The sequence below is a fragment of the Drosophila persimilis genome, unplaced genomic scaffold, assembly GCF_003286085.1.
Source record: "Drosophila persimilis strain 14011-0111.01,24,50 unplaced genomic scaffold, DperRS2 tig00000520-arrow-pilon, whole genome shotgun sequence".
NCBI classification, from domain to species: Eukaryota; Metazoa; Arthropoda; class Insecta; order Diptera; family Drosophilidae; genus Drosophila; species Drosophila persimilis.
The window spans coordinates 1692410-1749098 of record NW_020825317.1 but is presented as its reverse complement, the minus strand read 5'-3'; the positions used below and the strand labels follow the sequence as shown (position 1 = coordinate 1749098).

At 46.5% G+C, this 56689-nt stretch overlaps 2 protein-coding genes and 1 pseudogene across 2 annotated transcripts; 2 read left to right on the top strand and 1 right to left on the bottom strand.

The window, feature by feature from the left end:
* The first annotated feature begins 511 nt into the window (after window positions 1-511).
* Window positions 512-4433, top strand: LOC113566096 (40S ribosomal protein S10b-like). The gene is made up of 2 exons (XM_026990137.1): window positions 512-554; window positions 3906-4433. Exons 1-2 carry the CDS (start codon window positions 512-514, stop codon window positions 4412-4414), a joined length of 552 nt encoding a protein of 183 aa, XP_026845938.1. The 3' UTR covers window positions 4415-4433.
* Window positions 4434-32080: 27647 nt separating this feature from the next.
* Window positions 32081-32969, bottom strand: LOC6603828. The gene has a single exon (XM_002028751.2). The coding sequence runs from the start codon at window positions 32911-32913 to the stop codon at window positions 32185-32187; it is 729 nt and encodes a 242-aa protein (XP_002028787.2). The 5' UTR covers window positions 32914-32969; the 3' UTR covers window positions 32081-32184.
* A 20397-nt stretch (window positions 32970-53366) lies between these two features.
* LOC6603726 lies at window positions 53367-54371 on the top strand (annotated as a pseudogene).
* The last annotated feature ends 2318 nt before the right edge of the window (window positions 54372-56689 follow it).

Below are 56689 nucleotides of genomic sequence, written 5' to 3'. Positions count from 1 at the left end.
AGCAATGCAAGCTTAAAGCATAATTGGCAACTACGAGAACGAAAAGCTTCGAGTGTGTTTTTATCGCAATCGTTGCTCTCTCTTATCAGCAGCGGTTGGCCGCTGCGCATGCCTTTTAGAATTTTACGAATGCCGACGCAAAGCAGAAAAGGGAAATTGGGTCACTTACAGCTTCAGTACAGTGGTCCCTCGCTGAAAGGCGCCTTTCGTTGTGAAGCTGTGGAAACAGCTAAAAAAGGGGGGGATATTTGAAAGGTTTGGGGTATTTTTTTTTCTAATTTTTTTATTTTCAACCATCAAAATAAATTAAGTTTTAGGAACTTTCGCGCTCACGGCTATCGATGCAGCACTGCCTCGGAGTTAATGAAAGTAACATAGGAATAGCAGGGCTCAGAAGGAACCAAAAAAGAAGGAAAATGGAAGCTACACTATGCTACAAAATATTGGACCGGATCCGTAACGGCTTCTTCTAGTTAGTTAGCGGAGCACGAGGGGAGGGGGGGTGATCTCTATGCCCTCTATGCATCACACTACAAGGCGCATGGGGCCTGCGCGTAGGTTATGTATGGCCAATAACCATACAGAATATGCATAGATGTGCCAGTTCATACAACGAAAGCGTCACACACTGGCTAGCGCGTTCAGTACCCCAGAGTGACGTCATCATGAGAGAGAGAGAGCGCAGAGAGAACATCTTTGCATGTGTTAGTACACACGCAATATGTTTCGACAAAAATATGTGATTGTATGCTTTTTCAGATTTTTCAGTACTTGAACTCTCTCAGGTCTGGTTCTGTTTTGCCACCAGCATGTTTTAGTGTATGGGTGCACATGCATTCTCACGTACTTTGCGTGTGTGTGTTTACTATTGCTGGCCGCTAGAACTGAAATTTGAGTTTGATTCTTGTTTTGGGTCTTTTGATGGTCTGACCTACCGCCACAAAATAAATGAAGAATGGGCAGGGGGTTGGGGTATGGTACACTAGGGCGCGGGAAATAAAATAAAAGCTGTTATTTGTTTGATTTATACCACAACAGTATTATAATAATATAATTACACATTTATTTCCTTATTTCAAACAGGATTATTATAAATTATAAAAATTATGCAATTATGCAATTATGCAAATTATGCAAAATATAATTGCACATTTATTTCCTTATCTTAAGCAGGTTTATTATAAATTATAAAAATTATGAAAACGCAGTCGGTTCTCGACTTTTTTGTTTATTATAACTAAAACAATGATGTATCTAAATATACAATATAAGAAAATATAGATATATACTTAAATAAATATGCATAAATATAAATGGAATTGGTTTTACATATATTTCAAATCAATTGTCAATTGCGCGCTTTCCGACAGGAATCTGCAAAGCAAAAATTTAGATGCCGGTCGCACCTTGAATACTCTCATGGACAATACCCATACATTTTCTAATTCAATTATAAAGACAACATTAAGACAACAGTAATTTTACCCTCATGCAATATACGAATGTAATAATCTTTAATATTTATGTACATGCTATGCTATGACATGCATCGATAATTGGCACAAGGTTATTGCATGCGATATGCCCGAGCACCATAGCAATAACCTAACCTGGATCTGTACTGTCCAGCCGCAACCGTTACAATATGATAACGCACACAGACAACTATGAATTGCTGAGGAGAATAGAAATGCTTAAAGAGGGCGAGAATATTTTGACTATAGAAAAATTGCAAATTGTTAGGAACAAAATCATGGAAAACGTCAGTAAGGCATATCACACCAATAGTATAGTCTCTTACAATGATTTGCGCACAATGTATGTTACGTTCGAAAACGTCTTTAGGCGAATCTTTGCCCAAAGTAATAAGATCAATGTATTTAATGCAAAACTAGCTCCTAAATTCTTGAAGGCAACTGTAGTTCGAAAGTTTGGTAACCACTGTTATGAATTAGAAGAAGATGGTAAACTGATAGGAAAGTTCCATGCCAAAGACCTACAGAAATGCGTAACTTAAAGGATGAACGTTTTTCAGCTTATTTTGAGCAAGTAGAACAGCTTAAAAATAACCTGTGATGTGATGGCAAATATTTGGATTGACTTATTTTTGTGCACATTGCTGTAGCTTATCTGCAAGCATTGGAATAAATGGGAATAAAGAGAAAGCTTTTGACGGGAGAGCGAGCTTTGAGTTATCGTGGTGGGTTATCTAGGCCTTGTGCTTTAGAGCGTGCGGTTAGAATGGGATCAAGAGACAAAATCAAAGCTCAAGCGTTGGATCATTCGATCCATAGAACTGAATTGTGAAAGGGAAGTTTGGTGGAACGGCAAGATAAAAGAAAAGAAAAGGTTATACACGTGTTTAAAAAAAACGAGGGGGAACGTTGTGAGTTGCTGCGGAGACTGCAACTCTACATTTATACCCGATACTTAGTCAGTATGGCTCTTTTCCGGCAGACGCCGCTTATATTGAACGACACGACAAAGAGTGCGTGCGAGAGAGACAAAAAATCAGTCTGAGCGTGACGTCGGGCGCTGCGTAGCCCCTGCAAATTGATTTGTAGAGCAACGAAGTTTTGGATCCAGACTTCTGTGATAGACATATCACTGCTACAAAAATATTTCAAAACTTTGCCCCGGCCACTTCCGCCCCCACAAAGGGTGAAAAAAACAATTTCATTTTTTCTCGCCCTGTCTCTCTCTAACACACACGTAGCATAGGCGGCTTTGCTTAGAGTAAAACATTAGCGCCTAGATCTCAGAGACTATAAAAGCTAGAGAAAGCAAATTTGGTATCCACACTCCTAATATATCGGACCGAGACGAGTTTGTTTCAAAATTTCGCCACACCCCCTTCCGCCCCCGCAAAGGATGCAGATCTGGGGATATTCATAAATCTCAGAGACTATTAAGGCTAGAGTAACCAAATTTGGTGTCCGCACTTCTGTTAGATCTCACTATAAAACGTATATCTCAGAATTTCGCCCCACCCCCTTCCGCCCCCACAAAGGACGAGAATCTGTTGCATCCACAATATTGCAGATTCGAGAAAACTAAAAACGCAGAATCATAGAGAATGACTATATCTATCCGGATAGATAATCAGATAATTTTTGTAGCCAAAAGGAACAAATCAATTTGCATTGGCTACGCAGCGCCCGACGTCACGCTCAGACTGATCTTCTGTCTCTCTCGCACGCATTCTTTGTCGTGTCGTTTAATATTAGCGGCGTCTGCCGGAGGAGAGCCATACTGATTTAGTATCGGGTATAACTGTAGAGTTGCGGTGTCCGCAGCAACTCACAACGTTCCCCCTCGTTACTTTTCGGTACAAGAACTTCCCTTGCAACGGCAGCGAAATGTATTCCGCCGAAATTACGCTTATTAGGTTTTGAGTTGAAAGATTTTTCGGTCAGAAAAGCTTCATCATCGATGTCGTTAGGTAAATCAGAGAACTCATTTTTGATAGAAAGTTCCTTTTTTGAGGACCCAAACTGACTCGTTTTGTGTTTGTATTCCAATGCTTTGAGGTGGTGAAAGTGGTTTGTTCTGCGTAGTTCGTATATCCATTGTCTTATTTCTTTTTTTATTTTGATAGTAACACAAATCTTGACGTATTTTAATCCATTTATTAAAGTCACTAGTTTTTTTTATCATTTAAAATAGAAAAAAACGTTATATTTATTAAATCGTTTTTCTGGGCATTATTTACCAATTTTTGATATGCATTTGTATGCATTAAAATAACTTTGTTTAATTGATGCTTATTTTTAAGCATTGTTCAATATTTTTCAAAAAATCCCCGAAAGCAATGAACTTATTTAAACAGGTAAAAATCCTCCTTTTTGGATGAGAACTTTTCTCTTAGAATTTATTGACCGTTTTGGACATGAAATAAGACGTAGACAACATATCCTTTCTCCTTTCTTTCCGGTCTCCGCTACAAAGAAGACGCAAACATGTTCATGCCAAAGGCCCATCGTGTCGCGTCATTGTGGCGAAAAAGGATTTCCATGCACAGAAGCACCCCGAGTTTGAGTCAATTCCCAACCTTCATGTCATTAAGGCACTGCAGTCGCTGCATTCTCGCGGCCTTGTCAAGGAGCAGTTTGCTTGGAGACACTACTACTGGTATTTGACCAACGAGGGCATTGAGGAGCTCCGCAGCTACCTGCACTTGCCCCCAGAGATCGTGCCCTCGACCCTGAAGCGCCCTGCTCGCTCTGAAACTGTGCGCCCACGCCCAGCTGCTGGCGGCCCACGCGGTACTGGTGATGCCTCCAAGACTGGCGAGGATCGCTCGGCTTACAGACGCGCCCCCGGCGGCAGCGGTGTGGACAAGAAGGGAGACGTTGGACCCGGCGCTGGAGAGGTTGAGTTCCGTGGCGGATTCGGTCGTGGCTCGCGCAACTAAATACGCGGCGCCCTTCTTTTTTTATGTATCCATTAAACAAATGAGGATGTTTAGAGGTTTTCATCAGTCCGCAACAACATATAGTTGCTTTTTTGATATCTTATGATTTCCTCGTAGAGTATTCAACACTATCTCCACTAATGCTTTTACTAACTCAATGTCACAATTACTTATAATTGCATTTCGAAGCTTATTATTTGCCCTTTTCAGTCGATTTAGATTCTTTTTGTAAACCATTTTCATCTGAAAAGCAAACTGTATACTCAGAATTAAAAATATGTGTACGAAATCTAAGGAGATCATTTATTCCCTGAGTAAGATCAATAAGTAAATAACCATGTGGTTTATCTGTCACCTCCTTATATATTCTGAAGAGCTCCTGAGAATTTTCAGGATAAATTTGTCTTGCTAAGCATTGAAATTGAAGCTTATCTCTAAGATTTTTGAACGCAACGATCTATTTTTTGTTTAGTGAAATATCTCGAGTACGTGATGATTTATGAAATATATTTTGTGTGACTACTATTACGGATAAATTCCTGTGGGGTGATCCTTTTGTAAATAGCTCACAGACATTTTTATTAAATGCACCCATCATTAAGTCATCTAGTATTAAAAGAATAGGCTCATGATTTTCATTTTTAATTGTTTCGGGAACTCCTTTATAGTATTCGATGGTATTAAAATTTGGCTTAGCATGCTCCTCTCCATAACACCAAATTATTCGATTAATTGAAATGCTCAGCAAATCATTCCTTTTGTTTATTAAATTTTCTAAAAACGTTGTCTTACCAGATCCTGAAGGTCTGCAAATAAGCATTCTAAAAGGATGTATAAATTGCTTAAACATTTTTGGTTATGTTTTATTTATTAATATTTTATAAATGTTTTCTAACATCTAAGATGTTCTAATTACGCGTCTCCTGATCGCGCTTTTTGGGACAATTTTTTTTCTAAGTGAGTATCAGATCCGCAATAATTACAATAAGCAACTTGTGTGTATCCGCTTTTGTGAGGATTCTTTTCAAGCAAACGCTTAAATGAATCCATTTTAAACAACTAGTTACTACAAGTGCTGAATATAAACTGAAAATCTAAACATATGAGTCACCATTACAGTAGATAGCGTAGTTAGAATTTTCCAAGATAACAAATAGCTTAAATAAATTATTTAGAGCACATCTGAGAGGAATTTTTTTGTGGATTCTACAGTTTGTAAACAAATTTGGATAAAATGTGAGACTTTTTCCTATATCGATATCAATCATATTATTTGTTAAATACTTAGATAACAACTTTTTTTTAATTTCACCACTTACAAATAACGGTGCTAAATCTATTTAGTGGTGAAAGTATTTCATGCCTATCTCCTTTATATACAGCCCAATTCAGTAAGAGTTCTTAGTTTAACAAAAGCATTCAACCCAAATGGACACGCTTCAATCAAAAAGAATTAGGTCCACTAGAAAGAAGCAGGATCACGAAGTCATTTTCGGTCTCGAATATTATGTAGTACATAATTTAAAACTTAAATGCGGTTTTTCAACTACAAGAAAATTCACTCCAACGATATGGATGCAGCAAAGCAAAAACAATTTCATCGGTTTAGATAAAGATGAATGGATGCAATTGGTTACATACAAGGAGTATATCCAATTGAAACTTGATCAGTATGATTTTTTGATGCCTGATACAATTATAGACCATCCATTATTGCCCACAATTAAGTGTAATTTTAGATTTCGAAAATCAGATAAGCAGTATGTGTTTATAATAAAGCAGTTTAGAAATAAAATTAAATTTGATAGTGAGTCCTGAAGATCGTTTTTAAGATTTTTTTTACCACATTTTTATGTTGGAATACGATACATTAGCAACAAATTATATACCTCTACTATAATAATATTATTCCTAAGTGTGCAGCCTTACAATAATTTGATGTTCAACTAGCTGATTTAGACGGTACTTATGATAGAAATGTGCAAATAGATTTAACCCGCTTATGCTTTGAAATTTCCAAAAAAAAATGTGTAATCAAATAAGCAATCATCCCAACATAACAATAGAAAATTAAAATTATATTAAAAATGAGTAAGCAACAAGTTGTTAATGAAATACATAAGCCTGCTAGAAGAAATTTTATTCGTCGTAAATTCGTACAAAAGGGAATTAATGACACGTGGCAAATCGATTTAGTTGAAATGATACCCTTTTATAAGGAAAAAAAAAGAAAAAAGGCACTTGCTGACAGTAATTGACACGTTCTCGAAGTATGCATATGCAGTTCCCGTTAAGTCTACAACAGCTATAGATATTTTATAAGCATTGAAGAAAATATTAAAAATATCTAAACATATACCTAAAAATATTCAATCTGATCAAGGAAAGGAGTTTTTTAATGTAGCCTTCGGAGAGTTAATGAAAAAGAATAACATTAACCATTACCATACATATATACACCTTAAGGTATCTATTTGTGAACGTTTTAATAGAACATTAAAAAATCGTATGTGGAAAATCTTTAGTATGCAGGGTAATCATACGTGGATTTATACCTTGCATGACTTACTAAAAGATTATAATAATTCATATCACCGTACTATAAAAATGAAGAGTTTATTTTGAAAACAGCTTATAATATTTGTAAGGTATTTCCTAAACACAAGTTTTCCATTGGTGATCCTGTTAGAATAAGTAAATATAAAGGTATTTTTACAAAGGGCTATGATCCAAACTGGACAACCGAAGTTTTTAAAAGTTTAAAAGTAAAGTCTACTAATCCTGTAGCATATGAACTGGAGGACAATAAGGGGGAAATGATCAAAGGCTCATTTTATGATCAAGAACTCCAAAAAGTTAAAGATGAAAATGCTTTCTTAGTGGAAAAAATACTCAGAAGGAAAAAATAACAAGTTTTTGTTAAATGGTTAGGTTTCGATGAAACACACAATTCATGGATAGATAAAAACAGTATATTATTTATCAGATTTAATTTATTTTTGTGTATTATTTACATTGAAATATAGTTTTAATTATACACAAATTAAAACGAAGGGGAACGTTGTGAGTTGCTGCGGACACCGCAACTCTACAGTTATACCCGATAATAAGTCAGTATGGCTCTCCTCCGGCAGACGCCGCTAATATTAAACGACACGACAAAGAGTGCGTGCGAGAGAGACAGAAAATCAGTCTGAGCGTGACGTCGGGCGCTGCGTAGCCACTGCAAATTGATTTGTTCCTTTTGGCTATAAAAATGATCTGATCTGATCCAGACTCAGCAATCTGATAGATATTGTCAATCTCTATGATTCTGCGTTTTTAGTTTTCTCGAATCTGCAATATTGTGGATGCAACAGATTCTCGTCCTTTGTGGGGGCGGAAGGGGGTGGGGCGAAATTCTGAGATATACGTTTTATAGTGAGGTCTAACAGGAGTGCGGATACTAAATTTGGTTACTCTAGCCTTAATAGTCCCTGAGATTTGTGAATATCCCCAGATTTGCATCCTTGGTGGGGGCGGAAGGGGGTGTGGTGTGTCTAAAAGATATGGTCATTCTCTACGACAAAAACGCAGAATCGTAGAGAATGGCCATATCTTTTAGACTGCAGAATCTGAACTTATTATAGCCAGCATCAAGAAAACAATTTCATTTTTTCTCTCTAACACACACGTAGCATAGGCGGCTTTGCTTAGAGTAAATCATTAGCGCCTAGATCTCAGAGACTATAAAAGCTAGAGCAACCAAATTTGGTATCCACACTCCTAATATATCGGACCGAGACGAGTTTGTTTCAAAACAAACGGGGAACGTTGTGAGTTGCTGCGGACACCGCAACTCCACAGTTATACCCGATACTAAGTCAGTATGGCCACTAACCATACAGTATATATATACTGTATGGTTAGTGGTATGGCTCTCCTCCGGCAGACGCCGCTAATATTAAACGACACGACAAAGAGTGCGTGCGAGAGAGACAGAAAATCAGTCTGAGCGTGACGTCACGCGCTGCGTAGCCACTGCAAATTGATTTGTTTCCTTTGGCTATAAAAATGATCTGATCTGATCCAGATTCAGCAATCTGATAGATATGGTCATTATCTATGATTCTGCGTTTTTAGTTTTCTCAAATCTGCAATATTGTGGATGCCACAGATTTTCGCCCTTTGTGGGGGCGGAAGTGGGCGGGGCAAAGTTTTGAAATATTTTTGTAGCAGTGACATATCACAGAAGCCTGGATCCAAAACATCGTTGCTCTAGCTCTTATAGTCTTTGAGCATTAGGCGCTGAAGGGGACGAACAGACGGACAGACGGACGGACGGACAGACGGACAGACGGACATGGCTCAATCGACTCGGCTATTGATGCTGATCAAGAATATATATACTTTATGGGGTCGGAAACGATTCCTTCTGAACGTTACACACATCCACTTTTACCACAAACCTAATATACCCCAATACTCATTTTGAGTATCGGGTATAATTACATTAACCATTTTGAAAAATGGACTGGACAAATGGCAATGGCAGCCAAATTATCTCCAAAGATTTCAACACTGTGGAAATTATGTCTTGCTATGCGTTGTCTAAACCCTGCTGAGTTTTGTCTTGAATCATAATGTTTAACCTCAAGATGTTTTTCTACATTCTCCATTGTTTTGCCGTAAACGGCATATTATGATATTATGAATATCATCAGGATATCGCATATCTACTTCTAAAATATATCCAACATCACTAGATGCAGAACGTTGAAAGATGAAATTTCATCGTTACTTAGAAATTTAAAATTAGAAAATGGAAGGGGTTGACTCATAGCCCATCCATATACATAAATTGTTGGCGTCAATATATGAAAGGAAATTTATGGGTTCGGTACGCTTAAATTTATTATTTAAATATTTGTTATTTGCTGTTGCAATCCGTTGAGTACATTGGGTCAACCCTCCACGAACAGCAGTTTTAAAAAAATTATAAATGTCAGGATCATTTCCAAGTTCTAATTCTACCCTTGTGTCTTTAAACATTGCATCCCATGAAACTGAAGGAGCAGTAACATAATTAATGGAGTCTAACCTGTACTCTCGGGAACAAAGGCTCCTAAAATTCTCAAATACATCAGCAAGAATTAAAACATCGCCTTCCAAATATAATTTTAAATAATCTCTAATAGATTTGCAATTAAATGCGCTCCAAACCTTCTGAGCAAAGTTGTAGTCTTCAACACTACATTCCTCATCATTTAGTGAATTATAAAAATTATCTCGCGAAGGAAGCAGGGATTCATCAAATTTTTCAAAACTATCCAAATAATCTTCCTTTTCGTCGTATCATGTACAATTTTTCACCTTGATATTTAGTTTTCAAAATTTTAAAATTCGCTATGTTCATATAACTAGCGAGTTTTTCTAAGCTTGAATTTAAAAATCTATTTGAATCTATATATCTAATTTTATATTGATGAATAACATAATTTTCTCATGCACGTTATATATGTATGCATAATGAATCATTTGCATATTATAACTATTAATTCCAAGCAAGTTTATGTGGTGAGTCCGAATTTGCTTAGTCCTCACTGTGGGTCCCACAACGTTTTTTCCATTCTCATCGACTTCATAAACATTGATGCTAAAATCCTCATTTGCTGATTCGAATCGCTTGATTCCGGAAAAATTTAATCTTACTCCTTCATAATAAATTATGTCTTGCCGTATATTTCTCGGTATTTAAATTAGACATTTTGCCACATTTTTAGAAAACCAGCAAACACAAGTATTTAATTGCGACCATTAGGCAAATCAAGGAGAGCAGAAAAATTAATGGAATTATATGAATATATGAATATAATAAAGATATAAGGAAATTAATATTAATACTGTAACGAACCTGCTTTTTGGGCCCGCTTGAGTTTGCTGGGCTTGCTCAGCGGTCGGCAGATTCGCAGCAACGTATTTTTATTGTTGCCCCCAACGACAAATGATAAGACTTTCCTTTTCTTTGTATTTGAATTTCGCTTTATTCGCAATTCTATTAGGACTTAGGGCTAGGTGTTACAGTTTCTCTTAACTACCGATCTCCACCACGCGGGGGGCTCTCGTCGGGTGTGGCAGCGTCGAGGCTATTGATTGGGGCAAGTTGACCTCCGCTATTGCTTTGGTCCGCCACTCGAATCCGCACTCCACGTCTCGCACTCCCCTCCTAGCTTCCACCGGCGTACGGGGATCTTTACTTAATTTAGACTTACTCTGGGGGGGCAGGCGGGGCCTGTCTGCCTGCTGCTACACTTCACTACACTTCTTTGTTTCGTACCGAGTATCACTCTTGCGTTTCGACCGGGTCTCAACGTGCGCGCGCGCTTACTTATCCGCGTGAAAAGAGACCCGCTTTGACGCCGCCGCCTCCTTTTATAGCCCCTTGCCAGGCCCCGGCTCGGCGTCGGTAGTTTTCCATCGCCGTCTCCTGGTTTCCACGGCCTTCGTAACGGGGCCTGGCCGGCGGCGTGATCCCGTGCCCTTATTTGGTCATGCGCCAAATTACTGCTGGCCCGATCCCGCCGTTTCCTTTGCCTCTCTTGTGTCTCTCTCTCCGAGAGCAGGGCACTTCCCCTCTCGAGGCCCTTGGCCTCTTCGCCGCGTCCGGATAACCGGGGGCATCTGGCCTGACCTTCGCCTTATCCGGCCGGCCGTCAGCTTTTATCCGACTGTGCCTTGGGTCGCACTCGGCCTGTGGGAACCATGGTTCCTCACACCCCCCTCTTTCTTCCCGTAGCGGAATACTTCCGTTTTCCGCGATCTCGGGATGGGGTGGGCTTTCCTCATTCAAACGGCCCGAAGTTGCGCGCGCCCTTTGTTGTACCTGGGATCGCCGGCGTTCTGGCGCCCTCTGGCGCCTTGGCTCGGGGGCGCTGTCAGCCCTTGCACTTTTCTGGCTGGCGCCGACTCCCGCCTATCGATAAGGTGTAGGGGCGCTTCTGCGATCCACTCGATACTTCCCCCCCTAGTCGATATTCCGTTTTCTTCTTTTCTTTGTTTTTTTTTCTTTATTCATATTCTCCCGCGTGTTCTGCCCTTTTTTTTTTTGTGTTTCTGCTGCCCCCCCCCCCCCCTTTTTCTTCTCTTCTCCGTCTTCCTTTATTTTTGCTCTCTGAATACCTCCGTGCGCGTGGCCGACATGGCGATGCGGTAACGCGTACCTCGCTCGCTTACCAATTTTTTTACACGTCTACCCACGAGGCGTATCTGGGCCTGTGCGCGGCTCACTGCCGCCGGCCACTCCTCCCGCGGGATCGCCTCCCAGTGGCCCGTGGCTGCCGGTGCTGAGCTCTGCCGCTGCAGGGCCGGCCGCTTGGGTCTTGCCTGGGGCTCCGGGCAGGAGGCCTGCCTCTTCAGTGTTGGGCGCTCGACCGCCCCCGACCTCTCCGGCGCGGGCCACACCCACGGACCGCGTTCCCACGCCTCGACCTCCGCGTGTTCCGTCGCCTCCGCCGTCGCCGCCTCCGCCGTCGCCGCCTCTGCCGTCGCCGCCTCTGCCGTCGCCATCTCCGCCGTCGCCGCCTCCGCCGTCGCCGACTCTGCCGTCGCCGCCTCTGCCGTTGCCGACTCTGCCGTCGCCGCCTCTGCCGTTGCCGACTCTGCCGTCGCCGCCTCTGCCGTCGCCGCCTCTGCCGTTGCCGTCTCCGCCGTCGCCGCCTCCGCCGTCGCCGCCTCTGCCGTCGCCGCCTCTGCCGTCGCCGCCTCCGCCGTCGCCGCCTCTGCCGTCGCCGCCTCTGCCGTCGCCGCCTCCGCCGTCGCCGCCTCTGCCGTCGCCGCCTCTGCCGTCGTCGGCGCGGGATCCGATTTGTGGTTTCTCCTCCGCGGGTCCCTGTCGTTGCTGCCGAGGGGGCTCTCCTCCCACACCCGGGCGCCGGTCTCTGGCTGAGTCTCGCACGGGGCGGGCCCCGAGGCCCACGTGATGTGCAGGGTCTGATGGTGCCACACCATCCCCTGGCGCACGGCGGTCCTCACCTCCTGGGACACGTATGGCCCTATCACGGCCGCCTCCGGTCCCCTCCATTGTGGCTGCTGCTGCCACTGCCCGTTCTCTTGCTGCTGCTGCTGCTGCTGGCGCTGCTGATGTTGGTGCGGCTGCTGCTGCTGCTGCTGCTGCTGCGGCTGCTGCTGCTGCTGCGGCTGCTGATGTTGGTGCTGCTGCTGCTGCTGCTGCTGCGGCTGCTGCTGCTGCGGCTGCTGATGTTGGTGCTGCTGCTGCTGCTGCTGCTGCTGCTCCTTGGCTTGCGGTGGCCGCCTCTCGGAGCCCTCTTCGTCCTCGGCTGGTGGCGTAGGCTGCCACAATTCGTCTTCCTCCTCCTCGGCCTGTTGCAGTCGCCGCTGCCATTCGGCCTCGGGATTCGAGGCCCGCTCGCCCCTGGCCGGGGACTGCATCGGCGGCCGCACCACTCGGAATGGCGGGGGTGGCGGCGCCTCGTCGCTCTCGTGGCCGGGCTCCTCCTTCCTGGTGGCCTTTCTCTCTTGTCGCCGCCGCGCCTCCAGCCGCTCGTCCCTCCGCCGTCGGATCGTTCGCGCCGCCTCCAGCACCCGGCGGATCCGGCGCTTCTCCTCCGCCGTCGCCTCCTGGAACTTCCGTTTTAACGCCTCGCCCCGGTCGCGCGGGGTCAGCGGCCTTCTTACTCTGGCCTTTTCTTGGGCGGTTGGGGCGCGTGGACCGTCGATGCAAATAACGTCGTCGTCGCTCTCCCCGGCCCCCTCGTCCGAGGATACCGTCGGTGACACGGAGTCGTGGCCCGACGGCGCCGGCGATACTAACGGCGAGGCCAACAGCTGGAGGAACTGGGAGCCATCGCACCAATCCTCCTCGTCGCCACGCGAGAGCACGGACGCCCGTCGCTGACGAGAAGCCTTGGCGCGGTAGCCCCCCTCCCCCACTATCGCCTGCTGCTCCTCCAAGAACGCCCTCAGATCCTCCATCTTCTTCTTCCTATCCTCGTGGGTGAGCCGTTTCGTCTCCATTTTTTTTTCCTTTTTTTTTTTTTTTGCGGTTTCTCCTTGGTGATAATTACCTTCAAGTGCTCGCTGTTCCGTCTTCCACCCGCATATATACCCGCGTTGCATTACCAGTCGTTCCCTCTAACGGTGCCGGTGCGTCGGGTTTCGGTCTCTCTTGCCTGGTTCTAACGGTTGTTACGCGTGTGCTCATGGCCTCTCTCTACAGGCCGCGCTCTCTAACGGCATCTTTCCCCTGGTTGGGTGAGTACCGACGCGCTCTCCGCTCTCTATCCGACTTCGCCTTGTCTTTTTTTTTGGATACTGTTGTGTTCTCGCCGCGCTCTGTGTTGGCTGACGGATAATATTTTTCCATCTTTGATGGACCCACCCCCTTCCCATTTGTGCTTACGTGTATTTCTCCTTTTATTTTAATTACAATTTACTTCCCTGCTACCGTCGACCTGTTCTTCATCCCGTGCTGATTGGACCCTCCTTGGCCTGGGTGAGTTCTCCCGACCCGGATGACTTTTACTTAACCCTTTCTCCCTTTCCAGCTCGCCCTCTGCCCTCACTGCGGGTCGCTTGCCGCGATTCCGCTCGTGAACAACGGGTCCTTCGACCCTCCGCCCGGGCTGGAATCTTTGGCTCACATCCCAGGGCAACTACTACGCGCCCCCGGCCGGACTCTTTTGACCGGCGTCTCCCTCACACAGTGGCTCGGACCCGAGGGTCATCCGACTCCTCGCCCGGTAGACCACGCATGAGCGGCACCCGTCGTTCCGGCCCGACGCTCGTAGTTGCCCTGTGAGGCCGCGTTGAGGCGTGAGCCTGGCCCCTGGGTTTCCCTTGGTCATCCGCTGCCTGAGATCACCCTCCCCGACCCCGGATTCGCCTCCCAGCTTTGGGGACGCGTTTCCTGTTCAGGTTTGCTGAGTTTTTCCTCTTCTCGCATTAATTTTCTTTACTCCTACTAATTCTCACTCTTTTTTTTTCCAGATCGTTCCAACCACAGCTTTCCTGCTCCTTCTCTTTTTTTTTTTTATTAAATCTAAGTGCGCCATTCCGTCACCCTGCGTGCTGACGAGTCTCGTGCGTGTCCTGCGCGGCACCCTTCCCCCGTCTCTAAGTGCACCAGTCCGTCACCCTGCGTGCTGACGAGTCTCGTGCGTGTCCTGCGCGGCACCCTTCCCCGTGTCCTGCGTGGCACCCTACCCCGTGTCCTGCGTGGCACCCTACCGTTCCTGGTCCTGCGTGACCCTTTTAGGGTGACCCCTTCTATCCATTCCCCCCTCACCCCTGCGTCTCTCGCTCCTCGGGCTGGGGTTTCAGGTCCCGTATGTGGGCCGTTCTCTTCTTCCTGTCGCCCTCCTTTCTTAGGTGGCAGATAACGGGGGATATAAAGTCCTCTATCTGGTATGGCCCATCGTACCTTGGTGCCAGCTTCGCGGCGAATCCCTCCGCCGCATTGGACAGGTGGTGCTGTTTGGCCCATACGATTTCTCCCACTTTGGGTCTCCACGGTCTTCTTCTCAGGTTGTAGTGCCTGGCCTGATCCTGGGCTGCCCTTTCCAAGTTTCGTCGTACCAACTGAAACAGCTCTTTTAACTTCTTCGCATTTTCATCCGGCGTCTCTGTGCCCTGCCCCGTGCCTACCGTCTCCTCGTCATATAGGGCCTTTGGCAGCCGGGGTTCCCTTCCTTGCACCACGAACGCCGGTGAATATCCAGTTGCATCCGACACTCCCGAATTCATGGCCAGCATTAGCTCCGGCCACTTTTCGTCCCAACACCTTTGATCGCCCTCGGTGAACTGAGCGATCATGGTCTTTATTGTTCTGTTCGTTCGCTCTGTCGGGTTTTCTTGCGGCGTGTATGGCGCCGTGAACTGGTGGCGGACTCCTAGCTGCTCCAGAAATCGTTTAAATGCCCTGCCCGCAAACTGCACCCCATTGTCCGTAATGAAGACTTTGGGTGCCCCAAACCGGGCTATTATGCGTTCTCGACAGGCCTTTATTAGTGCCTCGGCTGTGGCCTTCCTCAGCGGCACCAACTCGGTCCATTTTGAGAATCGATCCACTAGCACCAGCAGCATCGAGTTCCCATGCTTCGATCTCGGCAGCGGACCCACGAAGTCCGCGCATACCGTTGCCCATGGTTCTTCCGGTACCTGTGTCAACATCTCCCCTGCCGCTTGTAGCTGACTTGGCTTAAAACGCAAACACAGTTCGCACTTCCGCACGTAGGCCCTCACGTCTCTGTACATCCCCGGCCAGTAATACCTTGCCGCCACCCGTGCCGCGGTTCTCCTTCCGCCGGCGTGGCCTGCCTCCGGGTTATCGTGGCTCTCCTTTAAAACCCTTTCTCGGGCATATTTCGGCACACATAACTTCCACGAGGCGACTTCCTCGCTCCCGGCCCGGTGCGGAATGTGCCGGTACAGGTTCCCCCCCTTCTCCACATAGTCGGGGTACTTTGGGGCTTCTTTCCTGATCTTCTCTGCCATGCCTTCTAACCACTTGCAGGGCGGCTCGCCTACTGGCGGTGTTCCCTCCACATTTCTTATTCGACGGCCTCGCTCCTCCACCGGCTGTCGGGAGAGTGCGTCGGCTACCACGTTGAGCTGTCCTTTCCTGTATGCGATTTCAAAGTCGTACTGCTGCAACTCTAATGCCCATCTCGCCACTCTTCCCGACGGACTCTCTATGCTATTTAACCATTTCAGAGCCATGTGGTCCGTGACCACCTTGAAGCGATACCCTTCCAAGTATGGCCTCAACCGGCGTATGGCCCACACAATGGCCAGACATTCTTTCTCCGTCGCCGAATAGTTCCTTTCGGGTCCGTTTAGCGTCCTGCTAGCATACGATATTACCCGCTCTCCCCTTTCCGTCTCCTGAGTGAGAATCGCGCCCAGCCCATAATCACTGGCGTCTGTCTGCAGGATGAATTTCTTCGAGAAGTCGGGGCACGCCAGCACGGGGTCCGCCACTAGTCTTCTCTTCACCTCCTCGAACGCTTCCTGCCGTTCCCGGGTCCAGACCCATTCTGTCTTCTTCTTGAGGAGCCCGGTGAGAGGCTGCACTAGGGTGGCGAAGTCGGGCACGAACCTCCGGTACCACGAGGCCACTCCCAAGTACTGCCTTAGCTCCTTGACATTGGTCGGCGGTTTCAGTTCGGCGATGGCTGCGACTTTCTCGGGGTCCGTACATATCCCTTCGCCGGTTACCTTGTGGCCCAGATACCGCAGCTCTTTCCTGAAGAATTCGCACTTGTCCGCATTCAGCCGCAGGTTGGCCAAGCGGAGCCGTCGAAACACCTCTTTCAGGTTTCTTCGGTGTTCTTCTTCTGTTCGCCCGATGACCACTATGTCATCCTGGTACGCGAATGCGTGCGGCATCATCTCGGGCCCTATCACTTGGTCTAATGCCCGTTGAAAGGTGGCCGACGCGGAGTGTAACCCAAACGGCATCACCTTCCATTGGTATAGCCCCTTGCCGGGCACCGTGAACGCCGTGATCGGCCGGCTGCTCTCGGCCAGGGGGATCTGCCAATATCCATCCTTCAGATCCAGGCTACTTATGAACTTTGCTTCCCGCAGCTGATCGAGTATGTAATCGATCCTGGGCATTGGGTATGCGTCCTTCACTGATCTCGCGTTCACTTGACGAAAGTCCACGCACAATCTCCACTTGCCATTCTTCTTCTTCACCATCACTATAGGCGAACTGTAGGGGCTCTTTGACGGCTCTATGCATCCCTTTTCTAACAGTTCGTCCACTTTCTGGTTAATCTCGGCCTGCATTTTGGGGTTCTTTGGGTAATACCTTTGTTTAATCGGTTGCGGGTCACTCATGGTGATTGTATGCACCGCCACATTAGACACCCCCTCGATCTTGGCAAACGCCTCCAACTCTCGGGCCAAGAAGTCCTCCACTGGCTCTTCCCTCGCCCCCTCATTCCCGTTTGTGCTTTCCGCCACCTCTCGGGCGGCCGTTCTTAGGGTCGTGTCCGTCTTGTTGGCGTATTCCGGTCCTGTCTCTCCAGCTTCGGCCTTCGCCACTGACAGTCTTTCCTCCTGGCCTCCTCGTTCCCGATCTTGGGCAGGGATCACCACCCTGTGTCCTGCACAGGTCACCACTGCCCCGACCGCGCGGAGGAAATCCCATCCCAACACTAACTCGTCGATCACACCCGGCAATACGAGTAGCACCATTGGGATCTCCTTGTTCCCAAAGCCTACCTTCGTTTCGATCTGGTGTGTGATCTCCTGGCTATGGCCATCTGCCAACCTCACCCTTTTCCTTGCCGCCACCTCCCGGCCTTCACCCTTCAGTCGGTCCGCCAGCTCGCGGCTCACGAAACTGCTGGTGGCTCCTGTATCCACCGTGGCTTGCAGCTCCACGCCCGCGACCTCCACTACTGCGGATAACTGCTCCTCCTCGCAGATCAGCCTGCCGACTAGGCTTGAGGGACCGTTTCTTGCGACCCTGGCACGGCCCTCCGCGGCGTGGGTCGCGGGGCGTTTCCCGTCTTCCTGCAGCACTGCCATGCCGAGATGCCCACTTTTCCGCATCTCCAGCAGTAGGTGAGCGGTCGACCGTTGCACTCCCGGCTCCAATGATCCGCGCTCCCACACCTTCGGCACGCCTGGGCCGGATTCTTGACATATCCTTCCTCGATATTGCCGTTGGTCGGTGTCGGTAAGCGGCCATGCGCTCCCCTTTCCTCCCGTGCTGCCTCCTCCAGCGGGCCGTCTTTGCATCGTCGACATGCCGTCGTATCGGCCGGCTTGTGGAAGGGATTCGCTGCCCGGGCTTTCACGGTTGGATTCTCCCGTTGGAACTCTAGGCGGTCCCTTTCCAGCGCCTCGAACTCGTCTGCCAGTTCCATCATGGTGTCGAGATCCTTGCACCGGTGTGGTCTCATATACGCTCTCAAGTCGGGCATGCTATTCTCCCGAATCAACTCCGTTTGCTCTTCTTGGGGACATTTCAGGGGTCGCATAAGTGTCTGCATCTCTACCATATATTCTTTGAACGGCTCGCCCCACTTCTGTTTCCGCATCCTCACTTCCTGCAGCAACTTCTCGAAATATCCCCGAGGCAGAAAGTAAGCCTGGAAGCTGGAAGAGAACTCTTTCCACGTTCTCCACTGCCGATTGTTCGCCACGAACCACATCAGCGCCCGTCCTTTTAGCAGCTCCGGCATCGCCCTAGGGATCAGATCCGGATCCAGACCGTATGTCTCGGCGGACCACTCGACCTGCTCCAAGAACTCGAGAGGCTTCGTCGTACCGTCGAACCGGAACGACCACTCTCTCACCTGTTTCGCCACTCTAGCGTAGTCCAGGTGTGCTGGCCGTGTGGTGGCTGGTTCGACTCTCTCCCTCTCGGCTTCTCGGCTTCGATCCCTTCCTGGGTGACGGGGCCTGCTAGGCGTTCCTGTGTGTGAGCGTTCCGGTATGGGCACTGAGAGACTCGCTATCAACTCTCTTTGTATATCGACTGGGGACCTCCACAGCGCAGCCGCGGCTGCGCCGGGTGGGGGCGCCAGGTGCTCGTACGCGGCTTGTTTATCGTCCGCCCGGGGTGTCGGCGAGGACCTGTTCGCCCGACACTCCCACACCTCTATCAGATCGGCCCACTCTGCCTCATCCTCGTGTTCCCTCATCCATTCCTTAAAGGTTCTTCTCATTTCGTCCACGGTACCCTCCAACCTCACGCCGAAGGCGTGGCCGCATTGGACAAGCTCCTCCTTTCTCAACCGATGGATCCATTGTCCCTTCCCCATTCTCTCGTCTATACTCTCCCTCCCTTTGTCCTATTATTTGTCGTTGTAGGCCCCACGTTGGGCGCCAGTTGTAACGAACCTGCTTTTTGGGCCCGCTTGAGTTTGCTGGGCTTGCTCAGCGGTCGGCAGATTCGCAGCAACGTATTTTTATTGTTGCCCCCAACGACAAATGATAAGACTTTCCTTTTCTTTGTATTTGAATTTCGCTTTATTCGCAATTCTATTAGGACTTAGGGCTAGGTGTTACAGTTTCTCTTAACTACCGATCTCCACCACGCGGGGGGCTCTCGTCGGGTGTGGCAGCGTCGAGGCTATTGATTGGGGCAAGTTGACCTCCGCTATTGCTTTGGTCCGCCACTCGAATCCGCACTCCACGTCTCGCACTCCCCTCCTAGCTTCCACCGGCGTACGGGGATCTTTACTTAATTTAGACTTACTCTGGGGGGGCAGGCGGGGCCTGTCTGCCTGCTGCTACACTTCACTACACTTCTTTGTTTCGTACCGAGTATCACTCTTGCGTTTCGACCGGGTCTCAACGTGCGCGCGCGCTTACTTATCCGCCGCCGCCTCCTTTTATAGCCCCTTGCCAGGCCCCGGCTCGGCGTCGGTAGTTTTCCATCGCCGTCTCCTGGTTTCCACGGCCTTCGTAACGGGGCCTGGCCGGCGGCGTGATCCCGTGCCCTTATTTGGTCATGCGCCAAATTACTGCTGGCCCGATCCCGCCGTTTCCTTTGCCTCTCTTGTGTCTCTCTCTCCGAGAGCAGGGCACTTCCCCTCTCGAGGCCCTTGGCCTCTTCGCCGCGTCCGGATAACCGGGGGCATCTGGCCTGACCTTCGCCTTATCCGGCCGGCCGTCAGCTTTTATGCGACTGTGCCTTGGGTCGCACTCGGCCTGTGGGAACCATGGTTCCTCACAATACATAGAAAAATCAAAATCCGACAAAATGATCGAAGCAGCGTACGTCAGACCAGCGATCCGCAATGAAAATCTAAAACGAAATTAAATTAAAACTTTTTAACTGGTTTTGTTTTTTTTTCGTGTTGCTTAGTGTATTTTTCGGTAAGGTTTCAATGCATTAGAGAAATTCATGGAATGCGAGCAATGCAAGCTTAAAGCATAATTGGCAACTACGAGAACGAAAAGCTTCGAGTGTGTTTTTATCGCAATCGTTGCTCTCTCTTATCAGCAGCGGTTGGCCGCTGCGCATGCCTTTTAGAATTTTACGAATGCCGACGCAAAGCAGAAAAGGGAAATTGGGTCACTTACAGCTTCAGTACAGTGGTCCCTCGCTGAAAGGCGCCTTTCGTTGTGAAGCTGTGGAAACAGCTAAAAAAGGGGGGGATATTTGAAAGGTTTGGGGTATTTTTTTTTCTAATTTTATTATTTTCAACCATCAAAATAAATTAAGTTTTAGGAACTTTCGCGCTCACGGCTATCGATGCAGCACTGCCTCGGAGTTAATGAAAGTAACATAGGAATAGCAGGGCTCAGAAGGAACCAAAAAAGAAGGAAAATGGAAGCTACACTATGCTACAAAATATTGGACCGGATCCGTAACGGCTTCTTCTAGTTAGTTAGCGGAGCACGAGGGGAGGGGGGGTGATCTCTATGCCCTCTATGCATCACACTACAAGGCGCATGGGGCCTGCGCGTAGGTTATGTATGGCCAATAACCATACAGAATATGCATAGATGTGCCAGTTCATACAACGAAAGCGTCACACACTGGCTAGCGCGTTCAGTACCCCAGAGTGACGTCATCATGAGAGAGAGAGAGCGCAGAGAGAACATCTTTGCATGTGTTAGTACACACGCAATATGTTTCGACAAAAATATGTGATTGTATGCTTTTTCAGATTTTTCAGTACTTGAACTCTCTCAGGTCTGGTTCTGTTTTGCCACCAGCATGTTTTAGTGTATGGGTGCACATGCATTCTCACGTACTTTGCGTGTGTGTGTTTACTATTGCTTGCCGCTAGAACTGAAATTTGAGTTTGATTCTTGTTTTGGGTCTTTTGATGGTCTGACCTACCGCCACAAAATAAATGAAGAATGGGCAGGGGGTTGGGGTATGGTACACTAGGGCGCGGGAAATAAAATAAAAGCTGTTATTTGTTTGATTTATACCACAACAGTATTATAATAATATAATTACACATTTATTTCCTTATTTCAAACAGGATTATTATAAATTATAAAAATTATGCAATTATGCAATTATGCAAATTATGCAAAATATAATTGCACATTTATTTCCTTATCTTAAGCAGGTTTATTATAAATTATAAAAATTATGAAAACGCAGTCGGTTCTCGACTTTTTTGTTTATTATAACTAAAACAATGATGTATCTAAATATACAATATAAGAAAATATAGATATATACTTAAATAAATATGCATAAATATAAATGGAATTGGTTTTACATATATTTCAAATCAATTGTCAATTGCGCGCTTTCCGACAGGAAAAAAATTTAGATGCCGGTCGCACCTTGAATACTCTCATGGACAATACCCATACATTTTCTAATTCAATTATAAAGACAACATTAAGACAACAGTAATTTTACCCTCATGCAATATACGAATGTAATAATCTTTAATATTTATGTACATGCTATGCTATGACATGCATCGATAATTGGCACAAGGTTATTGCATGCGATATGCCCGAGCACCATAGCAATAACCTAACCTGGATCTGTACTGTCCAGCCGCAACCGTTACAATATGATAACGCACACAGACAACTATGAATTGCTGAGGAGAATAGAAATGCTTAAAGAGGGCGAGAATATTTTGACTATAGAAAAATTGCAAATTGTTAGGAACAAAATCATGGAAAACGTCAGTAAGGCATATCACACCAATAGTATAGTCTCTTACAATGATTTGCGCACAATGTATGTTACGTTCGAAAACGTCTTTAGGCGAATCTTTGCCCAAAGTAATAAGATCAATGTATTTAATGCAAAACTAGCTCCTAAATTCTTGAAGGCAACTGTAGTTCGAAAGTTTGGTAACCACTGTTATGAATTAGAAGAAGATGGTATACTGATAGGAAAGTTCCATGCCAAAGACCTACAGAAATGCGTAACTTAAAGGATGACCGTTTTTCAGCTTATTTTGAGCAAGTAGGGCGAAGCGTAATGGTCTGGCACTTAATCCAGATAAATGTAAATGTGTAATTATATACAAGAAGCAACTAAATACGATGGCCTATCCAAAACTTGAAATCGAAGGAAAACAAATTAATTACGTAGATCATGTGGAAAACTTAGGATTAACACTTAACAATACGCTTTCTTGGAGTAGCCAAGTAGTGAAAGCTACTGGTAGAACATATAGTCTACTAAGAAAACTCGCACCAACACAAAAATACCTACCAGATATACTCAAACTAATGATAGCTAAGACATATTTGACACCCACCTTATTCTATGGTATTGAAATATTTGGAAATTGTGACGCTGAATCTCAAAAAAAACTAAAAGTAACATTTAACAACATTGCCCGCTACATATATAATAAGAGACGAACCGATCATATCTCAATCTTAGCAAGACAAATATTCAAAATGGATTTAAAGACATGGATAGGGCACAGAACAATTATTTTTCTACATCGAATAATCTATACCAGACAGCCGAGCTACTTATATGATAAATTAACCTTTGCTTCATCAAATAGAACGTTGAATCTGGTAACCATAAGGTACAAACTTGCCAATTCAGGAAAACAATTTTTAACAAATGCTATTCGGTTATGGAATGAGTTACCTTTCAATATTAAAAATATTAGTAGAGCAACGCAATTTAGGGATAAATTAGAAAAACACTTGATAAACCCATAAAAAAAAAAAATAAAATAAATAAATAAATAAATAAAAATAAATAATAAAAATAATAATAATAATAATAATAAAAAAATAATAAAAAAAAAAAATAAATAAAAAAAAAAAAAACTTAGAATTAGTATTAGTATTAATAATACAAATATTAGTCATAATAATAAAAATATTAGTCATACCAAAAATGTTAGAATAAAAAAATCATTCTGCTTAAAGCATACATTTACATACATATGTGAACTCCATGTGACTAGCGCATTAACATAAAGTAGGAATACTGTCGCGTTAGGAATATATATACAAATAAATACAAATATGTACAAATACATATGTAGAACAGCTTAAAAATAACCTGTGATGTGATGGCAAATATTTGGATTGACTTATTTTTGTGCACATTGCTGTAGCTTATCTGCAAGCATTGGAATAAATGGGAATAAAGAGAAAGCTTTTGACGGGAGAGCGAGCTTTGAGTTATCGTGGTGGGTTATCTAGGCCTTGTGCTTTAGAGCGTGCGGTTAGAATGGGATCAAGAGACAAAATCAAAGCTCAAGCGTTGGATCATTCGATCCATAGAACTGAATTGTGAAAGGGAAGTTTGGTGGAACGGCAAGATAAAAGAAAAGAAAAGGTTATACACGTGTTTAAAAAAAACGAGGGGGAACGTTGTGAGTTGCTGCGGAGACTGCAACTCTACATTTATACCCGATACTTAGTCAGTATGGCTCTTTTCCGGCAGACGCCGCTTATATTGAACGACACGACAAAGAGTGCGTGCGAGAGAGACAGAAAATCAGTCTGAACGTGTCGTCGGGCGCTGCGTAGCCAATGCAAATTGATTTGTAGAGCAACGATGTTTGGGATCCAGACTTCTGTGATAGACATATCACTGCTACAAAAATATTTCAAAACTTTGCCCCGGCCACTTCCGCCCCCACAAAGGGTGAAAAAAACAATTTCATTTTTTCTCGCCCTGTCTCTCTCTAACACACACGTAGCATAGGCGGCTTTGCTTAGAGTAAAACATTAGCGCCTAGATCTCAGAGACTATAAAAGCTAGAGCAACCAAATTTGGTATCCACACTCCTAATATATCGGACCGAGACGAGTTTGTTTCAAAATTTCGCCACACCCCCTTCCGCCCCCGCAAAGGATGCAGATCTGGGGATATTCATAAATCTCAGAGACTATTAAGGCTAGAGTAACCAAATTTGGTGTCCGCACTTCTGTTAGATCTCACTATAAAACTTATATCTCAAAATTTCGCCCCACCCCCTTCCGCCCACTCAAAGGACGAGAATCTGTTGCATCCACAATATTGCAGATTCGAGAAAACTAAAAATGCAGAATCATAGATAATGACCATATCTATCTGGTTGCTGAATCTGGATCAGATCGGATCATTTTTATAGCCAAAAGGAACAAATCAATTTGCAGTGGCTACGCAGCGCCCGACGTCACGCTCAGACTGATTTTCTGTCTCTCTCGCACGCACTCTTTGTCGTGTCGTTTAATATTAGCGCCGTCTGTCGGAGGAGAGCCATACTGACTTAGTATCGGGTATAACTGTAGAGTTGCGGTGTCCGCAGCAACTCACAACGTTCCCCCTCGTTAACTTTCAAATCGATAACTTACTTTTAAATGTAATCAACATTTTTTTAGCTATTGTGCATTGTGCACAAAGTAATTAATAATTCATGTACTTGCGCGATATTGGCTGTTCTCCTGGCACAGGTTCTGTGAAAACAATGTCAATGTTCTTTATTTACCACGCGCATAACACATATTATTAATTATTTAAACACTGCACTTACCTGATAATAATAATAATCACAGCACTTAATTTCGCTTCGTTTTCGCACAATTTGACGATTGGAAATAGAAAATGCAGAGTGAAGAAAGAACGAGGGGGAACGTTGTGAGTAGCTGCGGAGACCGGGGCTGAGGGACAGAATGAATCTGATCTCTCAGCTTTATTTTACGTGGCGGTTCCTCAGGGAGGGATTTCAACCACGGCGTCTAATGTTTATTTGCAGCTTAGCCTCTATTAGTGCGATATATTTACATATATCACGCCATCACGCACCACCGCTACATACGCAGGAACCTGGTACAATGCGCCAGTTAGCGCCCCTAAAAAGAAGCTATAGCTATGTACATAGCGACTCTTCTGGTACCAATTGAAAGTATCCTGGTCGGGCATACAATCCCCCTTGGTGAGGGGCGAGGTGTATCTAACACGTCTTCCGATCTATGGGTCTCGGCACCCGGTTGAGAGCGCAACTCCACGAGGAGCCTAGCGGCTCTCCCCGCGTAACGTTTGGGTATCAACCACAGCCACCACGATACTCCCACTAGGGGGCCGACCTCAATGTGCAGCCTTGGAACTGCACAACCCGTGGTACCGATCTTAAGGACTCAGCTCGATCCTCCCTTTTAGCCCCGACCGGCCTGGATAGGGAATCCACCCAGCCCGTGCGCCGCTTGCGCATTCAGCAGCTGTTGTCGCCTGGAGAACGCCAGTCCGGCGAACCTGTCGAGAGTCCGCATTCTCTCCTGAGAAGCCGTCACATCGGAGAAGGTCCAGTCGCCATCCGTGTACTGCACTCCAAGTCCATCGAGGTCTCGCAAGTCTGTATAGAGGGGACAAGCACATAGGAAGTGCTGCCAATCCTCGCGTTCTGCGCCGCATAGACATGCTGGCGTGTCGCTAAGGCTTCTTCCATGCAGAAATGCATTGAGCGATCCGTGGCCCGTCAGCAGGAACCCAGCGCGCAGCGTGAAGCCAAACCTTCGTTCGCTGTAGACGAAGCCTGCGTTCGGGATGAAGCGGTGCGTCACCCGTCCTGGGGAGTCACCATCATCCCATCTGCGTTGCCACTCGCACAACAGGTCTTCGTCTAGTCGCGCCATCTTCTGCTTCCAGCTAAGATTTGCCAAATCTTCGCCGTACAGCCAATCGCTCTCCTCCAGCGGGTAGTCACGCTTTAGTTTGAAGCTGATTGCCAGGCGTCTGGCAACCAGATCAAACGGGGGGGCTCCAGCTAGTACTTGCAGCGCCATGGTGGACACTGTTCGGCATACCGGTAGGCATCCAATCAGGACGATCCTTTGGCACGCAAGCAGATGCCTCCTGGCAACCACTTGCGTCGTCGTCACGACAGACCAAACCGAGGCACCAAATAGTGCACAGGGCACCATGAGTCCGGCATATATTGTCCGCTTTGCGCGGGGACTGAGTCCCCAGTCGACCCGCAGTACGCGCGACAATGCCCCTACGACTCCGGTCAGCTTATCACGCAAGCCCGTGATGTGCGGGAGAAAACTCAACCGCTCGCCGAACGTGATGCCTAGGTACCGATACTTGCGCTTATATGGCAGGCTTGCTCCAGCAAACCGTACCACTGGCGGCCGTCTAAGTATGCCTTTGAGCAGCATGATCGCCGTCTTGCTAGTTGAAACGGCAACGCCGACTTCAACTCCCCAAGCGCCTACGATGGACATTAACTCACCTCCTTTTTGTTCGAGCTCTGATCGGGCATTCCCTTCGATGAGGAGGAGCAAGTCGTCAGCATACGCGCTGAGCGCACCAAGGGGCTCTAAGCGCTGGAGCAACACGTCCATTAAGATGTTCCATATAAATGGACCACTTATGGACCCCTGCGGGCAACCTCTTGTCACCGGAACAGTGGCTACTCCATGTCTACTGACGATGCTCGCACTCCGGCCGGAGAAGAAACTTCGCCACAAGCTTGCTTCTCGGCATCCCAGCTCAAGGAGGCGGCGTAGTGCAGCATTCCACTCAACGTTGTCGAAGGCTCCCTTGAAATCCACGAAGACTCCGAGCACGTATTTCGACCGGCTGGCCGAAACAGTACTCACGACGTGTTTCCAAGCATCCTCCACACAACGTCCTTGGCGAAAGCCAAATTGCCATCTGCAGCCATCCGGAATGGTGTCCTTCAGACGATTCACCATGATGCCCTCAAGCACTTTGCCCAGCACTGGCAACAGACAGATACCCCGATATGAGGTAGGATCGGTCCGGTCCTTATCGGGTCCCTTCAGGAGTGGAACCACCCTGGGATGCTTCCATTCCGTTGGGAAATACCCTGTCTCCAGGCAGCGGGAATACATCGCTGTCATGTGCTGAGGGATGGCACGCAACAATGCCTTGCAAGTGGCACCTGTGATGCCGTCCATGCCGGGAGAGCGTCTGCTCTTCAACCTGGCGACGCATGCATCAACCTCGAAAGCTTCGAGGGCCGGTGGAGCCTCGATCGGGATGGCAATGTGTGCATTCGTCTCCGCAACAGGAAAGAAGTTGCTAAGGAGCACACCCGCACAGTCGCGCCATGTTGCGACCAGCCTACCATCCGTTCGAAGGCATCCAATCTCCGTGCTCTTTTTGCGGCCTCGGCAAATCCTGTAGACGTGCCCCCATGGAGCATCTCTGTTCTCTCCCACGAAGCGTCGCCAGTTGTCTTCCTTCGATCTCAGGATGAGCTTCTTGTACTGCGCTGAGGAGATCCTCAACGCGAGCACAAGTTCCTCTGCTGCGTCGGTCTCATGCCGACGAGCGTCCTGGAGCCTTCGCCTCAGTCTCCTGACCTCTCGGCGTTTGGAGTGTAGTTCGGCAGTCCACCAAACTACTTTTCTCGCGGCTCTCGGTGTGCTGCGTCCCAGCACTCTGTCGCACACACTGTGCACTACAGAGCGCAGTGCACACACTTGGTTGTCCAACGGCGATTCGGCGATGTCTTCCGGTAATTCGGCAATCTCCCTTACCACTTCCTCCTCGAACAATCGCCAGCGCGCATTGGAAAGCTTCCATGACGGCACAGGAGCAATGGGCTCAACTGTGTCGTTCGGGTCAGTCGTCACCACAACATGGATCATGTTGTGATCGCTGGTGCCCCATTCCTTCACTTCCCAATCGTATGTGGCCCACATAGTCGCAGCTTGGTTGACGATTGTCACATCGATATCGCTTTGGCCTCTACGGTTATCGAATGTAAACACCCGACTGGCTTCATTGAGCACGCCGGCTCTCATCTCGGTTATCCACTCAGACAGCAGCTCACCCCGTGCATAGTTAGCTTGCCCCCGATTGTGTTCGGAGAGCTTGCTAAACCACGCTGGGGATACTGCGTTCGCGTCGAGCCCAAAGATGACAGGAGTGCGGCTGCCCAGCAGCAGCACCGCATCTAAGTACCTGAGGTACGGCGCCAAGTCGGTGTCGAATTGGCAGTACACGGAGCATAGGAAGATTGAGCCGAATCTTCCCGTAACTCTGACGCATACTCCAAAATCCGTGGTAAGGGTCTCCATTGGCATGCAGATGGCGTCCGGTTCGTCGACGATGATAGCAGCTTTTCCTCGGCGGTCCTGGAAAACTCGCATTCCAGAAGGAAGGCCGGTAATCCGCCCTACTCCATCGACGTACGGCTCCTGGACCTTTGCGAACTGACGGCCAGAGCTGCGCATGATGGCTCCGAGTTCCATCACAGCCGCTCGGCCACGGCCACAATTAGCTTGGATGAAGCTAAACATTAATGTCTAGCTTGCACCCTCACCAGTACCGCTCCGTAGATCGGGCATGCCGCTGACAGCATGGAATGTGCTGCAGGGTACCCCTTGAAGCGGCAGTTGCGGCAGTCCACGGGGTTGGGACACCGTGCAACGTTGTGGCCGTTCTGTCCACACCGGTGGCACACGTTCTCCTTTAGGCGACATTGCGACACCTTGTGGTCGAAGCCTGCACATCTGTGGCAGGCGTATGTTCTGACCAAGGAGCGGCAGCGGCATCTAAACCACTTGATGTATACGCATTCGCGCAACGCCTCCTGTGCCTTTGCGTCGACCTCTAGCGTCACGTTGATCGTGGCGCCGTCGGTGACCGACCAGGGTTTACTGCCCAGGTGAACCGACTTTTTGAACTCCGCGGCAGTCATGGTCTCCTCCAGGTTCTTTGTGAAGAGTTCCTCCATGAACTCTTCCGGTGTTATGGACGTGTCCACGTCATACACCACGACCTGAGGCTTGGTCTCCGGCCTCTTCTTGACCTCCAATCCTGCTTCGGTGAATTTGCTACTGGCCACTACCTTCCTCAGTTCGCTCACTGAAGGGGTGCGAATAATCGCTCCTCCGCTCTTCAGCTAGCGAACCTCGTGGACGCGGACTCCAAGAGTCGGCACCACGGTCTTCTTAACTCTCTCCACAAGCTCCTTGCTGGTCTCCTCCGGGTTTTTGCTCTTTATTAGAGCAGACCAGGTATCCCTAGGCTTTGGGATCGGTGCAGCGACGGCGCTCGGTGCGGGCAGGCCTGGGAAGGCTGTCGCATACGCAGCGGTTGTGACGGCAGTGGTGCCCGTGTGGGCAGCAGCAGCGGGTCTCGGTGGAGGCGGCATCCTTGCCCTCTCCTCCAGGCGCACCTTTTCCCCAGCCAGGGCCATGACCAACTCGTCGTACCGGTTGGTCGCGACGAGGATTTCCATTGAGGCCTCGGGCGGCATCAGCCCCTTAAGGACAGCCTTGCTCACCGCCATCCTTATCGCAGACATTTCTGCGATGATGGCCAAGTAGCCTGCCGCGACAATGTCAGTTGCCGGGCATGTGGCAGCGGTGGTGGCAGCGGTGGTGGCAGCGGTGGCGGCAGCGGTGGCGGCAGCGGTGGCGGCAGCGGTGGCGGCAGCGGTGGCGGCAGCGGCGGCAGGAGTACTGGCAGCGGTGGTGGCAGCGGCAGCGGCAGCGGCAGCGGCAGAGGTGCCTGGAGCCTGCTCAAAGGGGAGCGACGTTGGCGGCGATCTCTCGGCTGGGATCGGCCGCTCTCCAGCTAGCCCAATCCCAAGCCCGATCTTCTTGGCTCCCTGTTTGGCGGCTGAGGACTTCGGCCGACCCCGCCTGCGGGCGGGAACGCTCGACTAGCCAGGCTAGTGTCGCTGGCGTCGGCCTCCGTCTCTATTTCCATGGCCCGGCGAGTTGTGGCTTCCTCTATTGGCGTGACTCAACTAATCGGCACTTAGTGGAGACTCGAACCAACGTCTCAGCGGAGACACGAACCGAACACTCCGAACTCGAGCCAAAGCTTCGAACCAAAGCTTCGAACTCGAACGTGCTGTCGAACTATTTCGACTTGTTGTCGATCTATTCGCACTTGTTTACGAACTAGGGTTCCGCACGTGGTTGTTTTTAGCGTTTATTTTGCAAATTTTAATTTGCAAATATCTGCTCTGTTTTTTCACCAAATTAACACCCGATTTCACTCACGAACAGCGCGAACGAACACTGGCGGCCGTCTAAGTATGCCTTTGAGCAGCATGATCGCCGTCTTGCTAGTTGAAACGGCAACGCCGACTTCAACTCCCCAAGCGCCTACGATGGACATTAACTCACCTCCTTTTTGTTCGAGCTCTGATCGGGCATTCCCTTCGATGAGGAGGAGCAAGTCGTCAGCATACGCGCTGAGCGCACCAAGGGGCTCTAAGCGCTGGAGCAACACGTCCATTAAGATGTTCCATATAAATGGACCACTTATGGACCCCTGCGGGCAACCTCTTGTCACCGGAACAGTGGCTACTCCATGTCTACTGACGATGCTCGCACTCCGGCCGGAGAAGAAACTTCGTCACAAGCTTGCTTCTCGGCATCCCAGCTCAAGGAGGCGGCGTAGTGCAGCATTCCACTCAACGTTGTCGAAGGCTCCCTTGAAATCCACGAAGACTCCGAGCACGTATTTCGACCGGCTGGCCGAAACAGTACTCACGACGTGTTTCCAAGCATCCTCCACACAACGTCCTTGGCGAAAGCCAAATTGCCATCTGCAGCCATCCGGAATGGTGTCCTTCAGACGATTCACCATGATGCCCTCAAGCACTTTGCCCAGCACTGGCAACAGACAGATACCCCGATATGAGGTAGGATCGGTCCGGTCCTTATCGGGTCCCTTCAGGAGTGGAACCACCCTGGGATGCTTCCATTCCGTTGGGAAATACCCTGTCTCCAGGCAGCGGGAATACATCGCTGTCATGTGCTGAGGGATGGCACGCAACAATGCCTTGCAAGTGGCACCTGTGATGCCGTCCATGCCGGTGCGGGCAGGCCTGGGAAGGCTGTCGCATACGCAGCGGTTGTGACGGCAGTGGTGCCCGTGTGGGCAGCAGCAGCGGGTCTCGGTGGAGGCGGCATCCTTGCCCTCTCCTCCAGGCGCACCTTTTCCCCAGCCAGGGCCATGACCAACTCGTCGTACCGGTTGGTCGCGACGAGGATTTCCATTGAGGCCTCGGGCGGCATCAGCCCCTTAAGGACAGCCTTGCTCACCGCCATCCTTATCGCAGACATTTCTGCGATGATGGCCAAGTAGCCTGCCGCGACAATGTCAGTTGCCGGGCATGTGGCAGCGGTGGTGGCAGCGGTGGTGGCAGCGGTGGCGGCAGCGGTGGCGGCAGCGGTGGCGGCAGCGGTGGCGGCAGCGGCGGCAGGAGTACTGGCAGCGGTGGTGGCAGCGGCAGCGGCAGCGGCAGAGGTGCCTGGAGCCTGCTCAAAGGGGAGCGACGTTGGCGGCGATCTCTCGGCTGGGATCGGCCGCTCTCCAGCTAGCCCAATCCCAAGCCCGATCTTCTTGGCTCCCTGTTTGTATTTCTTAACAATGACTGTTGCTGTATTTGTATACACATCAAAAATGCTTGGCTGCAAAAGAGCAGCATAATGTACATAAGTTTTTACATATGTATATACGTACAAGGTATCGAAAATAGAGTATGCAAAGGTCATTCGAGTATATAAAATGTATATAGTGTTTGTAGGTAGGTATGTAGGTATGCTTGTAAAAGCATAAAGAGATATTCAAATGCTTTGTTCCGTCAAGTTTGTTCATGCAATTGACTTCAGCCGGACGCTGAGGTATTTCAGCTTTCACGCGTGTTGGTATGTATAAATATTCGGTAAATATAGGTATATATATAAATATGTGCGTATGCGGTATATGTTGGTGTAAGTATGTGTATGGGCCTTCTTCTTGGCAAGCAAAGGCGGTAAGGCACGAGCATTTGAGCCACTGAGATTACTTGGTGGTCGCTACTCTTCCCCATATTCGAGTAGATTATTTGAGGTCCATTTAGGATTGCTTCCTGCTGCCTTTCCTAGTACAGCATTATGGCGGCCTGATGCTTGTCCTTGCTTTCCGGCTCCAAGCGAAGACGGCGATCGCGGCTCTCCCGACGTCTGGCATAAAGGAGAATCGTTATGTTGAGCAGCACCACAATGGTGGAAATCACGACCAAGTAGAAGCTATAGCCCAGAGAAGCCAGCCCAGTACTATACCAGTGTTGCTGCTGGTGCTCGGTGAGAAGCACGTTGTGTATGAGATATTGGTAGAACTGCACTAGCCATGCAACAAAGGCCACAACCTGCGCTCCTGCGGCTGATATATTGGCAGTTAAAAGCAGAACCATGGTGCCGCCTCTTTTGGCTGCCGAGGCAGACTTTAGGACGGCAGCAATGGCAGCCACGGCACAGGCTAAGAGGCCAAATCCAGTGCCCAAAGTCGTAAGAAGCCAAAGCCAAAAGCTTGTGTCGCCGTTCTCAGTTCGAATAAAGGTGTAAACATCAACTGGATAGGTCCGTACTCCAAATCCGAGGTTTAGATGCTGGTTTCCATAGAAAAGGCCAAAATTGACATCGCCCTTAGCTTCTGATGAAGTGTGTCTTCGCGGGTTGGCTCGTACCCAGTGGTTTGTGGTCATGCTAACAAGTAGCAGCCCAATGGCCAGGCAACTACCAAAAAATGTGGAAAAGACTAACGCACGTGTGCGCATGCTCATCTTGATAAAACTTGTGATTACCGGGGGCAAGAGCAAGGTTTTCACCATTTAGAAATCTTCAACACGAAAGACTTGAACCTTTCCGGCTTACGGACCGAACATAAGAGTAGTCAGACTCTTTGTTGAATTTTTCTTGATTTATTTTAAGATATTAATATCTTTGTTATTTATCTTACTTATAAAAATACGGTAACATCTTTTCTGTCCACTCTTTCCTTTGGCGGCTGAGGACTTCGGCCGACCCCGCCTGCGGGCGGGAACGCTCGACTAGCCAGGCTAGTGTCGCTGGCGTCGGCCTCCGTCTCTATTTCCATGGCCCGGCGAGTTGTGGCTTCCTCTATTGGCGTGACTCAACTAATCGGCACTTAGTGGAGACTCGAACCAACGTCTCAGCGGAGACACGAACCGAACACTCCGAACTCGAGCCAAAGCTTCGAACCAAAGCTTCGAACTCGAACGTGCTGTCGAACTATTTCGACTTGTTGTCGATCTATTCGCACTTGTTTACGAACTAGGGTTCCGCTCGTGGTTGTTTTTAGCGTTTATTTTGAAAATTTTAATTTGCAAATATCTGCTCTGTTTTTTCACCAAATTAACACCCGATTTCACTCACGAACAGCGCGAACGAACACTGGCGGCCGTCTAAGTATGCCTTTGAGCAGCATGATCGCCGTCTTGCTAGTTGAAACGGCAACGCCGACTTCAACTCCCCAAGCGCCTACGATGGACATTAACTCACCTCCTTTTTGTTCGAGCTCTGATCGGGCATTCCCTTCGATGAGGAGGAGCAAGTCGTCAGCATACGCGCTGAGCGCACCAAGGGGCTCTAAGCGCTGGAGCAACACGTCCATTAAGATGTTCCATATAAATGGACCACTTATGGACCCCTGCGGGCAACCTCTTGTCACCGGAACAGTGGCTACTCCATGTCTACTGACGATGCTCGCACTCCGGCCGGAGAAGAAACTTCGCCACAAGCTTGCTTCTCGGCATCCCAGCTCAAGGAGGCGGCGTAGTGCAGCATTCCACTCAACGTTGTCGAAGGCTCCCTTGAAATCCACGAAGACTCCGAGCACGTATTTCGACCGGCTGGCCGAAACAGTACTCACGACGTGTTTCCAAGCATCCTCCACACAACGTCCTTGGCGAAAGCCAAATTGCCATCTGCAGCCATCCGGAATGGTGTCCTTCAGACGATTCACCATGATGCCCTCAAGCACTTTGCCCAGCACTGGCAACAGACAGATACCCCGATATGAGGTAGGATCGGTCCGGTCCTTATCGGGTCCCTTCAGGAGTGGAACCACCCTGGGATGCTTCCATTCCGTTGGGAAATACCCTGTCTCCAGGCAGCGGGAATACATCGCTGTCATGTGCTGAGGGATGGCACGCAACAATGCCTTGCAAGTGGCACCTGTGATGCCGTCCATGCCGGTGCGGGCAGGCCTGGGAAGGCTGTCGCATACGCAGCGGTTGTGACGGCAGTGGTGCCCGTGTGGGCAGCAGCAGCGGGTCTCGGTGGAGGCGGCATCCTTGCCCTCTCCTCCAGGCGCACCTTTTCCCCAGCCAGGGCCATGACCAACTCGTCGTACCGGTTGGTCGCGACGAGGATTTCCATTGAGGCCTCGGGCGGCATCAGCCCCTTAAGGACAGCCTTGCTCACCGCCATCCTTATCGCAGACATTTCTGCGATGATGGCCAAGTAGCCTGCCGCGACAATGTCAGTTGCCGGGCATGTGGCAGCGGTGGTGGCAGCGGTGGTGGCAGCGGTGGCGGCAGCGGTGGCGGCAGCGGTGGCGGCAGCGGCGGCAGGAGTACTGGCAGCGGTGGTGGCAGCGGCAGCGGCAGCGGCAGCGGCAGAGGTGCCTGGAGCCTGCTCAAAGGGGAGCGACGTTGGCGGCGATCTCTCGGCTGGGATCGGCCGCTCTCCAGCTAGCCCAATCCCAAGCCCGATCTTCTTGGCTCCCTGTTTGGCGGCTGAGGACTTCGGCCGACCCCGCCTGCGGGCGGGAACGCTCGACTAGCCAGGCTAGTGTCGCTGGCGTCGGCCTCCGTCTCTATTTCCATGGCCCGGCGAGTTGTGGCTTCCTCTATTGGCGTGACTCAACTAATCGGCACTTAGTGGAGACTCGAACCAACGTCTCAGCGGAGACACGAACCGAACACTCCGAACTCGAGCCAAAGCTTCGAACCAAAGCTTCGAACTCGAACGTGCTGTCGAACTATTTCGACTTGTTGTCGATCTATTCGCACTTGTTTACGAACTAGGGTTCCGCACGTGGTTGTTTTTAGCGTTTATTTTGCAAATTTTAATTTGCAAATATCTGCTCTGTTTTTTCACCAAATTAACACCCGATTTCACTCACGAACAGCGCGTGATCTCGCGGCAATTTTGATGTATTTTCCACTTGTAAAAATCACTTTTTACTTTATTCGAACGACGGTATAGCGGACCGCTTGAAAAACACGTCTGCTTCGAGTGGCAGTCAAAAAGCAACTGGGGCTGAGGGACAGGGGGCTCTTCTTCTTGCAATTTTTCTTAAGCCTCGAGCGCAATGAGTCGTGGTGTTGTCTCTCTCTCTAAAGTCCATGAGCAACCTGCCGAGCACATTCTTGTCTCTGCTTCTCTCAATTCTCGCATTGACCGACACAGCATTTTCAGATTTAATTGCTCTCCTTCCTCAATTCCTTTTTGATGTCGCTCTCTCAAATACAACAACACCGCGCCACACTCGGCGACTCTCTCTCTCTTCACAGCGTATTCTTTCTTTATTGTCACCATTTCTTAATGCCCCGCCTGCGGGCGGAAACGCTCGACGACGAGCTCGCCCCTACACTAGCCAGGCTAGTGTCGCTGGCGTCGGCCTCCGTGTCTACTTCCATTACCCGGCGAGTTGTGGCTCCCTCTATTGGCGTAACTCAACACTAAACGGCACTAGTGGAGACACGAACCGAAAAGCTCCGACCTCGAGCCAAAGCTTCGAACTCGAACTTGCTGACGAACTATCCGACTTGTCGAACTATTCGCACTTGTTGACGAACTAAAGTTCCGCATGTGGCTGTTTTTTTGCGTTTATTTTGCAAATATTAATTTGCAAATAGCTGCACTGTTTTTGCACCAAATTAACACGCGATTTCACTGGCGAACAGCGCGTGATCTCGCGGCAATTATGATATATTTTCCACTCAGTCAGTCGTCACCACAACATGGATCATGTTGTGATCGCTGGTGTCCCATTCCTTCACTTCCCAATCGTATGTGCCCCACATAGTCGCAGCTTGGTTGACGATATCACATCGATATCGCTTTGGCCTCTACGGTTATCGAATGTAAACACCCGACTGGCTTCATTGAGAACGCCGGCTTTCATCTCGGTTATCCACTCAGACAGCAGCTCACCCCGTGCATAGTTAGCTTGCCCCGATTGTGTCCGGAGAGCTTGCTAAACCACGCTGGGGATACTGCGTTCGCGTCGAGCCCAAAGATGACAGGAGTGCGGCTGCCCAGCAGCAGCACCGCATCTAAGTACCTGAGGTACGGCGCCAAGTCGGTGTCGAATTGGCAGTACACGGAGCATAGGAAGATTGAGCCGAATCTTCCCGTAACTCTGACGCATACTCCAAAATCCGTGGTAAGGGTCTCCATTGGCATGCAGATGGCGTCCGGTTCGTCGACGATGATAGCAGCTTTTCCTCGGCGGTCCTGGAATACTCGCATTCCAGAAGGAAGGCCGGTAATCCGCCCTGCTCCATCGACGTACGGCTCCTGGACCAGTGCGAACTGACGGCCAGAGCTGCGCATGATGGCTCCGAGTTCCATCACAGCCGCTCGGCCACGGCCACAATTAGCTTGGATGAAGCTAAACATTAATGTCTAGCTTGCACCCTCGCCAGTACCGCTGCGTAGATCGGGCACGCCGCTGACAGCATGGAATGTGCTGCAGGGTACCCCTTGAAGCGGCAGTTGCGGCAGTTCACGGGGTTGGGACACCGTGCAACGTTGTGGCCGTTCTGTCCACACCGGTGGCACACGTTCTCCTTCAGGCGACATTGCGACACCTTGTGGTCGAAGGCTGCACATCTGTGGCAGGCGTATGTTCTGACCAAGGAGCGGCAACGGCATCTAAACCACTTTATGCCACTCTATGCCCGTGTGGGCAGCAGCATCGGTTCTCGGTGGAGGCGGCATCCTTGCCCTCTCCTCCAGACGCACCTTTTCTCCAGCCAGGGCCATGACCAACTCGTCGTATTGGTTGGTAGCGACGAGGATTTCCATGGAAGCCTCTGGCGGCATCAGCCCCTTCAGCACAGCCTCGTTCACCGCCATCCTTATCGCAGACATTTCCGCGATGATGGCCGAGTAGCCTGCCGCGACAATGCCAGTTGCCGGGCATGTGGCAGCGGCAGAGGTGCATGCAGCCTCCTCAAAGGGGAGCGATGTTGGCGGCGATCTCTCGGCTGGAATCGGCCGCTCTCCGGTTAGCCCAATCCCAAGCCCGATCTTCTTGGCTCCCTTTTTGGCGGCTGAGGACTCGGCCGACCCCGCCTGCGGGTGGGAACGCTCGACGACGAGCTCGCCCCTACACTAGCCAGGCTAGTGTCGCTGTCGTCGGCCTCCGTGTCTACTTCCATTACCCGGCGAGTTGTGGCTCCCTCTATTGGCGTGACTCAACACTAAACGACACTAGTGGAGACGCGAACCAAAAGTCTTAGAGGAGACCCGAACCGAAAAGCTCCGACCTCGAGCCAAAGCTTCGAACCATAGCTTTGTAAGGAAGTTTTCAGGCCGAGGTACAGCTTCTCAGTCTGTCCAGGGCCCGGTCCTTCCCCACAGCAAAATTTTTTGTGTGAGGACCTAAGGGGAGAGCCGCTCGTGGCGAAAGCGCGCCCGTGGGGTGGATCGTGGGCCGGTCGGGCCTGGCCCGGCCACGAGGCGTGGGTGAAGCCGAGCTTGGGAGCTGCAGAGACGTGCGTTGGGGGTCATGTGTGGCGGGAGACGGGGTTTGGGTCAGGGATCGGAAAGGTGTGGGAGAGGGGAGCCCAGCCTAGCCCATGCCTCGTCCCCCGGGCGAGGGTGTAGGAGAGGGAACCCAGCTTTGCGAATGCCGCGTGAATCCACGACTCACATCCAGCATCGCCGGGTCCCCAGGGGAGAAAGGTGTGGGAGAGGGAAAACCCAGCTTGGTGAATGCCGCATGATCCACGACTCACATCCACTTCGCCGGGTCCCCAGGGGAGAAAGGTGTAGGAGAGGGAAGCCCAGCTTTGCGAATGCCGCATGAATCCACGACTCATATCCAGCATCGCCGGGTCCCCAGAGGAGAAAGGTATAGGAGAGGGAAAACCCAGCTTGGTGAATGCCGCATGATCCACGACTCACATCCACTTCGCCGGGCCTCCCGGGAAAAGGGAAGAGAGGGGAGGGGGGGGGGCGAATGTTCCGAGACAGGTGGGTTGAGGTGTCTTTATTGTTTTCGGATCGAAATAAACGCCAAAAAATATCATAAACAACATGTGCATAGATATGTAAAGAAACTGCGGGAATGTTCTGCTTATACCTGCCTACTGCACCGATCTATCCCCCCCAGAGCTCACATACGTGAGGTGGCTCACCCTTGTTTCCCTTCTTTGGGTCCTGTTCTCCCACGGCGGGTCCTCGTCACTTCGGTGGCTTCCTTTGCACACCGCGTGGGTGCGGTCACAGCTGGTTTTATTCACCGCGTGCGGGCGAACACGGCTTATTGCGTACACGGCGCGGTCACGGCTAGTTTTTCACATCTATTTTGGCTTCCGCCGCACAACCGGTCTGGCTCAGCCCTCGGAGATCACTCTCGAGCTTGGCTCGCGCTGGACCGTGCCAGGCCTCGGCTTTTCTTTTTCGCAGCTTCTCTGCCGCTTCGCGTGCCGGCCTCTTCGGCTGCCGGCCTCGGCTGCGTGGGTGTATGGCTGCGTGTGTGTATTGCCTGCTTCGCCGTCGGCTCTTTTCCTCGGCTGCGTGGGCGTAAGACCGATCGGCGGCTTCTCTGCCGCTTCGCTCTCTTTCATGTTGTCTCTTTTCGTCTGCGTATAGCCGTTCTCTTCCTTGCGTTGGCTGCGTGGGCGTAAGAGCGTATCTCTTTCGTGTTGGTTCTCTTCGCCTTCGTATAGCCGTGGTGGGCGTCTCTCTTCGCTGCGTGGCCGTAGTGTGCGTCTCTCTTACGTGTTGGTTCTCTTAGTTCTAATAAGTAAAAAGGCCTACTGTTTTGGGGTTTCTTAGCCTATTTCTTACTTTAATGGGTGAAAATAAGGATTCATTGTTTGTCTTGGTAATACTAATAATAATTGAAGAAATAAAATCGGAAATGAACTGAAATAATAATGACATTAGATAACAAGCCGTCGGGGCGGTCCCTTCAGGGGATGGTGTCGTGGTCAGTGTTGTGGAGGCTTATGCCTTCACAGCTTCGAACTCGAACTTGCTGACGAACTATTCCGACTTGTTGCCGAACTATTCGCACTTGTTGACGAACTAAAGTTCCGCACGTGGCTGTTTTTTGGCGTTTATTTTGCAAATATTAATTTGCAAATAGCTGCAGTTTTTGCACCAAATTAACACGCGATTTCACTGGCGAACAGCGCGTGATCTCGCGCCTCCTATGCCTTTGCGTCGACCTCTAGCGTCACGTTGATCGTGGCGCCGTCGGTGACCGACCAGGGTTTACTGCCCAGGTGAACCGACTTTTTAAACTCCGCGGCAGTCATGGTCTCCTCCAGGTTCTTTGTGAAGAGCTCCTCCATGAACTCTTCAGGTGTTATGGACGTGTCCACGTCATACACCACGACCTGAGGCTTGGTCTCCGGCCTCTTCTTGACCTCCAATCCTGCTTCGGTGAACTTGCTGCTGTCCACTACCTTCCTCAGTTCGCTCACTGAAGGGGTGCGAATAATCGCTCCTCCGCTCTTCAGTTCGCGAACCTCGTGGACGCGGACTCCAAGAGTCGGCACCACGGTCTTCTTTACTCGCTCCACAAGCTCCTTGCTGGTCTCCTCCGGGTTCTTGCTCTTTATTAGAGCAGACCAGGTATCCCTAGGCTTTGGGATCGGTGCAGCGACGGCGCTCGGTGCGGGCAGGCCTGGGAAGGCTGTCGCATACGCAGCGGTTGTGACGGCAGTGGTGCCCGTGTGGGCAGCAGCAGCGGGTCTCGGTGGAGGCGGCATCCTTGCCCTCTCCTCCAGGCGCAACTTTTCTCCAGCCAGGGCCATGACCAACTCGTCGTACCGGTTGGTAGCGACGAGGATTTCCATGGAAGCCTATGGCGGAATCAGCCCCTTCAGCACAGCCTGGTTCACCGCCATCCTTATCGCAGACATTTCCGCGATGATGGCCGAGTAGCCTGCCGCGACAATGCCAGTTGCCGGACATGTGGCAGCGGCAGCGGTGGTGGCAGCGATGGTGGCAGCGGCGGCAGAGGTACGGGCAGCGGTGGTGGCAGCGGCAGCGGCAGAGGTGCATGGAGCCTCCTCCAAGGGGAGCGATGTTGGCGGCGATCTCTTGGCTGGGATCGGCCGCTCTCCGGTTAGCCCAATCCCAAGCCCGATCTTCTTGGCTCCCTTTTTGGCAGCTGAGGACTTCGGCCGACCCCGCCTGCGGGTGGGAACGCTCGACGACGAGCTCGCCCCTACACTAGCCAGGCTAGTGTCGCTGGCGTCGGCCTCTGTGTCTACTTCCATTGTCTATGTGGCTCCCTCTATCGGCGTAACTCTACACTAAACGGCACTAGTGGAGACGCGAACCACAAGCTCCAACCTTGAGCCAAAGCTTCGAACCGAAGCTGCGAACTCGAACTTTTCGTCCAACAAAGCGCACTTGTTGTCGAGCTATCTGCACCTGTTGTCGAACTAATGTCCGCACAGGGCTGTTTCTTGAGTTATTTTAGCTAAAAACTAATTTGCCAATAACTTCACCAAATTGGCACCAAATCGACTCGCAATTTCACTTGATAACTGCGCGTAATCTCGCGGCAAATTTATGTTCACTTTCCACTCGGAAAAATGACTTCTTTCTACACTGAAAAGACGGCACAGCGGAACGCTTGAAAACCACGTCTGCTTTTGAGTAGATAGGGACAGAATGAATCTGATCTCTCAGCTTTATTTTACGTGGCGGTTCCTCAGGGAGGGATTTCCACCACGGCGTCTAATGTTTATTTGCAGCTTAGCCTCGATTAGTGCGATATATATACATATATCACGCCATCACGCACCACCTCTACATACGCAGGAATCTGGTACATGCGCCAGTTAGCTCCCCTAAAAAGAAGCTATAGCTATGTACATAGCAACTCTTCCGGTACCAATTAAAAGTATCCTGGTCGGTCGGTCTCCACGAGGAACCGAGCGGCTCTTCCCGCGTAACGTTTGGGTGTCAACCACAGCCACGATACTCCCACTAGGGGGCCGACCTCAATGTGCAGCCTTGGAAACTGCACAACCCGTGGTACCGATCTTAAGGACTCAGCTCGATCGCCCTCTTTAGCCCCGACTGGCCTGCATACCTGCATACATGTAGACCATACGTGTTCGCTACCCAATAGTATGTCAATTGGTGCGTTTGTGCAGAAGTGTGTGTCAGCCAATTGAAGATCACTAAACACATCGAGTGCCGATGCATCAATGTTTTGCCTTCCCATTGATGAAGTGATTCTGCCAAGTACATGGGCGTTTACAGTCAAATAATCCTCAGAAATTCGGGACTTGATGTGAAGTGTGCTGGATCCCCTTGTGGTGTCGGCTTTTACTGAAGATATTCCCGAAACAAGGATGCGTGATTGTGAACGTGCCAATCCAAGAGCGTGAATGCAACGTTCCGATATATACGAGAGTTCTGAGCCAGTATCCAATAAGAGGCGACATGTTATATAGTCCCCATTTGCGTTTTTAACATAAACCATGGCCGTGGGTAATGTGCTTCTGTTCAATCCTTTTGCTTGAGTAGATTGTGCAGTGCCTTGCGCACATGCAATCGATGGTGTGCCCTCTGCTTGGGCAATGTGACTTGAAGTCACCGAAGTGTTATAATGCGCGTTTGAATTGCTCTGATTATCCCCTTTTGTTTGCGCAAAGGTCCCGATAATACCCGATGTAGTATCTGGTAAATTGAGTAGTGAATGGTGATGACCTTTGCATTGTTTACATGTGTATTTTGATTTACACTTGTTGCTCAAATGACCAGGCTTCAAACAGTTATAGCATAGATTTTTATCTTTTACAAAAGAGCGCCTTTGCAAACCTGTCATTTCCAAAAATTGTGGACAGCCATACAGAATGTGTTCTGTCGAATGGCATTTGGTGCAGTTGCTGCCTTCAACTGCCACCATCGAGTGTGTGATTCTTTTTGATTTGTCCCCGTGAGTTACTGTTTTCCCTTCAGACGAAGGCTCCCCTTTGCTTTGTTCCAATTCCTCGCAACGAGCATCCAAGAACTTGAAGAAGTCGTCGAGAGTGGGTGAGTCTTTATTCAAACTGCGTTCAATCCACCTGCGCCTCGTTTCGGCATCAAGTTTTTCCAGTGCTAGATATATAATCCAACAGTCGCGTCCCGTTTGATTTACGGAAAATCGCCGCATCAATTTTAGTAGTTGTGGGCAACCTCATAAATTGTTCCAAAAACGAGTTTACGATATGCCTCGGCCGATTGTTCCTTTCCTTGAGACGCTCCCATGCAGTGTTGTAAGCAGTGTCCGTGATCGCCAAATGTCGTACCAAATTGGCAGCCTCATCGATGAGTAGTGTTTTCAAATGATGAAACTTCTGTGTGTTCGTCAAATGCTGGCCACTCTGTGTAGCTGCCAGCGAACCGTTTGATTTGAATTTTTGGCAGTTCGCTCTGTATTGGTGTGACCGCACCAACTGCAGAATTTGAATTTACCGCGCCTCTAAACTCGACGCTCTCGCTCTCTCCAGCAGCACGCGTTCAAATAGCTGTTGTTGCTGTTGTAGAAGGCTGAGTACTGCGTCGTTGTTTAGATGAAGCTCTCTGCTGCCATCCCCGTTGATCGTTGCAGTTGTAGTTGGTTGTACTAACCCCTTTTTCTCCAAAATCATTGCATGTGCCAATAGATACTTTTCCTCGTAGAGTGCATTGTCTTCCTCTGGATCCACGTGGTCGAGAAGGGCTATGGAATCTCCAAGTTGTGAGAACTCTTTCCGATTGGAGCAGTTCCATCCGTGAGGTGACCTGCGCCGTTGTAGTTGGTTCCTCCCGTTCAGCCCAAGCCAATGCGCGTGTGATAATGGCCTTGAGTCTGCCACGGGCTTTTACCAATGCCTTTAATTGTTCCATTGTAAACAATTTTCAATTAACACCAAAGCACACAAAACTGTTCAAGAATCCGGCTCGAAGGACCAAAGAATGTTCGCAAATAATATGCTCGACGGATTTGATTCTAGTGGACTGTATTTATTTTGTTCTTGTCCAGTTCGATGTCTATTTGGTACTGAAAAATGCCGTCGCAGCGGCGGTAAGAATATGTGTGTATACAAATTTTCGTCTCTTCCATTCTCTTCTTGTTCTCTTTTGCCGATGGTTCTTCGCTTAGCGATGGACTTGTTATACGTTCCTCAACAGAAAGTAAGAGGGAGGAGAGAGAATATAAATGAGCGAAGGGTCGATTTTAGAGGATTTTACATGGGTGAGAAAGAGGATTGAGATCGAAGTTAGTTTACATTATCACCGATAGGTGTAGTAAGGTGTGGCAGCCCGGATCGCAGCCCCTCAGCAACACTGATCTTAGAGTCGTTCGCTGGTGTGGCAGCACCGGCGACTCTGCCAAGCGGTCTGGCATCTTGTTATCTGATTTCGACGCTAAGCACAATGAATGTAGTTTAAATAATAATTAATAAAGATCCATAATAAGAACTCAAGCGTTCATTGGCCAATGCGCTAAAGTGGTGACCCCCACGTTAAAAAACAACCGCAAATGCAAGAACAGCAACAAACATGGCGAACACGGAGGCCACACTAAATGAGTTAAGAGAGAAACTGCATATGCTTTAAGTAGCAGCCGCACAGCTAACAGCTTCAAACTCTCAACATTTAGCTCAGATCATCATTCCAAAATTCAATAAATCCAATCCGCAGCTTTGGTTCGCGCAACTGGAGCGTCTCCTTAACTTGCACAATGTGGTGCGCGACGATCACAAATTTGACCTGGTGTCAATACTCACCCACCGCCTGTCAACAAGTACGACGCAATGAGGCGTCGGCTGCTCGAAACTTTCGGCGAGTCAGAGGATTCAAAAATGAGACGGCTGCTCCGGGGTGGAGACATGACTGGGAAGCCATCTGAAATCTTGCTTCACTTGCGTCGCTTGTCACCCGCTAGTGGATGCGACCTCACCGAGTTGCCTTCGTCGATTCGTCCGCTCATTTCGGTTTGGGAGGAGAATGATCTGGACAAGCTGGCAAAGATTGTCAACAAGATGATCGAAAATAATGCCATCGATGGAGTGTGTTATGTCGACTCAACCCAATTCCGCTGACCATATTCAGCAGAGCGTCGATGCGGTAAGTAGCAAAAGTCCGAATTTGAAAGACGTTGCTGCTGCTTTGCACCGTCTTTCACAGAAGGTTGATAAGCTACAACACAACATCCCCAAAAAGCCCAAGGTTTCCCATGGCACGAACGTAGATGATGTGCAGTCGGTGGTCGTGATTCACAGATAACTTGTCGCTGGTCGTTGAGATGCTACCGCCTACCAGCTGAGTTAGCGGTAGCATCTTTAGTTTAACTGCTGATAATATCGGCAGTCTGCCCGGCACTTGCGTGCGCGATCACCAAAAGTACTGTGGTAGTAACACAGGGATGCCTTCACTGACACCACCAATCTGGAATCGATGAGAAAAATCCGACTCGTTTTTCTATCTTGGATGTGCAGTCGGTGGTCGTGATTCACAGATAACTTGTCGCTGGTCGTTGAGATGCTACCGCCTACCAGCTGAGTTAGTTATACCTTGCACTATGGCTCAACGCAAACTTAGCGATGACAAACTGAAATTGTATGCCGCAAACCAGACCACCATTCGAACTTTTGGAAATCAGGATCTCGAACTCGACCTGGGCCTGGATCGTTCGTTTAAATGGTCATTTGTCATCGCTGATGTACAAACCGCAATTATTGGCGCTGACTTCCTAGCACAGTTCCATTTGCTTATTGACATCAAGAAACAACGTCTCACCAACGGCACAAGCATATCTCTAATCTCGCAGGATTTTGCTTCGCCAAATATTGACAGCATTTATGGCGAATTCCGAGACCAGCTCCTCTGACGATCAGCTATCAAATGTCCCATTACGGACATATGAGAAGAAAAGACAAAACTGAATATTTGTAACTTTTCTAGGGGGAGTACTGTGGCAGCCCGCATCGCAGCCCCTCAGCAACACTGATCTTAGAGTCGTTCGCTGGTGTGGCAACACCGGCGACTCTGCCAAGCGGTCTGGCATCTTGATATCTGACTTCGACGCTAAGCACAATGAATGTAGTTTAAATAATAATTAATAAAGGTCCATAATAAGAACTCAAGCGTACATTGGCCAATGCGCTAAAAAGGATAAGGGACGGCCGTATATTTACTATAAGTAGCATTAATTAATTTTTTTGTCTTCCTATTATAATTTTATTCTTTGTGTGCTCCTGTATATATGTATCTCCCTTAATTATGTGTTCTCTTACCATTCAACCCTCTATACGGACATCTAGAAACCCAGTCATCCCTTTGCAATGAATCTAATGTGATAGTTTAGAGGTATTTTTTAAGTGTTTCCTGAAAACGGTTTCGATGCCCTTGAACCTTTCTACTTTCTCTATAATTTATATTCCTCCTTTGTGTACCTAACACTGTCCCATAGCAAAGTGCCGTTATAATAACTACTCACAGCTAACAGCTAGTACATAAACTAGTAATCTTTCAACAACGATGGATGACCTCGAAACCATTTTTATCGATTCCCAACCGGAATCAACCATAAATCTGGACTCTCAGCCGAACTCCGTAGACCTGTCCTTGATTTTTGGGATTAAGACCCAAACCTATCTCGAGAGCAACTTCACCTGGTTAAGTGACATTAAATGGGATGATGACGACGATGACCCAAGGAATGCAACGCCTAATAATGATAATCTATCATACATTTTCCCGGATGATGTAACGTGCAACGAGTCCTGTTCGAAAACGGGCGTTACGATTTGAGAGAGCTGGGCACGCTAATAATTATCCGGCTCTAGCTCGTCGGCTTTGGGGGTGGAGTTGTTGCTCCCTCAGATCAACCCAGACTCGAGGCTTCAATTACCAATAATATTGCCAGAATTTAGCGTGCTGCGACTTGTGCTAGAACGGTAGATTTGACGAGAAGAAGATACGAAGCTAAAGAGGATAGAGAACAGGAAGAGAGAGGGAAGCGAAAGGAAAGAAGGATAAAGAGGAAAGGGAAGTGAGAACCAAGGAAAACGGAGAGACATCGGTGTATATGTCCGCAGATGTTATGCGGAGTCTGAACCCACCCTGCCTTTGGTCATCCTCACGGAATAGCCGTTCTTCGATGACCCCTTTTGACCTTTTACGAAAACGCGCGAGCTAGCATTGAGTCCATTTTGTTCTTTTATCTAAACTTCAACATTATTTCCTTAAAACAAAAATTAAATCCGATATGGCAACATAGTAAATGATCTTAATAACTACTAAAAATAGGTGATTCGTAATGGTTGGGTATATGAGGATATTTCATAATGTAATGAGTATATATATAATAACACTGTAATTCGAGTTAAATTCTAATTAAATTCATAAATTTCGCTTTTCGCTTAACATGGGAAAATAATTGAATACTTTAAGTGCGTTACTTTCGCTTTTCGCACAAATGTGGAAAAATCATTAAATCTTTTAGCTTTGGAATGAGTCGAAAATCAAAGAGGCGGTCTGGCTGACAAAACGTGATCTCCTATGCGGAGTTCAGTCGATGACCGGATGCAGATGGCATCTCTAATTAGCCAACGATCAGATCGCTCAAGGCAAAGCCTCAATAGGCAGAGGTCAGAGGTTTCAAATTCGCGAGGTTGGGCAAGGATCAGTTGGTTTTCAAAACTACGTACATTTCAACTTTTGGAAGGTATGCTTACTCACTCACTGTTCAATTTCCAACGACGAAAGATCGATCTTCCGGCGTAGGCTGAAAACAAGCGTTAATTCGGAAAGGTGGTTTACAGTACGGGGACTCTATCTCTTGCAGCATTCCTAGCTTCGACCTACTCCTTGTATGTGGAGCCACAGAACTTTTGGGGGAATTTTCTCCCTGACAATTCAATCCGAACTTAACTGACAACAATAGCTTGTGAATATTTATAAAGATTGCTTAAGCATGATATGAGTTTAACGAATGTGTAACGAAAATGAATTAAACTAGCGATGTCTTAACAATACTTATAACTGCAAATTCTGAACACATTTCCCGAACTCCCAGTGGGAACTTGAACGTTAATGAGGTTGGCTGATAATTATTCTTCATGAATATACAAATTTTGTGAGATTTTTATACTTTAAACATTAGGATGGTAATAGACGAGACTAGCATCCGCTGAACCCTATGATTTGGTAAACTGTGCTCCCTGAAGCTGCTGGAAGAGGAATCCTGGACAGAGTCGGGGCGAAGAGGACAGCCGAAGGCGGAGAATTCTGCCTCTGTTTGGCCGTCGATTGGGCAACCAGGAAGACGATGGCCGCAGGTGGCTTTATCACTGCAGCATCCCTGATGTGCTCCTGATTCTTCTTCACGCGCCTTGGCGCGCGCTGCTGTTTAAGTAACATAAGTAACATTGATAAAATGATGATTTTGATTTTGAATAACTAAAGTTGTGGATTTTTAAGGTGTGTTTTCTCAGTTCATTGCGGGAACTAAAAGATGTTTTTAAATAACACAACTCGCAATGAAATGTCCTCATTTCGAAGTGAAAGTGAACTAACCTATCTCAGTAACTTACAGTTCTTATATAGGAAGTGATCAGCATATGAACAAAAATTCTATGCATTTTGTTCTCTTTATATAATTTTTTCATGTTGATGGTTATATAAGACCGAAAATGTAAATATAATATTTGAACCAATATACAGCAGTGTATCCATAATTCATCCCTTATTACTCAACAACCAATCAGACTTAAGACATCTGGCCATTACAGCTTTAAAACCATTTACTTATTATCACTCAACTACCAATCTGCTCAGATCACATTTGTATAAAATTGAATTAATGAGAGTATAAAAGAGCATGCAATCTTTTAAATAATTTAGTATAAAATCGTTAGTAGTTTGAATAGTTTCTATTACTATAATGGTATGTAAGAATATTTAAATCTCTATATAGAAAATGATAAGCACTTAATCAAATATATACCTAGGCTTTCCTAGAATTACTTAACGAGACAAAGCCGGCGGTTGGATACACCAAGGTTGAGGACCTGTGCATAGGATTTGAGTACAAGATCAATGGATGTAAAATCAAAAAAACATCATTTGGAAATAAAGTAGTCCTTTATTTAACTGATAAGGACAACGAACCGCTTTGGATATTTTTACCTAAAAGTTATGTAACCAAATTTTCCACAAAAGCACCCTTTAAGATGTTGAAGGAGCATGGAATCACATCTTATATATAAAGGAAAAGAGATGAATAGATATAGCACTGCCCATTTCCAATTTATATGTAAAGAGTAAATAAAGATTTCCCATTATATACATATATGTAAGAGAAGAAGAGACAACTATACATGTAAAGACAAAAATAAAGAAAAAGGTTAAGAATATACATATGTAAAAAAGAGATGGCTAGATATAGTACTTATCATTTCCAATACATGGGTAAAGAAAAATATAAGGGAAACAGAGCAAAGACGTGGATATAAAGAGTCAAGAAGTCAGCTGCAAGATGCATGCCAAACAAATAAACATTTTTTTAATGCAATTCGAGGAGATGATCTTTGAGGAGCACGTACAAATTCTTGAAAATTTGATGATCATTTTGGAGGATCTGGAGGAAAAGGAGCTTCAGTACTCCAAGTTTGGCTTTCATTATAAGCTATGCCCCTGGAGTGATGACGATGCAACGGACGGACCTGACACATGCCTGTGTCATACCCTACCAAATAAGAAAGCAGAAGCTATAGACCTAATGTTAAAGTACTATAACTTAAATAAAAGAATGTATCCCAGCTGAAAAAATCAATAAACATCTTAAATGTCTCTTGCAGTGGTTGTTTATTAAATGTAAATTTTGTGGAATTTTTCCTTAATATTTTTAAAAATTCTTTATTTTGGGGATATTGACCATATGAATCAAAAAATTCTGCTGAATATTTGTTTTCAAAGTAAAAAGCAACCCAATGAGTTCTTGAATGGCTTGAAGAATCTGTGTTTGCTATTAGTAAAGCATGATATTTCGAAATTACTTGAGGCAGCTGATCAGAGGGATAAACTCCTTTAAAAATTGTTTTTGTTTTTGAATGCTTGGAAAGCAACTTATCGATTTGCAATATATTCATTTTTACAATAGAACACGAATATTTCTATGTTCATCAATATCAATCATTGAGTCATATTCAAAGTATACCAGACAAGTAACTGTTTCTGTAAGAGGCTCCGAAAATCGTCCTTCAATTCGGATGGCTCCTTGTGATATTAAATTTGAGCATACAGTTGAATTGTGATGGTCTGCAGTTAGGTCAAATGCATAAAACTATTTTTATCAAACATTTCCTTTGTAATTTGTAAGCCTCGATCATAATGTTTTATTCCACTTGATCTGAATGGCATATTATATCCTCTAGAGCTTTGAGCATTTTCAGAGTTCGAGAAATCAAACTCAAATGCCTGCGATGGTACTTGTACTCCATTAACCAATAGATTAAAGCGTTGAATTTTAAAATGATCAAAGTTGAAGGGGTTTAATGCCCGATTTCCAGAATATGATTTGTTTTTTACCATGCAAAAAGCCAAAAAATTGGGAAGCTGTCCAATAACTGCATTGTCAATTGATAATGTATTATTTCCTGGATATATTGTAAATGATTTTACTTGAACTTTGCTGTATGGATAAATGGCATTTTATACCCGAGACTCAAAATGAGTATTGGGGTATATTAGATTGTGGATGTGTGTAACGTCCAGAAGGAATCGTTTCCGACCCCATAAAGTATATATATTCTTGATCAGCATCAATAGCCAAGTCGATTGAGCCCCGTCCCCTTCAGCGCCTAGTGCTCAAAGACTATAAGAGCTAGAGCAACGATGTTTTGGATCCAGACTTCTGTGATATGTCACTGCTACAAGAATATTTCAAAACTTTGCCCCGTCCACTTCCGCCCCCACAAAGGGCGAAAATCTGTGGCATCCACAATTTCGACGATACGAGAAAACTAAAAGCGCAGAATCATAGATAATGATCATATCTATCAGATATCAATCATAACGTTCCCCCTCGTTTAGTTTGTAAAACATGATGATGAGCCAACAAAATGCTCGGATTAATAGTTATGTGGTTCATGAATAATATTTTAATATTCAGTTTCAGATTCCATTAAATAAAATGCTGTTTTTTCAATGTTAAAAGTAATCCTCAAATCTACATTATTTATAAGCAGTTTTGGTTGATTAAATATATCTCCATGAACTTTTCCGAATAGTTCAACCTTATTACTGTTTTGAAAAATATTTTTGAGCATAATGGATCCATCGGTGTTAACGTATCTACCAGATAATAATTTACCATAATTAGGATAATAACCTTGAGTGGCTAAGTGACTTTCACTGGCATCACTACCATAGTTTAAAATCGTTTGCAAATACGATCTATAATGATAGTTATTATCACTCTGAGAAACCAAAATATTATTTAAATATAAGGACGAACTTCTAAACATTGAATGCAAAATATTATTCACTACTCCAACATCGGTTTATTCAATGTTGGTATTATCACATTTTCTTAGTTGCACAACAAGTCTTAAGTAAACACTTGATAGGTCTCGATATGTTTCCCCATTTCCTAAGCAAACGAATTCAATTGAAGAGGCACTGTCCAACGAAGCTATGGGGTTATATGAAACTTCTTCTGTTCTCAGAATAGAGCTTTGTGTAGGATGTGGCTCAAAGAGATCCAATTCGCTTTTCATACATTCAATATGGGTGGTCATTTTGATTTAGAAAAAATTTCTCTTATAGTTTATTTCTTTGTTGATTTTTTTTGTTGGTCTCGACTGCGTATGTTTGCTTCCATCTTTAGATCATAAATGAGATAGTTTTTTCGTAGACCTTCTCTTTTTATTCTTTTTACCTGCCCCATTCTGGAATGGGGTTAACTTATTAATGGCTTTATTTGACAGGTTTTGCAAAGTAATTTTACTTTGTTCTTGGATAATGGTTCTTAAAGGTTTTCGACCAAACTCATTTATTACGGCCTTTCCAGTCTCAGAAGCTTGGTTTTTAATAGCGTTTAACCCCGAAAGGAATAAGTAGTGGTTTTATGTAATTAAAAAGACCACTAAAAAAATTCCCAATTCCTCTACCTTGTTGGATAACTCTGGGTGAAACATAAAGACTTCCTATATGATTCAACCCTCCTTCACACTGATTTAAATAATATTGTTGATAAGATTTCGTCATGGTGGTTATTTCTACTCTGAATATATTTCCAACTTTACAGTATTATTTATAGCATTTCTTTTCGTTTTTTAAAGTGATGGGTAACAAAAATTGGAATTGCTGAAGATTCAAATGGTACTTTATACCCTTTGGAATCGGTAATTAAGATCGAAATTTCTTTTGGAGACCATATTTCAATGGGATAATATTCAATATTGTTGAATTGTATAAGTTGCTTTTTTCCATTATAATGTAATACTCGAAGACATCGAGGTCTTTTATTTCCAGCACATCTCGGTTCGATAATATCAGTGTAAACAAAAATCAACCCATTTTGAAACTGTTCAGACTCTATTGACTCATTTTCATATCGAAATGTTTCTCCATTTACTAAGCTAATAACGAATTCTGTTGTTTCTTCAGATACGATTGAGGTATTCTCAGGCCTGCTTTTTATACATTTATTTAGATATAAGTCTGTAATTCCTACTTTCCAGTCATCGTTCAAGTTTTCAGGAATATTTACAATGTTTGTAAATGCACACTTAACGTTATCATGATATACATTTAACGAATCATTACTAAGTAATGTCACGAAAAACTCTGTTACATTTACCATTTTTATACCCGATACTCAAAATGAGTATTGGGGTATATTAGATTTGTGGTAAAAGTGGATGTGTGTAACGTCCAGAAGGAATCGTTACCGACCCCATAAAGTATATATATTCTTGATCAGCATCAATAGCCGAGTCGATTGAGCCATGTCTGTCTGTCCGTCCGTCCGTCTGTCCGTCTGTCCGTCCCCTTCAGCGCCTAGTGCTCAAAGACTATAAGAGCTAGAGCAACGATGTTTTGGATCCAGACTTCTGTGATATGTCACTGCTACAAGAATATTTCAAAACTTTGCCCCGTCCACTTCCGCCCCCACAAAGGGCGAAAATCTGTGGCATCCACAATTTCGACGATACGAGAAAACTAAAAACTCAGAATCGTAGAAGATGACTATATATTACAGAGTGCAAAATCTGAACCAGATCGTATAATTATTATAGCCAGAATCACGAAAACAATTTCACTTTTTCTCGATCTGTCTCACTCTAACACACAGGTTTCATGGTCGGTTTTGCCAATTGCAAAATATGAGTTCAAGGATCTCAGAACCCATAAGAGCTAGAGCAACCAAATTTGGTATCCACACTCCTGTGATATCGGACCTTGACCGTTTTGTGTCAAAATTTCGCCGCACCCCCTTCCGCCCCCGCAAAGGACGAAAATCTGGGGCAACCACAAATCTCAGAGACTATTAAGGCTAGAGTAACCAAATTTGGTATCCGCACTTCTGTTAGATCTCACTATAAAACGTATATCTCAGAATTTCGCCTCACCCCCTTCCGCCCCCACAAAGGACGAGAATCTGTTGCATCCACAATATTGCAGATTCGAGAAAACTAAAAACGCAGAATCATAGAGAATGACTATATCTATCCGGTTGCTGAATTTGGATTAGATCAGATAATTTTTGTAGCCAAAAGGAACAAATCAATTTGCATTGGCTACGCAGCGCCCGACGTCACGCTCAGACTGATCTTCTGTCTCTCTCGCACGCATTCTTTGTCGTGTCGTTTAATATTAGCGGCGTCTGCCGGAGGAGAGCCATACTGATTTAGTATCGGGTATAACTGTAGAGTTGCGGTGTCCGCAGCAACTCACAACGTTCCCCCTCGTTACTTTTCGGTACAAGAACTTCCCTTGCAACGGCAGCGAAATGTATTCCGCCGAAATTACGCTTATTAGGTTTTGAGTTGAAAGATTTTTCGGTCAGAAAAGCTTCATCATCGATGTCGTTAGGTAAATCAGAGAATTCATTTTTGATAGAAAGTTCCTTTTTTGAGGACCCAAACTGACTCGTTTTGTGTTTGTATTCCAATGCTTTGAGGTGGTGAAAGTGGTTTGTTCTGCGTAGTTCGTATATCCATTGTCTTATTTCTTTTTTTATTTTGATAGTAACACAAATCTTGACGTATTTTAATCCATTTATTAAAGTCACTAGTTTTTTTTATCATTTAAAATAGAAAAGAACGTTATATTTATTAAATCGTTTTTCTGGGCATTATTTACCAATTTTTGATATGCATTTGTATGCATTAAAATAACTTTGTTTAATTGATGCTTATTTTTAAGCATTGTTCAATATTTTTCCAAAAATCCCCGAAAGCAATGAACTTATTTAAACAGGTAAAAATCCTCCTTTTTGGATGAGAACTTTTCTCTTAGAATTTATTGACCGTTTTGGACATGAAATAAGACGTAGACAACATATCCTTTCTCCTTTCTTTCCTTTCTTTCTACAAAGAAGACGCAAACATGTTCATGCCAAAGGCCCATCGTGTCGCGTCATTGTGGCGAAAAAGGATTTCCATGCACAGAAGCACCCCGAGTTTGAGTCAATTCCCAACCTTCATGTCATTAAGGCACTGCAGTCGCTGCATTCTCGCGGCCTTGTCAAGGAGCAGTTTGCTTGGAGACACTACTACTGGTATTTGACCAACGAGGGCATTGAGGAGCTCCGCAGCTACCTGCACTTGCCCCCAGAGATCGTGCCCTCGACCCTGAAGCGCCCTGCTCGCTCTGAAACTGTGCGCCCACGCCCAGCTGCTGGCGGCCCACGCGGTACTGGTGATGCCTCCAAGACTGGCGAGGATCGCTCGGCTTACAGACGCGCCCCCGGCGGCAGCGGTGTGGACAAGAAGGGAGACGTTGGACCCGGCGCTGGAGAGGTGAGTTCCGTGGCGGATTCGGTCGTGGCTCGCGCAACTAAATACGCGGCGCCCTTCTTTTTTTATGTATCCATTAAACAAATGAGGATGTTTAGAGGTTTTCATCAGTCCGCAACAACATATAGTTGCTTTTTTGATATCTTATGATTTCCTCGTAGAGTATTCAACACTATCTCCACTAATGCTTTTACTAACTCAATGTCACAATTACTTATAATTGCATTTCGAAGCTTATTATTTGCCCTTTTCAGTCGATTTAGATTCTTTTTGTAAACCATTTTCATCTGAAAAGCAAACTGTATACTCAGAACTAAAAATATGTGTACGAAATCTAAGGAGATCATTTATTCCCTGAGTAAGATCAATAAGTAAATAACCATGTGGTTTATCTGTCACCTCCTTATATATTCTGAAGAGCTCCTGAGAATTTTCAGGATAAATTTGTCTTGCTAAGCATTGAAATTGAAGCTTATCTCTAGGATTTTTGAACGCAACGATCTATTTTTTGTTTAGTGAAATATCTCGAGTACGTGATGATTTATGAAATATATTTTGTGTGACTACTATTACGGATAAATTCCTGTGGGGTGATCCTTTTGTAAATAGCTCACAGACATTTTTATTAAATGCACCCATCATTAAGTCATCTAGTATTAAAAGAATAGGCTCATGATTTTCATTTTTAATTGTTTCGGGAACTCCTTTATAGTATTCGATGGTATTAAAATTTGGCTTAGCATGCTCCTCTCCATAACACCAAATTATTCGATTAATTGAAATGCTCAGCAAATCATTCCTTTTGTTTATTAAATTTTCTAAAAACGTTGTCTTACCAGATCCTGAAGGTCTGCAAATAAGCATTCTAAAAGGATGTATAAATTGCTTAAACATTTTTGGTTATGTTTTATTTATTAATATTTTATAAATGTTTTCTAACATCTAAGATGTTCTAATTACGCGTCTCCTGATCGCGCTTTTTGGGACAATTTTTTTTCTAAGTGAGTATCAGATCCGCAATAATTACAATAAGCAACTTGTGTGTATCCGCTTTTGTGAGGATTCTTTTCAAGCAAACGCTTAAATGAATCCATTTTAAACAACTAGATACTACAAGTGCTGAATATAAACTGAAAATCTAAACATATGAGTCACCATTACAGTAGATAGCGTAGTTAGAATTTTCCAAGATAACAAATAGCTTAAATAAATTATTTAGAGCACATTTGAGAGGAATTTTTTTGTGGATTCTACAGTTTGTAAACAAATTTGGATAAAATGTGAGACTTTTTCCTATATCGATATCAATCATATTATTTGTTAAATACTTAGATAACAACTTTTTTTTTAATTTCACCACTTACAATAACGGTGCTAAATCTATTTAGTGGTGAAAGTATTTCATGCCTATCTCCTTTATATACAGCCCAATTCAGTAAGAGTTCTTAGTTTAACAAAAGCATTCAACCCAAATGGACACGCTTCAATCAAAAAGAATTAGGTCCACTAGAAAGAAGCAGGATCACGAAGTCATTTTCGGTCTCGAATATTATGTAGTACATAATTTAAAACTTAAATGCGGTTTTTCAACTACAAGAAAATTCACTCCAACGATATGGATGCATCAAAGCAAAAACAATTTCATCGGTTTAGATAAAGATGAATGGATGCAATTGGTTACATACAAGGAGTATATCCAATTGAAACTTGATCAGTATGATTTTTTGATGCCTGATACAATTATAGACCATCCATTATTGCCCACAATTAAGTGTAATTTTAGATTTCGAAAATCAGATAAGCAGTATGTGTTTATAATAAAGCAGTTTAGAAATAAAATTAAATTTGATAGTGAGTCCTGAAGATCGTTTTTAAGATTTTTTTTACCACATTTTTATGTTGGAATACGATACATTAGCAACAAATTATATACCTCTACTATAATAATATTATTCCTAAGTGTGCAGCCTTACAATAATTTGATGTTCAACTAGCTGATTTAGACGGTACTTATGATAGAAATGTGCAAATAGATTTAACCCGTTTATGCTTTGAAATTTCCAAAAAAAAATGTGTAATCAAATAAGCAATCATCCCAACATAACAATAGAAAATTAAAATTATATTAAAAATGAGTAAGCAACAAGTTGTTAATGAAATACATAAGCCTGCTAGAAGAAATTTTATTCGTCGTAAATTCGTACAAAAGGGAATTAATGACACGTGGCAAATCGATTTAGTTGAAATGATACCCTTTTATAAGGAAAAAAAAAGAAAAAAGGCACTTGCTGACAGTAATTGACACGTTCTCGAAGTATGCATATGCAGTTCCCGTTAAGTCTAAAACAGCTATAGATATTTTATAATCATTGAAGAA

Bases quoted from the DNA above. Each gene is read 5' to 3' on its own strand.
- LOC113566096 (XM_026990137.1), top strand. From the start codon at position 512: ATGCCCTCTATGCATCACACTACAAGGCGCATGGGGCCTGCGC. The intron at 555-3,905 runs GTAGGTTATGTA...AATAAGACGTAG, and splicing joins AAGGCGCATGGGGCCTGCGC to ACAACATATCCTTTCTCCTT.
- LOC6603828 (XM_002028751.2), bottom strand. From the start codon at position 32,913: ATGGTGAAAACCTTGCTCTTGCCCCCGGTAATCACAAGTTTTATCAAG.